The sequence below is a fragment of the Dermacentor silvarum genome, chromosome 5 (assembly GCF_013339745.2).
Source record: "Dermacentor silvarum isolate Dsil-2018 chromosome 5, BIME_Dsil_1.4, whole genome shotgun sequence".
In the NCBI taxonomy this organism is placed as follows: Eukaryota; Metazoa; Arthropoda; class Arachnida; order Ixodida; family Ixodidae; genus Dermacentor; species Dermacentor silvarum.
In genome coordinates, this window is record NC_051158.1 from 3,953,503 (window position 1) to 4,011,491 (window position 57,989).

At 45.8% G+C, this 57,989-nt stretch overlaps 1 protein-coding gene across 2 annotated transcripts; it reads left to right on the forward strand.

Annotated features, from left to right (window-relative positions):
- Positions 1-38,582: 38,582 nt before the first annotated feature.
- LOC125945499 (uncharacterized) lies at positions 38,583-42,630 on the forward strand. 2 transcript variants are annotated; one of them, XM_049667281.1, is made up of 3 exons: positions 38,583-38,739; positions 41,578-42,024; positions 42,154-42,630. In XM_049667281.1, exons 1-3 carry the CDS (start codon positions 38,625-38,627, stop codon positions 42,549-42,551), a joined length of 960 nt encoding a protein of 319 aa, XP_049523238.1. In that variant the 5' UTR covers positions 38,583-38,624; the 3' UTR covers positions 42,552-42,630. The 2 variants fall into 2 exon arrangements, with proteins under 2 accessions (XP_049523238.1, XP_049523237.1); XM_049667280.1 differs by having other exon boundaries at positions 38,586-38,739; positions 41,578-42,630.
- Positions 42,631-57,989: the final 15,359 nt, after the last annotated feature.

The window sequence follows — 57,989 nt, forward strand, 5'->3', positions numbered from 1 at the left end:
TACCAGCAAATCACTGCACTATTTTTCTTGCATGATGTTTTCGGTGCACTATCGTCTTTCATTTTCATCGCATTTAGTTGGACTCATTTGTGGCCGGCGCATAATTTTTCAGCCTCTAGCGGGAAGCTGGAACGTCATCCAGTAGCTTGAGCGCCTCGGGAGCCACCCTGTTGCTAACTAGTATGACCCCGCAAACAGGACCTTTAAAAGAATAACATAAAGTGTCCCTGTATCAGAAATCCCCACGAAAAGAGGAAAAAGCTCACTGCTCCTTCTATTGTTCTCGGTTGTCGATGATGCAAGGATGTCACTGAGTATAAGGTCAAGTCAAGGACACCTTAAGGGGCGGGTGGTCGGGCAAATGATGCGCAGCCAGTGATTCGCCACACAAAATTCTTCAATACCTAAACTGTTGACAATTAGCTACCCACGAGCACCAATCACGCTGAAAGTCTGAAGCCAGTTTAAGTCTCCTCATATACCTGTAATGCTCAGAGCAGGGCAGCGGCTTCAAATGTGTTTTAGGATCTCTCCCATATGCACCTTCCAGAGAGAGCTCACATATGCAGACGTCAGGCTGACACTGAAGTTTCGCAGCCGCACTGGTACAGCAGTGACTTTCGAAGTAAAGCACTGGCACGGGCCAACCTGAAAGCCCGGCCGTCCGAAGCGTTTTTTGGCGCGCTTGGGCCGGGCCAGGGCTTGAAGCCGCGTCCCCGGACCGGACTCGGGCATAATGAACCAGGCCCGGACTGCAGCTTGAAGCCATGGGCCCAGGCTGGACTCTCGCCCGCTCATTAAAGGGCCTAAGTGGGGCATTCGACCACACGCGAACGTTATGCATTGCATGGTTCAAAGCATTTTGTGCCATACTGAAGTGACACGTGCAAAGAGCGGGCTCTTACAATACCTTAGCACAGAAAATAGAAAAACAGATGAAGTTCTGATGTTTTTCTCTTCCACAAAAACGAACATTGTTTCTGCGCAAGGCAAAAAAAATTATAGAAAAACGAAAACGCTCTTCAAACTATTTTCCTGTTACCGATTTTGCGTTTGAAATATTACTACTCTCGACACTATTATATAATTTTGGCGCTAATGCAAGGGGTGTTTCTTTCTACTTGTGCGTTTATTTTATGCTGTGTGCTTGTAAGAATCGCAAGTACAGTTATTTTTGTCATGTTATCAGTATTATTTTGCTTGGATCTGACGAAAGGCATGTAGGAACATTTCTTGCGGCGCGTTTTTGCAGGACAAGCCCTGTAATGCGAAACTTCACGTAGCCAACCAACGATCATTGTAACAGGAAACGCCAGTACTTGAAGTCCTGCCACGTGTCACTTATGTGGAGTTCGCCTGTTTACATACAGTGTGTAACAACTATCATGCACCAAGCTTTAAAAACATGCAACTTCCACGTAGCGGGACGGCACCAAGGTAATCTTGTTTGCCGTCGCTTGGAGATACTTCATAAAGCGGGCCCGGGCCGAGAAATCAGGCCCGTGCAGTACTCTACTCCGAAGCACTGCTGCATATATCTTCAATAAGTAGGACGACGTGGGTAATTTCATGGCCATGGCACTTCCAATCAGGAGTGCAAAAGTTCTTTTGTTCCCATGGACGGCATCACCAGTGATATATCGGGTACTCAGCTGGCCAGCCATGCACAGGGCCATTGTAGACACTGGTACATTGCGTAAAACAAGCTAGAATTCAGGCAAATCGCAAGATCCAAACAGTTCCATTGAATCAGAAGTGGCACCTTTGGTCGAGACAGTTTCGCAGTAGCTCCTGAATTAGAAGCTAACGAAAATTGTATGTGTGCTTATGAAACCCGAAACCAAGTCAGTGCCGTCTCAGTGAAGTACCACAGGTATTCGAAAGAAGCGGCGCACCGGCGTTGAGCGTATCCTTTGTCCAGTAGCTTTCGAAAGTTCTAAAAGGCTCGCGACGGTCGGTAAAATAAATTAGAAGCGCACATGGTATACTTATATTCTTCTTACGATTAACAGGGAGATGCGACATCGTGCAGATGTGTATTGCGTAAAGCATTTAACTAGTGGACAATTACAGTAGCATAATAAGTATCGAAAGAGATGAAACCTCTATAGTGTTTATGTAAGTTTGCACACCTAGTTTATGCATTAGTTTGTAGTTAGTAGTTTATGCATTAGTTAGTACCATAAAGAAGCAGAGCCAGATTTCATCAGAAACTGTAGGAATTTCCACAGTTTCTGTAGTTCCTGGTTGTTGATGTTGATAACAGACCTGCGAACTTCGAGCGCACTAAAAAATTCAAACCTGTCAGGCGAAAGTGTGCCAACAATAGAACGGAAACACAGCCTGCCCTCATAAGCGAAGCACTGCAGATTTCGTGTACACCTAGATGGTATAGCAGGCTGTGAAGAAACAATCGTATGCTTGGGGATATGCCCTTTAAAAGAACAATACTCCTGCGCTAGAAAGACATCCTTGAAACCAAGGACTGCGGGCAACCTCACACTTGTAGGTGCTGTAAACAGAATGAGTCACGAACACTTGTGCGAGTGCCTACATGAGCACAGTACTGATCAAATTTGTGGGGATTATCACAAGCCCAGCAAGTAGCATTTTGAGCATTGCATACCCTGCGACACTACACAGGGCCGCTCAACAACACAGTGTCGAGGGCCTACAATGCGAACAGCCGAAACAGATTTAATTACTTTCTTGAAATTAAACCATTATAAAACACAGCTATTGTACGACAGTCTCTCATTTCTGTAGTTGTCACAACGTTTCATATATCAGCTGGTTTTCCTTTTCATATAATTATATACATGTATTTACAGTCACCGGTGGTGAAGAGCTAGATTGGTCACATCTAGCGTACTGCATGAAGAGACAAACACTACTTCTGAGACCCCATGCCAATTAATAATTTACTATTAACACAGTTCACAATTTACATTTTTAATTTGCGAATTAACATCACATTCGTTTCATCAGTGGATTTGGAGCCGGTAAGTTTTCCAACGTTGTTGTTTTATTATGACTACTTAGACTTAGATAAACGTTTTCACAGATTCACTTAAGACGTGGGACCAACTCCCCTAAAGCTTTCTTTAATTTAGAAGTGTCTTAAGAAAAGTGTTTTTGGAAAAGCCATGCATAAAGCACAGCATGATACATTTTTCTTTTTTCATAGACCACACGAATACACTCTACGTACATGCATTTGAGGTCAAATGACCAAAGCACCTAATTGCATGGGACCGTAAGTGATCATGAGCATGCATTGCGCCTAAAGCAAAAGAGAGTGACGGACGGCTAATTCACTGCGAATCACATGAATATTTGTTCCGTCAACGGGCACAGGTCATCCAACCTGCTGATGAGGTGGCTAATTCGGGGTTCATGATTCTATTGCGCTTACTGTTGCACTGACGAAAAGACTTAAAGAACGGACAAAAAAGAGGGTTCTTCGCCTTTTACTTAAGGTCTTTCACCATTGTAACACTAAGTGCAATACAATCATGAACGTCCATCAACTAGCCCCGTACATTGCTTTACTAATTCGGGGTTATTCAGGCTTCGGCTCAGACATGACTTGAATACCAGCAAGACCAGTTAAGCTCAAATCAGTGCTGTGTAAAATAAACAAGACATGTGGCATGGTTAGCTAGAGCATCGCATGTGAGAACTGGCATAGGATCACGTGCACGGAAAAGATTAAAAAACTGGAGGCCGATTAGGCTTCACCTTTAAGAGTGGAACGCGATAGCATTCAAAGATCACTGACTGCTTGTCACGCTTCCCGACAACTGCAGCTTAAGCAACCGTAATTGTTACCGGGAAACACTGGCGGCGAACGCTATGCACGAAGGCGACCTTTCTGGTAGAAACGCGGCCTCTGGCATGGGGCGATCCCGGAGACATTGCACAGCCGCGCCAAAGAAATTCCATAATTTTCAGGTTTCCGCTTTTGTTCCGTACTTTTGAAATTTCAGCCTGAGAAGATTTAACATAAAAGGCATTCGCTGTGGGTGTTTTGTTTCATGGCACTTTTTGGGGACTGTCATTCTCAAATTTCCGAGGAATAGCTTTGCCAAGAATGCAACACAGAGTATGAGCAACATTAATGATAGAACATATACATGTACCTGAATATATTCGTAGGGCGTCCGTGGTTGCGGATGATTTTTTCCGCCACCTGTCAACATCGCACGCCTGTTGCCCATGCCGGATTTTCTGCGACACGGGGCCCTTAACGCTATCGCATTAAGATCCTACATCTATGCTGCTTAACGCCCCAAACATCACGTGTACCTACTTTGCCGAAGAAATGTTCACTACAAACTTATTGTTCCGCAACTTCACCGACAAAGGTGGTTGTTGTGCAAGACGACAAGTAGAAATCAGATACCTTGCGTCACGCCTGTATCGGAGGTGTTGCGTTTATACCAAACACTTATAAATTCACTACGGCTCGGTCGGCTCTTCAAGGCGGTAAAGAGGAGTCAATACAGACAATCAAGGACAGATGGCGCTGGAGAACTTTGAGTGCACACACGGCATATCACGCTCTCCATGTGAAACACCCGAAGCTCACAAGGCAACGGGCTGCACCATCTAGACACCTCTCTCCGCCTCGGTATCCCAGCTGGTTTCTGCCGACGCGAGGCCACCCTGATTTGTCGAATATGGCTAGGAGTGGCTTTTACGAAGTCTTTTGCTTTCCGAATCCGATGGGCCGACGACGCCCCGTGTGATTACTCTGGTAGCGAGGAGGCTCTTCAACACGTTCTCTCTGACTGTCCTCGCTAGAATTTACACAGACGATCGCTCGCAATCGCGATAGTGCGCCTCGATCAAAGACTAAGCTTTAAGAAATGAAATCATTTTAGCACGCGGTCGCGCGGGTTTTATGTGGAAATCAATCTGCTTTGCGGGCACAGTCTATAGGTGAGCCGATGGCTCGTACCTTCGCGTGGGCCGTGTTCTCGCCGCTCAGTTTGCGCTGAAGCACGAAGGACACTTCGATCGCTGCTGCAGCCGCGATTCCTCGCGTCAGCGTTTTGACAGCGAGTGTCGGATCCGCCGCCGTCGAGTTTGGTGTCTTCATGTTTGGCTTTGCGCGCTGACACCATGCTTGTTAATTTAGTTAGCAAGCGGATGTTTACAAGGGGCGTTCTATTGTGGCGACTGCTGCGTAAGGCGCAGCCGCGCGAGCCCTGTTTTGAATGCGATCTGTGATGCGGACAGTGTAGGCGTCATGCGTACCGAGGGCCGATAGCGTCGTGGGCGCAATATAGCACCCATACTCTTGAGCTTCACCCGTGTTCCCGAAGTGAAACGTCACTGTAACTTTTACGCTGGGAGTATGATGAAGCCGCACGAAAGTATGGCCAATCTTTACAGAGGCGTTATACGTTCCCCACTGCCTTGCATTGAGTAGTATTTGGTTCAGATGTGTCTAGCACGTGTAGTTTGACACGTGTAGTTTGTATATATGTGTTGTTTTGTGTTGTGTTGTGTTTCATGGCGCATAAGCAACTAAGGCTATCATGCGCCAACCACAAGGTAAAATTTCTTTTCGACAGTTGGGTCACCTGATCAACAGTCCTTGTCTGGGCAAGGACCCCCAGGATCCCAACAAATTAAAAAACCTCAGTCTTCTTCTCGGAGAAGAGAAGGTGAATGAGGTGTATCATAATGTGAAATGAAGCGCAGGGTTAGATTCATAGTTTTTTGAGGACACCTGCTTCTCTTAAGAAGCTAAAAACGTATGCTATATTTACTAGTGCGTCTTCGCCTAAAATTAATGATGGATGAAAAGGAATGTGTTCATTGTAAAACAAAGTAAAATATTTTTTCCTCAGTGTTTCGAGTTTCGTGCATGATGTTAATATGTGGCTTACGGTAAGTTCATCTCCGCATTTTTCACAAACAGGCTTGTCTTGTTTTGTCAGTAGGAAATTGTGAGTAAGATGTGTGTGTCCAATGCAGAGGCGACATAATATGACTTCGATGAAGCGTTTTTGGTGTGAAGCATGACTTCCATTCTTCTATGTTAGGTTTTACTAGATGTAGTTTATTGTTTAGTTCTTTTTTCCATGTAGACTGTCATTTATTTCGCAGTTTATGGAACACTAATTTCATGGAATCTTTGTAAGGAATTCTCACATTTATGATTTCTTTATGCCGCGCTTTCGCTGCACATTCTTCTGCTTTCTCATTGCCACTGATTCCGACGTGGCTCGGCACCCAACAAAATTTTATGTTGTGTCCTTGGCTTGTGGCTCTTCTTATGTTATGTAGGATGTTGCCGATTAGTGGTGTAATTGCATTTCTAGGCTGAAGTGCTGTGAGTACACTTAGTGAGTCTGTGTAAATGATGCTGTTCTCAATGCTCTCATTTATTATTTTTTCTACAGCCACAGAGACTGCGTAACACTCGGCAGTGAAAATGGATGCACACTGAGGTAGGCGTACAGTTATTTCCCAATTGCTTTGTTTCACGGCACTTCCAACGTAGCCAGGTGTGTTGGAACCATCGGTATAAAATGCTGAGTGTTCCGCGTATTTTTCGTTTAGTGCTAAATGTTCTTGTAATATATGTTCATGCGGTGTTTGTTTTTTCTGAAGCTGCGTTAATGTGAAGTCGCACACAGATGGCAGGCGATACCAAGGCGGGAGTGGATCGGCATTCTGGGCTATATGAGGCAATGTGTCCATTATATCTAATTCTTGGCATCTCTCTTCAAAGCGGAGAAGGAGTGGTCTTATTGCATGGGGTTTGTTGGTAAACAGTGTTCGCGATGGGCACCTTGTAACTATTTGGTAACAGATATGTTTTGGCAGTGAACGAATTTTTAGAATGTATGAGCATGTGAGCATAGTTCTTCTGTCTGAAAGTGGTGGTTATTTACATACAGATTATTTATGGGCGACGTCTTCTATGCACCAGTTGAAAGACGTAAACCTAAGTTATGTACTGGGTCCAGACGGTTCAAGTATGACTTCCTTGCTGAACCACACACTATGGAACCATAGTCTAAGCAGGAGCGTATAACGGAGCGATAAATTTGTAGAAGGCATAGCCTATCAGAACCCCAGTGTTTGTGGGAAAGGACTTTAAGTATGTTCAGGGATCGAGATGCTTTCTTTTTAAGCGCGTTTATGTGCGGAAGGAAAGTGAGTTTTTTGTCAAAAGTTATACCGAGAATTTTTTCTCATTTTGGACAGGTAATTCAGTTTCGTTCAGGTGTAGGATGGGGTCTGTCTGTAAGCCTCGTTTGAGTGAGAAAAGAATGGCCACTGTTTTCTGTGGAGAAAACCGGAATCCATTTCTGTCTGCCCATGTTGCCAGTTTATTTATTGTTAACTGTACTTGTCTTTCGCATGTTGATATGTTGGGGGACGTGCAGGCTATCTGAAGATCGTCGACGTAGACTGAATACATAATGAATCTTGGGATAATTTTGCTAATAGAATTCATTTTTACAACAGAGTGTTGTGCTTAAGATACATCCCTGGGGTACTCCGTTTTCCTGAATGAAATTCTTTGAAAGGGTTGAGCCTAGGCGTACATGGAACGAGCGGTTAGATAGGAAGTCTTTTAAGCAGTTCAGCATCCTGCCGCGGATGCCAAGCTCAGCCAGGTCTTTGAGAATCCCAAACCTCCAGGTTGTGTCATATGCCTTCTCTAAATCGAAAAAGGCAGCAAGACAGTGTTGTTTGTGTATAAAAGCTTCTCGAACTGTATTTTCAAATCGAACAAGATGGTCAGTTGTGGAGCATGCCTTTTTAAAACCACATTGATGAATGTCGAGAAGTTCGCGAACTTCTAGCACAAAGGTTAGTCTAATATTCAAGACACTTTCAAATGTCTTTGCAAGACAGGTGGTGAGGGCTATGGGCCGGAAAACCACCAACTGGGGGAAGTTGGTGGTTTTCCGGGTTTCAAAAATGGAATGATAATGGCTTTCTTCCAGGCTTCAGGTATATATCCCGCCACCCAAACTTTGTTAAAAAGTCCTAAAAGGGCCTCTACGGCAGGTTCAGAGAGATGAGCTAACATTTGATAATGTATCTCATCCGGACCCAGTGCAGTCTGTTTACCAGCGGACAGTACTCTGTGGATTTCATGAACTGTAATTGAAGTATTGTAGGGCTCATTTGTGCTGCCATTTATCGGCAGTCTTTGTTTCTCAGCGGTATTTCTGAATTTTAAAAATGATTCTGTATAGTGTGATGTACTGGAAACTGCCGAGAAGTATTCCCGTAAAATGTCTGCCTGTTCTTCAATACTTGTCTGTATACCTAGGGCTGTGAGGAGGGGAATTGTGAATGGGGAGTAGCTGCCATTTAGGTTTCGAACCTTCTCCCACATTTGTTTTGATGTAGTTGAGCTGTTTATGGAAGACACGTAGCTTTGACACGAAGATTTTTCGGCATTGCGGCGGATGTATCGGGCTTTTGCTCTTGCTTTTTTAAAACTGATAAAATTTTCCGCCGTTGGGTATCTGCGAAAAGTCCCCCAGGATTTGTTTTGTTTCTTTTTCGCTTCTCTACATTCTTGCGTATACCAAATTTTGTGGTTTTGTTTTGCTACTCCAGAGGATTGAGGGATAGCTAGGCGCGCTGCGGCAATAATACAGTCAGTGAAAGCTTCATTAAGTTCGTCTATGCTCAGATTATTCGAATTTATTTTTTTTAGGCTGGCCTTTTCTCGAAACAGTGCCCAGTCGGCTAAACGGAGCAGCCACCGTCGTGGTTTCGTCGGGATTACTTCCGGTGAAGATGTTAGGCTGATTAGTACAGGTAGGTGATCGCTTCCATATGGGTTGTCTAGGACATCCCACTTAAGATCTGTAAAAATTGAGGTTGAACTGAACTATAAATCAGTACAACTCATTTTTCCTGAACTAGGTGAACAATAGGTTGGTTTTCCCGTGTTTAGTAGACAGAGGTTATTACTCAGTATAAGATCCTCAATAACTTGGCCTCTTGTATCGGTTTTGTCACTGCCCCAAAAGCTGGAGTGTGCGTTAAAATCTCCGGCTATCAAATATGGCTTCGGTAACTGTTCTAAAAGGTCTTCCAATTCATGCATAGTTATTCCAAGATGTGGCTCCAGGTATACACAGCATACTGTAATTGTTTTGAATGTGTGCAGGATAGCTGCCACAGCTTCTAATCTGGTTTTAAGCTAATGTTCTCGAGCTGCGACCCCATTTTTAACTATAATAGCAACGCCACCCGAGAGCCTGCTTGCCTGCTCTCGGTCGCGGCGGAAGACTTTATAGTTTTTAAGTATGTTTTCGTGTTTAGGACCCAAGTTTGTTTCTTGTAGACACAAGGCTACGGGTGAGTGTGGGGCTAGCATGTCTTTTATGTCATTTAGGTTAAGTAAAAGTACCCTGCAATTCCAGTGTATGAAAGCCATCTTGTAATTATATGTGTGGAGTAAAAGAAGACCTAGGTAGTGTTTTTAGGCCCCGTGATTCGGGGCTTCTCTCTTTTGTGGCGTTCTAGGGAGCCCCGCCGTTCATTCGACGTCGACGGCACAGGGCTGCCTTGACTTGTGTCCATTGTATCCTCAGATATGCTGGACGTCCGTGCTGGACGCACGGGTGTGTTCGAGCTGGACCTCGCCGTGTGGAGAGAGGCCTTGAGGCTTGCTGACCTGGGGGTCTGCACAGCCTGCTTTTGATGGGGTGGCGCAGCGCTAGCTGCTTCCACCGAAGGCGCTGGAGGCTCTGCCCCAGCCTCACTGCGTGTGACTTGGGCAGGCCCTGGGGGCCGCTGTGCTAGAGCACTGCACGGGCCGATTTTTGCGGCCCGGGCCCGGCCCGGGCCCGTTTTTACATTGGGCGGCCCGCCCGAGTCCGATCAAAACTTTTATGGCGAGACCCGGGCCCGGCCCGGGCCCGAAAATAATCTACGTTACCCGCCCGGCCCGCCACCCCTTTACCTTAAGCCCGAGCCCGGCCCGAGCCCGGCTCGAAACTGGCCCGAACCCGGCCCGAGACCGAAAAATACATGTTTTTCAGAGTTGAGAAGCCCGAGAATAACTCGCAGAAAGCCCGAGCCCGGCCCGGGCCCGCGTCAAAAAACCCGGGCCCGGGTCAAAAAGCACACGCCGTGCCCGAGCCCGGCCCGAGCCCGTGAAAAAACTGCTTTACCCGGCCCGGCTCAGCCCGCGGGCCGGGCTGGGCCCGGGCTTTCGGGTAAGCCCGAGCCCGTGCAGTGCTCTACGCTGTGCTGCAGCGCCATTTTGCAGCACAACGGAATAACTTTTTTGCTGCACCAACGAAAGTCGCTTCCGCGCTTCTCTGATAGATATATATTCTTTTACTTTGAGTGTGATGATCTCTTTCTTTTGTTTCTATGTTGGACAAGCACGCGAGTAAGTAGGATGACTGCCCTCGCAGCTTACACAGAGCTTATTGTAGAATACCCAAACTGTCATTTCAAGTTTACTGCTCCGTAACCCGGTACCACACACTGCTATTGTGTTTCTGAAAACTGTATTTTGCAATAGAGTCTGAATTAAAACTGTAATGCAAAATTTACAGCTTGCGTAAATTTTCGCATTTTTTACATGAGTTAAAATTCAAGACTAATTTTATTTTTCCAGGAATGCCAACGCATTTCTCCGCAAAGTTCGGGAATTAATATCCCGAAACTGGTGTCATCCCGAAAATTCGTTCCAAGTGGATCCGCCTTGCGAACTCCACGGCTACAATTTGTAGATTACAATATGGGCCATCAGGTAATTAGTTAAAAACTGAATTAGTGAACTTTTATTAATTAGTCGATTATGCATTAACTTTTTTTGCGCAAGTAATGTCCGCCGCTTCGAGTAGACCGGCTCATTAACCAGAATTGGGCTATCTGCCACACGTAAACTTTAAGAATTTTTGAAAGTGTTTGCTGAAACACCCTGTGTATATATATATATATATATATATATTGTTACAGTGCGTCAAAGGTAGTGGAGCGGCAGCATCAGCAGCAACAACATTAGGAGAGCAGCGAGGAAGAGAAGGACGACGTGTAGTATCGGCACCCACTTGCCCTACGGCTTTCTGCAATAAACGCCTTCTACACACCCCGTAACAGAGTGGTGGAAGGTGCTGGGTATCTAAGCATCCAACGACGGAATCGCTACCCCCTGAACCTCGTCGCAGCCGTCGACTGGCGGGACTTCCACCATCCTCAGCAGCAGGCATGTCCCGAGAAACTGAAGCTCCGAGACCGACGGGTTCTTCGCAACCGTACAAGGAGCCACCCAGCTTTGCCGGGACTGGCGGTGAGGATGTGGACGAGTGGTTGAAGCAGTACCGACGGGTGAGCAAACATAACGGCTGGGACTCCACCTCTCAGCTGTCAAATGTTGTGTTCTCGCTCACGCACACTGCTCTCATGTGGTACGACAACCACGAGAACACGCTTACGACCTGGGATACATTTGTCCAAGAACTGAAAAGGTGCTTTGGGGACTCCGCAGCGAAGAAGAAGCGAGCTGAACAGACTCTGTCCCAAAGGGCCCAACTCTCTGGCGAGACATGTACCATGTACATAGAAGAGGTCCTCAAGCTATGTAGACTCGTGGATTCAAGCATGTCTGATGAAGATAAGGTGGGTCATCTTCTCAAGGGCATAGCTGAAGATGTATATCAGTTCTTGATTGCTAAAGAAAACCTGACATCTGTGGCCGACGTCATCCAACATTGTCGCACGTTTGAAGCACTGAAGATGCGTCGCGTGGCACCGAAATTTGGCCGTTTGGCTAATGTGCCGACATTGGCCTGCGTTGACGCGAGCACACCATCCGATCTGTCGTCTACAATACGACAGATAGTTCGGGAAGAGCTCCTCCGGTGCCACGAAATCGGCCGTTATGGTAGCGGCGACGCACGAGGCAACGAACCCGGACTACCAGCTACGTCGTGGCAACCCTCTATTAATGCGGCGAACGTGGACGATTATAGAGCTGTGCTTCCATCTGCACCCACCAACCGGCCACGCTTCAACAACGAGCAGCAGCACCGCACTTCTTATCCGGCGCAGCGGTACCGTACCACTTATTCGGGGTACAGAGAATACGACGATCATGACCGATACCCCATGCTCGGTGGCGGAAATGAAGGCTTTGAGCAGCACCGTGAATTTCGGCCTCCTCGTGTGTGCTATAGTTGCGGGGTCCCTGGCCACATCGCCAGGTTTTGTGACCGCCGCCGACCTTTCCGAGAACCTTCACGAGCGACGTACCAGTCAAATTATCAACCCTTTTCCGCGTCATGGCCTCCACGCCCGCCAACCAATCGTGGAATTCGCCAAGGTAGCTTCCGGAACCCGTCACCAGCCTCCGATCGCAGCTTAACGCCACCGCCTGCTCCACGTACTCGGCGGTCTCCATCGCCGCGGCGTCGCCGGCTATCCCCACCACCGGAAAACTAGGCAGTGCGGCCGATGGGGGTGAGGTCGCTGGATACCGTTCGCTGCCAACCGACATTCCTCCGCCAGTTTTCATGCTGAAAAACAAAGTGCACGTGCTTGTTGACGATATACCTACAATGGCTCTTGTGGATACTGGGGCAACAATTTCCGTGATGAGCTTAAATTTTAAAGCCCTACTGGGACAAAAAGTGATGTTTTCTTGGGACAATATTTCCACGTTTCGTAGTGTTAGTGGTGACACGCTGTGCCCGATTGGTGTTTGTACTGCGGATGTGTGTTTGTGTGGCAAAGTATTTACCACTGAATTCGCCGTTATTCCTCGATCCACGCATGATGTTATTTTAGGCATCGATTTCTTGCAGGAGTGTGGTGCAACCGTTGACTGTCGAAGTGGGGAGCTTTCGGTACAGCGCGAGGTTATAACAGGACTCATGGAGAACTCGCCACGTGAAGAAGGTGCCTTTTGTGTTTCGGAGGACATCGTCATTCCCCCACTATGCGCTGTATGCGTTCCGGTCATTTGCTTTGGTGCCAACCCCGCCACATTTGAAGCCGCGACGGAGCCGCTTCATTCGGCCTGTGTAAAGAAGAACGTTTTGGTTCCGCATTGTTTAGTATCGGTAGTTGAAGGACACTCTGGATTATGGGCAATGAACTATGCGGCCCAGCCCATACTTCTCCCTTCTGGCATGAAGCTCGCTCTCTTCAAAGAAGAGACACCGGCGTTACTGGCTGTACTCGGAGCTGTAGACGAGTCCCTCGATCCCTGCCCATCGGACTCGAAACTACTTCAGATGGTAAGCAAGTCGCTCAGCACGAGTGAGCGCTACACGTTACTGGATGTTCTATCCAAGCACTCGCAAGTGTTTGACTTTTCGCAGACTGACACGACGTCCCAAATTCCGACATCTCGAGTACGCCATCGTATAAATACCGGATCAGCGCACCCTATACGACAGAAGCCGTACAGAGTATCCCCGACTGAGCGCAAGATAATTGGCGAGCAAGTTCAGGAAATGCTGAACAGAGGGATAATTCAGGAGTCCGCGAGTCCCTGGGCTGCACCTGTCATCCTCGTTAAAAAGAAAGATGGCAGTTGGCGATTCTGTGTTGATTATCGGCGGCTAAACAATGTTACCAAGAAAGATGTCTACCCACTTCCGCGTATAGATGATGCCTTAGACTGCCTTCATTCGGCTTCTTACTTTTCTTCTGTAGACTTGAGATCCGGCTACTGGCAAATCCCGATGCATGCCGAGGATAAGGAAAAAACAGCGTTCGTAACACCCGATGGACTTTTTGAATTCAATGTCATGCCGTTCGGCTTGTGCAACGCACCCGCCACCTTCGAACGATTCATGGATACTATTCTGCGAGGTCTAAAGTGGGAAATATGCATGTGCTACCTCGACGATGTTATTATTTTTGGACGCACATTTCACGAGCACAACACGCGTCTTGGTATTGTACTCAGCTGCATACAGAAGGCTTGTCTTGTGCTCAACTCTAAAAAGTGTCATTTTGGTGAGCGCCAAGCCTTGGTGTTGGGACATCTTGTGGACAAAGACGGCGTCAGGCCTGACCCTGCGAAGACAGAGGCTGTTGAAGCATTTGAACCACCTCAGTCCGTCAAACAACTTCGCAGCTTTTTAGGACTCTGCTCCTATTTTCGACGGTTCATTCCTCGATTTGCTGACGTCGCTTATCCCTTGACCAGCCTCCTGCACAAGAACGCCGCTTTCGAGTGGACGCCTGATTGTTCTGCTTCCTTTCGACAGCTGAAGTTTCTGCTGACGTCGCGACCAATCCTCCGACACTTCAATCCTTCCGCGCCAACAGAAGTCCACACAGATGCGAGTGGTGTAGGTCTTGGTGCTGTTCTGATTCAGCGCGTGGATGACAAAGAGCACGTCATCGCCTACGCAAGTCGGTCATTAAGCAAACCCGAGCGTAACTACACGGTGACTGAGCAGGAATGTCTTGCTGTCATTTTTGCGGTGCAGCGATTTCGGTCGTACCTGTATGGGCGTCACTTTACGATCGTTACAGACCATCATTCTTTGTGCTGGCTCGTGAATCTTCGCGATCCATCTGGACGCCTTGCACGATGGGCCCTGCGTCTGCAAGAGTACAGCTTCACTGTATCCTACAAGAGCGGCCGACGACATGCTGATGCCGATTGCCTTTCCCGGATGCCTCTTAGTACAACGGAATGCGACGCCGAAAGTTTCGACCACCTCATCGCATCCGTACACCGTGATTTCCCAGATGCCACAACCTTCGCAAGAGAGCAACGTGATGACCCGAGTTTAGAGCCACTTTTCTCTGCAGCGAAAGAGTCGACATCATGTAGTTTTTGTGTTCGGGATGGACTGTTGTATAAGAAGAATTTTTCCGCGATAGGTGCACAGTTTCTTCTGGTGGTGCCAGAAGCCCTCCGCTCTTCTGTTTTGCGCGTCGTGCACGATGATCCAACTTCAGGTCATTTAGGCTCCACGCGGACACTCCATCGAGCCAAAGAAAGGTTTTACTGGCCTCAAATGCGCAAGACCACGGAGACATACGTAGCCACTTGCGCCGAGTGTCAAAGTCACAAGAGACCTACTGCAGCTCCAGCCGGTTTCTTACAGCCTGTGGTGCCACCCAGTTCCCCCTTTGAGCAAGTCGGCATCGATCTCATAGGACCGTTCCCACGTTCTTCCACAGGCAACCGCTGGATCATAGTATGTGCCGACTACCTGACTCGGTTCTGCGAGACGGCAGCACTACCCTCTGCAACTGCAGGCGAGGTTTCCCAGTTTATGCTACATTGCATTATACTTCGGCATGGTCCCCCTCGAGTGATCATTAGCGACCGTGGCCGTCAGTTCACAGCTGATGTTGTTGAAGAACTTCTACGTTTGTGCGCCTCCAACCTGCGACACTCAACGCCTTACCACCCGCAAACTAATGGGCTGACAGAACGCACGAACAGAACACTTGTGAACATGATTTCCATGTACGTAAGCTCGGACCATAAGAACTGGGACGAAGTATTGCCGTTCGTCACATACGCATACAACACCGCGCAACATGAGACCACTGGATACAGTCCGTTTTTCCTGCTCTACGCGCGTCCGCCGAGGTACACTTTGGACACTATCTTCCCTTTTGGCAGTCACGACGACGCTTGTATCGCGGAAACTCTCTGCCGAGCAGAGGAGGCTCGGCGCATCGCTCGATTACGTACTCTAGCTTCGCAAAAGCAGTACAAATCCCGATACGATAGTCGACATCGGCAAGTCACTTACGAACCGGGTGACCTAGTGTGGCTATGGACTCCCGTGCGTAAACGCGGTCTATGTCAAAAACTGCTCGCTGACTATGGTGGACCGTTTATTGTGCTTGAACGTCTCAGCGAGGTGAATTATAGAATTGCGCGCCTCACTTCCAGTGGGAGACGGTCATCCAGGACCGACATCACGCATGTAGCCCGCCTGAAGCCGTTTATTCAACGAAAGCCCCACTGACTACTCGCCCGGAGGGCTTCGTCTGCGAGAGGAGCCATGTTACAGTGCGTCAAAGGTAGTGGAGCGGCAGCATCAGCAGCAACAACATTAGGAGAGCAGCGAGGAAGAGAAGGACGACGTGTAGTATCGGCACCCACTTGCCCTACGGCTTTCTGCAATAAACGCCTTCTACACACCCCGTAACAATATATATATATATATATATATATATATGGTTCAAAAAATAGAAGTACGTACGTAGGGAAAACATATAACAGGACTTCAGTGACGCATATATATATATATATATATATATATATATATATATATACATAATCACATTCCGTGAAAGCAGCACAACAATTTAACTAAAGCTGCCAAACTGAGCTCCGATCTAGCATGTTCTGCGGACTATGTAGCGGGTTTCATTGGAGCCGCAGTCAACCTTGTAGTGAGCAATGTACCGTAGTATATGCTACCTTAAGTTTCATACCTTGAATCGCTTCATCAGGCACGAGAAACAAAACGCATGGGCTATAGCAAGTTTTCAGTTTAGATAGCTCCCCAAACCAAATACTAAATAAATATTTACTTTTGTGCTTAAAACTTCTCCCGCACGACGTTTGTCTTTTTTGTGTACAGTACGTGTTACTTTTCATGGCCAGTTTTAAAGGCAAGCAAGTTGTTCTAATTATCCTCGATGTTAAATTGTATTTGACCATTAGAGAGTTAAGAATAACCTCCAGTTCTGGTCAACTGCAATATCGCCGTTAAGGCACACATGAATAACCCTGTTTCACCCCTAGGCAGCCGCTGAAAAGATTTTAATGACATCTAAGACATTGAACAACTATTCTCTATGCGATCGAGTGGTGGAAACAAAGTTTCACATAGACTGAAAAACATTGGGAGTGTAGAAAACCCAAACTGGTCATTTCAAGTTTACTGCTCCGTAACTCGGTACCACACACTGCTATTGTGTTTCTGAAAACTGTATTTTGCAATAGAGTCTGAATTAAAACTGTAATGCAAAATTTAGAGCTTGCGTAAATTTTCGCATTTTTACCTGAGTTCAAATTCAAGATTAATTTCATTTTTCCAGGAGCGAAAGGTGGCCGGCAAAATGCACCTTTGAAGCAGATTGGCGGCGCCCGGAACCCACTTGGAAAATTGGTAGTTTTCACGGATGTTACTAATATAGAAACAGCTGCAGACATGCAAGATTTGAATTCATTGCAATCAAACCAAATTGCGAAACAAATGTTCGCACTACAAATCTCTACATTAAAATAAAATGTACAGCACACCGACAAGTGAGAACGATAACAATGCTATATTAGGACTGAAAACAATTTGCATTCAGAAAATATTTCAAGTAAAATGATCGACTAAAACAGAGTTCAAGGAAAGTACATAGCAGAACAAAACATTACAGAGCCAAAAGTTCAACTCGCGTTTGAGCAAACGACATGTTAAGAAAAATAGCTGCAAGGCAGTCTTTTTTATTTAGGCTCCCATTTTCTACGAACCATTTGTTTGGGTTAAGCGTGTTAGCAACCAAGAAGCACAACATCTGGGAGCCATACATTGTACAAAGTGGACGTAGCTTTCATTTATATTTACGGCTGATGTTTGTATGAGGCTGCGTTTCTGTCACCAGTCTGAGATAGGTTGAAGTTAGTCATAGCATGAATTATGGTAAACGCATGTTAGTGATGGATGCGAGATATTTCATGGTTCACTAACAGTGCTCCTGTGTGAGCTAGGTAATCGAAGACAGAATCTATGTGGATAGCTTTTTTTTTTTAGAAGAAACAGTTGGTTTACGTGCGCGCAAGCCGCCGTTAACCACAGGACATGATTTGTGTGGAGAACGGATTTTTTGGATGAAATTGCCCTTCTATGCGTTTTTCATAAATACTACTATAACTCGTGGTCCAGCCGTTTGTCGCTTGAAATTACTTCACGCACATTCGGAAGCGGAGTCGACATCACAGTCATCTCCGCTTCATGCGAATTTTTGGCCCCCCACAGTCGTTCAATGTTGCTGCATTGCCGCGCGCCATCACACTATGGAATAACTTTCCAAATGATATTGTTTCATTAAAATATCCTGCCAAATTTTGTTAACAACTGCAAGTTCATATGTTCCATTTACTTTGCAGTACGATGTGTTTATTGCGATGTTTACCAGTGTTCCGATTTTCCTGCCAATGTACTAATTGATTTGTTTCTCTTGCTATGTAGTTCCTTTTATGCCTTATTTATTGTCATTTTTCTGTAACACCCCCCCCCCCACCCCCCCTCTTCTACTCGATGCTCCTCTGGAGCCTGTAGGGTAATATGAATAAATTAAAAAAGAATGATATATTAATTTCTCAATGTTCGCGGCAAACATATCTCAACATGGGGGAAGAGCTCCTGCAGCTTTTCATAGCTGTCGAGAGAGAAATTCATCAAATGGGCACAGCACGTATCAGACCAGTTCTTTCGTAGTCCTTTTCAGTTTTGTTTTTTATTAGATCTGAACTGTCTTTTGCCTATTGGCAACACAGACGGTAGCAAAGGGAGGAAGTTGAATACTGGGAAAAAGTGGGTAATGATAAGGCTGAGAAAACATACACGGCGGTCTTTTATTATCGATAACGGGTGCCAAGAAAAAGGACGCACAGTCAATGATGCCGCTGAAATAAATGCGGCGGTAATTTGCAGGTACATAACGGGAGTCAGCAGATGCAATCCATGGATAACACGAGATGACAGATGGCAGATCGCCTTTGTGCAGCAGCAACAAACATGCGTCTCTTGACGAGGAGACAAAACTGTAGCCTGATAAATGAGAACGGCAAATTTCATGCCCTCTCCGCTCAATATCAATTGAAAAGACGAGCAACGTAACTCTTCAATCTTTTTACTAATTGCCACGTGAGATGCGGTACCGCATTGCGTGCCGGGAAAGCTCCGCATGCGCATCAACAACTCTTCGTTTACATGCCGATGCGCATCAAGAACTCTTCGTTTACATGCCGATGCGCATCAACAACTCTTCGTTTACATGCCGATGCGCATCAACAACTCTTCGTTTACATGCCGATGGGACCACCAGGCACCGCGTGCCGCACTAGGCTAAAAAATACCGTGTTTACCCTTCTATGCTGCGCTTCTATTACGTGAGCTGGTTATTCTGCAGGCACGATATTATATAGGCTTAGCGTAACGAAGACGAAAACATAAGGACGACGACAACGCTGTGCGCTACTTCACAGAGAAGCTCGCTAGTACACGCAAAATTTCCGCGCGACTGGTCGCTCGAGGCGCATTGCGTGTATTCGCGGGCTTCTTTTATTCTTGGAAAAACACTATTCCGCAGCACGTATCGAGCGATGGAACGCTGTATCGGGAGTTTCTCACGTTGCTCTACAATTTTCTCATTGACACTTTTCGTCTAATTATAATGTTTGAGAATCTGAATAAATAATTTACATTGGCAACAACGTTACATTGATTCTGTACGGCTACGTGGTATTTGCATATTTTTTAAAGTTTGGCTCAAGTTACGTGGGACACCCTATATACTTCAAAGCGTATTGATTTATTTAAAGCGATATATTTTTATTCTGGACCCTTCCGTACTGTATTCTAGGCCTGCATTCTTACTCATTGCAAGCTATATGTATAGACGTCGGGATTCTCAGAAAGAACCTCGGAATAGGAATGCACGGCGGCCTATGAGGGTTCGTAACAGCGAAAGTATGTGGACGCAAACAAGGTCAAAGCGGTGAGTCATTTCACACAAAGATAAAATAGCACAGAAATGGTAATGAAGGCACCGCACGAAGGAGCTATAGCACAAAACAAGGTCATGGACACCAAAATAAAAAGAAAAAAAAAGCAGTATCGTCAGGTCCGAAAATAGAGGCGGTGGCATTGTCGAAATGGCTCCAACGTGTGCGACTGCGTGAAAGGATGGAACAACGGAACAAGGCGATGCTTCCACCTACACGTAATCGCGCATCGAATAATTAGAATGCACTGCTGCGCAAACGGCCGGCTAACAAGGAGAGGCCATATATGCACAGGTGCGTCATACATGGCCCAAGACAGTAGCAGCAGCGCAGCACAACACAAGTTGGGAAACTAAACCTCGAGACAGCATGTCGTGCGTCATTCAAACCGACTTTGCAGCCGGTTTCTCAGGCACACGCGTCTTACGAGGAACGCTCAGTTGACGGTCACCTTCGATTTCACCATTGCACGATATATTCAAAGCAATATTTCTCTCCCTAGGCTACCCCGCAACAGATGTTAGTGAAGTACATTACATTTTTTTTTCTTTTTAGTTGAGCTTTCTCGATTATTGGAAACAAAGTTCTGATATATGAGCTAAGTTGTTCAAAACTGTGCATGTTGTACAAAATTGCATTTTCTGGAGTGTTTGTAAACATGTATGCTGATTATTTTGTATAACAAAAGCAGTTTACTAGTATTTTATGCCCTAGTATTGAAATGTATAGGTTATTCTCTGCACCTTAAGTACGTGTCACTTGATTCCTTATTGTATGCGAAGTACAGCGTGTACCGTTTGCCATGCGTAATGTTTTCGTTAAGTATATATATATTGTGTATTTCTGGCTGTGATCTGTGTTACCACAGCTCTAGGAGCCATGTCGGTCATATTTTCTCGCCTTCAGCTCTAGCGCCATGGCAATCATGAAATATCATGTAATGTCATAATCAAATAAGTATATAAAAAAATTTACTAAAACTGCATTTGCAATAGCCTGTGAAATGGAGAATTAAAATGAACAAGTTTAGAGCTTGCGTAATTTCGTTGCATTGCTGTTCTCTTAAGTCCCGTAAATGTACTTGCAAAGTTGACGCATATTTCGGAGTTTGTTTTCCGCGAGGCCTTAATACCGCTTCTTTTGCCTATCAGAAGTATGGATACGATAGCATGAATTGGGAAACGGGTGTGGCGGATGTTTTAGAAGAACACAGAGAGTTGGGCAGGACATTTACTGCTTACAGCACACGGCAGGTGATCTATTAAATGAAATACTTGGCGCCAAGTGGAAGGCAACCACAGTCCTATGTGGAAGTGTATTTATTTATTTATTTATTTAGTCAGTTAGTTAGTTACTTATTTATTTAAAACATACTGCAGGGCCTTTTCTGGCAAGAATATATTTGCAGGAGTAGGATTATGCAATCTTTCGCGTAGCACAACACTACACCCGCTGTGGTGGCGTAGCGGCTATGGGATTGCTCTGCTAAGCACGAGGTCGCGGGGTCAAATCCTGGCCACGGCGGCCGCATTTCGATGGGGAAGAAATGCAAAAATACGCCCCTGTTTCTTGTATTGGGGGCACGTTAAAGATCCCCAGGTGGTCCAAATTGTTCCGGAGTTTTTCCAATATGACGTGTCTAACAATGAGATCGTGGTTTTGGCACAGACCACCAAGAAATTAGCTTTACTGCGATAGCAATTATATGGACAATCCAGGCGCATTTATGCCGTTGGCATCGCCGTTGCCGTGAGTTTCCGTATGAAGTCCAAGGGCGATAACATTATCGCCGCGCGCCGTATGATGTATGTGCTAGTGTAAGCGTGCGAGGGTGAGCCAGCAACCGCGGCTCAATCTCACACATGCTAGGGAGGGGAGCAGGAAGGAAGCGCGCCGCCTTCCAGTCGCGCCCAACGCTCCGGGGAAAGGGTAGCGATGGGGGGCGCGATCGCGGCTCAATCTCACACACGCAAGGGAGGGGAGCAGGAAGGAAGCGCGCCGCCTTCCAGTCGCGCCCAACGCTCCGGGGAAAGGGTAGCGATGGGGGGCGCGATCGCGGCTCAATCTCACACACGCAAGGGAGGGGAGCAGGAAGGAAGCGCGCCGCCTTCCAGTCGCGCCCAACGCTCCGGGGAAAGGGTAGGGATGGGGGGGCGCGATCGCGGCTCAATCTCACACACGCAAGGGAGGGAAGCAGGAAGGAAGCGCGCCGCCTTCCAGTCGCGCCCAACGCTCCGGGGAAAGGGTAGGGATGGGGGGCGCGTTTACTCCGGGCTGCTGTATCTTGTAAGCAATCAGCGACGTTCTACTCCCGGCGACCCGTGTGGCCGCGCGCGCCCGCTCGCAAGGCTCCTAGAGGAGGGTAGAGAGGGGGTCGCGTTCTACGCCGCGCGCGCCCGCTCGGGCTGGTGTAGCTTGAAATCCATCTGCAGCGAGGACAGAGTCCGGCCTACGCTGTGTTATGCGGCATAGTTTGCGTTGATGCGAGCGGTGGCGCAAAGGTCAATTCGCTAGATGCAGCTGTCGCGCTTACTCACTCCAGTGTTTTTTTTACACCGAGTTTCCGTAGTGATCGAGTGAAATGCGTTCATGTGTGCTTGTGCGCGCGTGCCACCATGCTTATTAATTTAGTTAGTATGCATAGGCATACTTACTACATATACAAGTTTATACGGCCGATAAAAGTACTGTCCTTAATTCGTATAGCTGTCCACTGTTATAGCTGTAATCGCAATCGATGGTTCGCCGTTCGGGCGAAATTGCGACAGTTTTTTTAGTATGGTCGCTTGAGACAAGGTCGCTTCTTGGCTATGAAGAAAATGTAGCCATAGCTTCATGCCTAAATCTTAAAAAAATTACTTTATCAGAGAGTGTCACTTTTACGCCGATAGAAAATGATTCAAAAGCTGCATAGAGATTCAGCACCCTGTCAACTGCTGGGACAACGCCAACTGACTGATCACTTTTGTAGCCCGGCAGTCACTGGTATTTCACTGCAGCAATGTCGCAAACCTCCTTGAACGACTGCATCCTGATTTCGCTCTGAATGGTGTTCTAGACTATAAGCACAGCGCACCTGATTTCGAGGTTTTTACGATCCACAGCACCTTCCTGCCCGGAGAAAACATTTTTTTTTCTTTCCATGCGGCGCGACCAAAGTTGACAATGGTATTGTTGGCGCTGCAAGCAGCCGACTTCGTCATCACGTTGTTGGCTGTGAGTCTTTACTTTGTACAGTCGCCCACCATTGACAATCTGTCTACCCCCAGCAGCTTCGTCACACTCCTGTACACAAGCTCAGTTAGCACACCATGATCGGGAACACTTTCAACATCCTTGCGATTGGATGCATCACAGAAAAGTGAAGTGCCCGTCCTGCACGTGAGCCCTCAGCCCTTCTACCGCAAGAGGAGCAAACACGGTCAAAGCAATCGATTCGGTCTTGGAGCGAGGACAAAATAATTTGCCCTCAAAAGCTTCTGCGCAAGCTTCGAAGTACAGTCCGCTGAAAGGAAACTGGTTGGGTGACACTGTATGAAATCCGAAAACAATCTGAGGCACTAAGTTCCAGCTCGTTCTCACCAGTATGTTGTTACCTGAAGAACATTTTCAGTGGATTAGTAGATGCAGCAGCCGAGACACTTCACTTGATTTTCACAAATCTGATGCGCTTTGTTATGTCCGAGCGTCCACTGTGAGCGTCAGAAACATCTGTTCTGCATTAACCACAGCGCACATCGTGTTCAGACATCTTCTTCTAGACGAACGGCAACTCTTTTTTCGAACTCTTCAGAACATTTGCGCTTGCGTTTTGGCCTTGTTACACTTGCTTTAACGACGACACCGTGACAAGCAAATCCGCATACCTTAGGGTAGCCACGCCCTTTGGCTTAGCGACAGCTCCTTCGCCAACGCATCGAGAAGACTGTTTTAGGTGGGGGTCGTATTCTCAAATTAGTCATTTTGTCAGCTCTAATTGGCTCAGAGGACTTCTACGGCCTCTCTTGTTGGCTGAAAATACCACCGTTACAGAACTCGGCAATATGGCAGAATTAGCTGATGTCTTATGTAGCATCCTGGAAGGAGCAAACACATGACGTATGATCCGCAAGTGGTCGTGCGTTCAGGAGATGAGGTGGCGCTTCATCGCTTGAGCGTGGGATCGGCGGCTGTGCACGGATGAAGACCACTAATCCATTCACTCTTGTCATGCAGGTGTTACAGCGTGCTTTTGTGTGCCTGTTGCTTCCAGCCCTAGTGACGGCTTCCCCGGCAGCCCCTCTGCAATATCATGCTTGGTCAACAAATCATTTGAAGAAAGACCGAAACTTGAGCGTGCATCTCCCATCTGGAACCCACATCAATCTTTTATCACAAGTGCCCTCGAGTCAGTACAAAATCGTGCTGCTACGTTTATTCATTCTTCATATTCGTACGATATCAGCACTTCATCTTTGAAAGTGGAACCTGTTTCTAACATTTATTTTATTAACCACCCCTTATGCAATACCCCTCCAATGAGATTTTTAAGGTAATAAAGTGAAAGTGAAAGAGGCCGTGTTTCGCTTTGGCACCTGCGTCTCGAGTTATTCAGAACGTGCCATCACCACAACTGAGAAACAGGGCAGACATTCCGGCACCGCTCGTGGCCTGGAGAGGCTAAAGCAGAACAAGATGCCGTCGTACACATAAGTCGTGGGACAGCGACAACAATGCGGTAAAAGCGGCACGCGTCCCGCTTAAGTCGGGACGTCAGGTCACCTTAGGACTAACAGCGACATTATGAATTTAGCACGACATTGATAAAAAAGTGAGGGCGTACAACAACACAATGCGCTAATTCAACACCTGTTGCGATATATGGTCTCAATACAAAATTTCTTGGAAGTTGTCATGCGTACAACTTCTAGAAACTTCCAAAGGAGCGTATACCTCTCCTTGTGTAAATGATAGTCCGGTACAGAATGACTTTTCTAACTAATCCGCTTACTTGTTCTAGCTCACTTTGCACAAGAGAGAGAAAAAAAGGTAAAGGAAAGACAGGGAGGTTAACCAGAGATCATCTCCGGTTGGCTACCCTGTACCGGGGGAGGGGTAAAGGAATTCGACAAAGTTTACGTTTTGCTGTACAGATTGCTTAGGGCCATGGTTAATTTCAGCACATTGCTGCTTATAGTGCTACAAGTGCTACTGTGATCTGCGGTGGTAGTATGCGGTGACAGTGACCGATTGTGATAGTGTATTTGTGTTCCCTTTCTTTCTCTCTCCCTACTTTCCTGTCACTTATTTACCTCGCCCTCCTCTCTCTCCCCAGCGTAGGGTAGCAAACCGGATATTTCCCTCTGGTTTACCCCACTGCATTTCCCTTTATTCTGTCTCTCTTTCACTACATTGCAGTCACGTACAGAATAAGCCAGATGTACACGCGGTCCACGGCACACACACACACACACACACACACACACACAATAAATAAATAAGAAGTTTTCATTAAAAATAAATTGGGGTGCCCTCTCTCACTGTTACGGCCAAACACGACGTGTTTCGTCATGAACGCGTCCGATGCCGTCGCCGTTCCTCCGTTGATAAAAACTGATTTATGCTCGTGCATCACTGCAGACAATATCTAGTTTCGATTTTTCCCGTCGAAAAAAATGCTGCACAAGGACATAGTCTTAAATGAAATCTGCCGCGAAAACTCAGCTCTGTTCTAAGATTTCGCACGAACAAAGCAGGGCTCTAGCAGTGCATGAACAAAGCAGTGCACATGACTGTCTAATTTGCGCAACGTATCGTATATTTCAGGAATACATGGACAATTATGTATCGTACTGCGTGCACTATTCTGATTGAGAAAAGTATTCGTTTATGCACTGGAACTGTTCACAGACAGTTGTGTAAAGCCTATTATGGTTTCATGAAATAGTGTTCCCTTACACTCAGGGGTTTGCTGCCGTAGCATGAATTCAGACTCATCTTTGTGTGTTTATTTTGTATTTTGCCTACTCTGTATTTGTATTTTGTATATATGTATATATATATATATATATATATATTAAGAGACGAGAAAGACACAACACCCGTTCCTTGGGCAAGCTCTTCTATTGTCAATTTCTTCGTCCTCCACCTCTGTCTATCCAGCCTCCAAACCATGGCCCCCCTCTTCACTACACTCCGCCACGCTGCGACTGGCTTGCTCCTGTAAGAAAAGCACATGTCACGTTACGTCTGTCGACGAATGCAGGATTTCATGCGTGACACATGCAACAGCAAAATCCGTGGGCTGTACTCGCCAAGTGTTCTCGCCCAGGCGCTCGGTAATAACGAACGGTCCTTCGTACTTAGTGCGCAGTTTGTTTGAAGAGGACGGTGCACCTCGTTGTACCAGCAGCGCGTTCTACCCACACCTCATTGTACACAGCTTGTTGTAGGTAAGTGCAGCGCTCGCGACTGCGTAATGTGGTTGACCGGTCGGAGATAAACGTTTTACAGCGTAAGCTGTTATGGGCTCCTTCCAATAGCCGTTTCGGTTCGCCATGGTTTCCGCCGCCGCCGGTGACCACCGAGCCGGTGACCGTAACCGCTATCGCTGGAAATGCGAAGAACGTACTCTGTTCCCACCCGGATCGAACCCGGGCCCACTGCGCCGCAGTCGGATACGGTACCAGTGAGCCACACAAGCCCTTGTTATCAGGTAGCGGGAAAATGCCCTATAAACGCGCCCTAGGCAGGCGCGCAAGCTGAGACGACGAGATGCGATTCAGACGAGGCGCGCAATCAACGCGATCGCGAGCCTCCGCCAGTATTGTGGCGCCACCTAGTTCAGGAGCCTGCAAACGCAGCGTTCCCGACATGTAAGTTGCATATAGCAGTTGCTTGCTGCATGTGACTGGACCTGGTTAACTCAAGCAAGCTAGGTGACTATTTGTCACCAGCCCGTTTTGAAGATTCTAATAAACAATCATCATCATCGACAACAACAACAACGTACCATGCCACGGATCAAGGGATGCGAGATGTGCGCCACGTATTGTGGATACCTCTTCGGTACACGTTATGTCGTCTCCTCGCAAGGTACAAACCGCTGCTGAAGAAGCCAATCGTAGAGCTACGTGCGTGGCTACAACCCGGCATCATCGGCCTCAGCAGACGGCTGTGCAGAAAGCATTACAAGCCGCAGCTCGCCGTCGACGCCGGGTGGACAGTTCAGATGGTTCTCGTCAAAATGAGGCGAAGATACATTGCCGCGAAGACCCTGTTGTGCGTGGTGCCGAAATTGGAGCTACTCTTGAGCCGCTCCACAAGCTTACGCTGGGACTGTGCTGCGTGTGCCGAGCAGGCCTGTGACTTTTTTTTGGAAGACCGTGTCTCCATTCGAATCGGTCCTGCAGGAATCGTATGACATAGCTGGCGGCAAGTCAAGGCACGGCAGCAAGCTCTACGAACTTGGACAAGTAATCCACAGCGACTATAATATAGCGATTACCCGCTGCCGACATTCGAAGAGGACCTATGTTATCTATGCCCAGCGTATTGAAAACCGTCCCAGGAGGCGTAATGCGCAGAAGAAACCATGTTGGCTTCCGGGACGCCGTTTCTGCTGTTGATACGCCTCACAGCTGGCGACGTACGAACGAACATTCTTTTCCATTCTCGGCCAACAAAATCGTTGTTGTGCCTTGTGTAAGGTTGCTCAATAGCCGACATGGCCCCCTTGGGGGTTGTGGGTGGCACGCAAAATACTTGATCGTAAGGGGCTAGGAATCACCAGAAGATGGCGTTCGTCTTTCTTATTGGCCCAGATGAGACGACACAACGTACAATCACGTAAAACAAACTTGGCATTGCGTCCCGTATCCAGAATAGAGTCCATAAGGGAGAGCAAACCTTTGTAGGGGCGTTTGCCCGTGGTCAGGTCTTGTTGAGAAAACATTATCCAGCTGTCTCCGGTCCGCGGGAGGCATCCTGTGCAATATATACACCTTGAACAGCCAGATATTCAAGCTCTGAGGTTACATTGCGCTCAACGGGACACGGAATACCGAGCGCTGCGCAAATACAAAGATTAGCCAGGACATCTGCTACGAAAGCGATATATATATATATATATATATATATATATATATATATCAGTGAACATGGTTTTCGCAACTTCGCGGTGAGGTCTCCTGTGTTGCCCATTAGTTTAGGTCTGCGAACCGACTTTTGTCGGGGGTGGCAGTTATTTTCTGGCTCGTTAAACAACCCTATAATATATATACTACCCACCCTGGGAAGCCAACACAAACTGAAGCCAAAGAAGGCATAGGAGAACTTATTTATTTTGAAGCAAATGCTGAAATAGCCATAAAACAGGTCACGAAATGGGACGGAAAGACAATGGACCATCAGTGGGAGACGAACTCACATACAGTTTACAGTACGCGTGTGGTACATTACGAATTCAGCTACCGCCACGGCGGCCATCCTACCATCGACTTTCTTTGGACTTAGTGTGTGTGTGTACAAAATTAGCCTTGCAAGTGTTCAGCCAGCGCCACTCACTGGCATGGAGGTGGATGTGTAAAACTCTTTAAACCGGCAGCACGTTACTCACTTACATCAGTGAAAGTGGCCATTAAACCCTCGCATGCTACCTCACGGCGTCACAGCTGCCAATGTCAACTTCCTCGCTATGCTACGAGCGGGAAGAATACGGCAAACCTAGGGGTTTCATTTTTTTGTTAGTGGCAACCACGTGGAGACAAGAGACAATGAAACCATGCAAAACATGGGAGAAATTCATTTCGCTGTGCGTTCGTGCTCACATGGCATACGGTAGCATTTTTTTTATTTCTTGCTCTATTTTAAGCAAAACGTTCAACGTTGCTCAAGTAAATTCTTTTTTTTTAGCAATGATCCTTTTCCGTGGACGTTGCTGCAAGTCGAAAAATTTCTTTGTTCGCGCAAAATTGTTTTCGTATTGCGCATTTACGCACCTGCTCCACAGGCCACCTGTGCTTCTATTCTTCCTGTCCTAACTTCCCACCCGCACTTCATTTCCTCCCTTTCCAGGACCTGACAACTGTATGTCCACGCTTGCTCCTGCGCCCTTGCTACGGTTGCACACTTCCTTGTGCTGCCAGCTATATATTTTTTTTCGTGAGTAAGAGGATTGCTTTAAAAGGTCAGTTGGCGGACTTCGCGGATTTTATTTTCACGCGCTGCTTTACCAATCACCCTCGTTCACCCTCCCACTTTTACCGCACGCGGGGACACGTAACTGGGGAACACTGGCGTGTGTATACCGTATGTACTAAGTGGCATCAAAATATGTATTCCTGTCTGCAAAAAGTATTCCCAGAAGAAACTTGGCTACGTACCGAAGTTTTATTGCAGTGAATCAATTCAATACCCAACTTAACGGCCCACTGCACTTGTCCCATACGACCCCTACTGCGCTCTGCACCCTGGAATGTCAGTCTTAGTAGTGAATCTGCCATTATTTTAAGGTTTGTTTTGCTATTTCTATGCTCAGAAACCCTTGTGCTCTGGTTTTCGCTTAATATTTCTACGGCGCCATAATTAGTCCTGCGACAGCAGAGCCACCTCTTGCATTTCCTTTCTGCAGAAGGCACATTGTGCACCCTCTATTTATTATAGTCATTTCTCGTGCAGCTTACGTGTACTGCTTAAAATTCACCGAACGCTCACGCCTATACTTCGTTGCCAGCATCCAAACAATTGTTCCTCAGCGACAGCTCCGTGGTATCGGTAGGCAGTAGTAGGTTGTCAGAACACATTATTTATATCTTAGGCCTCTAACTTATTCATTATTATTAGACTGCATGGTCTATCAGGTTAAGCATTGGTCTAGGGAACATTGTGAAAGCGAGTGATGAACTTCAAGCATTTCTTACGTCATTTGCGTGATTCAGTGGAGCATCCATTAGAGGGATCACTACTTCTGGTTTTGAACTGTTTTAAAGATGTTTTAAGCCTCCGGTCGTAATACCTTCCACAAGTTTTCTACAATGGAAACAGCTGGATCGTGAAAGCGAACTAAGCTGCACTACATAATTGAGCAGGTTCACACAGCCGCCTATATAGGGCCTACACGACAGTCAAACCGTTTCTAGGCAGAGTGTGTTTAATGTACGCCCCACGCGTCATTAACGTTCAATTACTTCATTTTATTAAGGCGTGACACCGAGTCAACGTATGTTATTGATGCGGTGGCAATTACATGGACACTCCAAGATAATATTCACCATCGTCATTGCCGTAGGCGTCAACGTGAGGTTCCTTATATATTTAGGTATATGATGCTATATGACATGCGGTATATGCGACTTATATTGCCGCACAATTCTGTCACTAATGTCGCTCGCACCAGATCTTACATTCTTGACAAACCTTTTCCTCAGAGTTTTGAGAATGGCGGCCCACAAACAAATGTCATGGCACAAAACACCGACAGCACATGCCTTTTATCGTATATCTTCTCAGACTTAATTATTAGAATTGCGAAACAATAACAGAGCTCGAACGTGAAAAGGGTGTAATTTTATAGGCGTGGCCGTGCACAACCTCCACGATCGGCCCAGGAAAGAGGTTTGAAACATACGCGATACAGAAAAGTGGTGTAAAATCGCCAAGAAATATGTTGGCTTCAATTAATAAACATGAATGAAATTGTCCGATGGCAGGCTTCAAACAGAGGACCCCTATAGAAAAACAGCTAGTTTCTACTTAGTCACCTTACGTTTACTTCAATTCATACTGCCACTACAGCTACGAGTCTTAAACTTTGTGTAATATTCTAACATGTTGCTATAGCATTCATTGCTTCGTCCTTAGGGCGAAACTGCAGTATTGTGTTTTTGAATGACACCTGCACAGGGCGAGCGCTACACCTCGATGAGGACAGGAACGCCACCTACATGACTGAACACTGCACTGCGCACAACATGTTTTCATTGCATTTCCCTACAGGGCGCTGATTCCACACGGCAAAGGCAGTTGAGGGCCTGCTGCAGGCTGCGCGAGGGCGCTGAACAACCATGCAGTTCGCTCACAATAAATTAGATGGCGCCTTCGTCGTGCCTTGACATTTCTTGCCTATAGACCGGCCGCGTTGTCTCCGCGGCAGTTGAATTCCCTCCCGGTCGCGTTGGCCCCGTTCCCGTAGAGCTCGAATCCGAAAACGCTCCGGTACTTAGATTCCCGAGAACGGAAAGAACACCAGATGGTCAAAATGAATGCAGAGCCCCCTCACTACTGCGTCTCATAACCCGCGGTGCACTTTGAGGGTCCTTGAGTATGGCTGCTTCCGAGTTGGTGAATTCACAGCTGTGGCATTCTCACATGAATCTTTGTAATAAAAGCCGATCAGCTGGCAATGTTTTGTGTTGGCAATGAAGACGCATCAACAAAATATGCACCCCTTAGTAATAAATTTTCTTCCCCTTCTTTCTTTGCACCCCAGTCCGGGAATGAAATGACGAACCCTCATGTCGCTCAAACCAAGATTTCGGTGTGGCAAAACAGTGTTGCAATTTTTTAGCATGCATGTAGTTTTAAGGAAACAACTGTGGCTTGATAGCACCGCAAATTTAGTAGACAGTCGCTCGTGCTTGTAATTAATATTTTTCTGGTATCCGCTGACGTCCAGCCCTATTCATTGGAACTTACTGAAATGCAGAGTCGCATAATATAAATGAGCGGTACATCACTAGTGAGTATGCCAACAAAAGAGTGGTTTACATATGTTTCATAATAATTAAGAAACTCATCGTCTCCTCACAAACTACACAAATAAGGAAGGATATTATGTCTTTTCGATAAGTTGCTTCAAGATGTCAAAATCAGTCCGTTTTAAGCTCTCAGCGTAGCATAAACAAATGTAGCGCTATCGACACGTTTACGAGTGATTACGCAGAAAATAAATAACGTAGTAACATCACCTTCAAAAATGTTACTGAATCAAAAACAACATATCTGAAAGCAAAGAAACAGATAAGAGAATGACAGTGAACCTGATTTATTACATCAGCTGTTTGTATGTACCATTGTTTCTAGAAAAACTATTTCAAGCCCTGCCTTCTAGTACGCACCATGTGGCAGTGCTCGTGACAGCTGGATAAGTCGTCAGGAGCTTGGAAGGATGAATATTCGGCACCTACATGTCCTCTGAAGCTTCTCTTAAGTTTCGTTCCCTTCACCCACTCATTGTCGACTACAGCCGCTGAAACTGCTGCTTGCAGAACCGCACCGGCGCCATGAACTGCCCTCATACACACAGGCAGCGGAGGCCGGCGGAGGCAAGCAGTGGACGCGTCACCACGTGATCAAACATGGCGGAAGCCTTGGCCGAGCGGAGGAAACCCTCCAATACCATATTCTAGTTCGCTCTGTTCAATGAGCTCACCGGTGCACACCGGCACGCTCCATTTCTCTCCTACTCGCCTACCACGCCTCGCGCGCCAACATACGTGGATAGGCGTGCGAGCGCAGGCACATTCACAGTGTCCCGAAACCACTCTCTTTTCAGCTGCCCCTCTAGAATCTTGGTGATTTCTACAAAAATCATTAATTAGCGAAAGACTTTCAAATAATAAATACTGGATTCTTACCAGCCAATAAACAACGATCTCTATATTAGGCACGTCACAGTGGGTTAATTTTGACCACCTATTGGTTTTTTGTGTTTTTTTCACTATGAGCAACGATAAGGACAATAAAAAGCCAGCAGATGCCACGCCCTGTGGGAATCGATGTTATGCGAAGCAGTGTGCGGGGAGCCTACCAAGTTAACGAAACGACCATGAGAGCACCAAGACGTCGGCGGCTCTTTCATGACCTACATAACACGCATGTCATGACATTCATGTCATGAGTCCTCAGGAGTCCCTTTAGCTACACCTAAGAGACCTTAGGGTGAAAGCCTTAGTCATACTCGTGACTATGACTTCTACCACCATCCTTTATTGTTTCCTTAACTTAGTACCAACGTCCGAACCCATTTGAGTGTTTTTGATTGTTAATGTTTTTTCGCTGAGCCATTGTCATTTTTGCTCAGTCATGCTCATGAGTATGACTTCTACCACCATCCTTTCGTGTTTCCTTCAATTAGTACTGACGTGCGAACCCATTTCAGTGGTTTTGGAGTGTCAATCTTTTTTCGCTGAGTCATTGTCATTTTTGCTCAGTCACGGTCATGACTATGACTTCGACCAACAACCTTAGCCTTTTTCTGCACCTAGTACCCCATCCGAACCCATTGACGTGGTTTTTGATTGTTAATATTTTTTCGCTGAATCATTGTCATTTTTGCTGAGTCATGCTCATGACTATGAGTTCTACCATCATCATTTAGTGTTTCCTTCACTTAGTACTGAGTACTACTGACGTGCGAACCCATTCCAATTATTTTTGAGTGTTAATATTCTTTCGTTGAGTCATTGTCATTTTTGCTGAATCATGCTCATGACTATGACTTCTACCAGCAGCCTGTAGTGTTTCCTTCACTTTGTACTCACCTCCCAACCCATTTCAGTGGCTTTTCAGTGTTATTCTTTCTCGCTGGGTCATTGTCATGACCTACATGACACGCAAGTCATAACATTTATGTCATGACCTATCACTTATGTTCGTCATACACTCCTCTCATACTATAGCAATTTTCATACCTACCAAGTTAACGAAACGACCATGAGAGCACCAAGACGTAGGCGGCTGTTTCATGACCTACATGACACGCATGTCATGCCATTCATGTCATGAATATCATGTATGTTCGCCATTTACTCTTGTCATAATATGCCAATTTTGGTACATACCAAGTTAACGAAACGTTCATGAGTGTACAACTTCATAGGCGGCTAGATAGATAGATAGATAGATAGATAGATAGATAGATAGATAGATAGATAGATAGATAGATAGATAGATAGATAGATAGATAGATAGATAGATAGATAGATAGATAGATAGATAGATAGATAGATAGATAGATAGATAGATAGATAGATAGATAGATAGATAGATAGATAGATAGATAGATACTGTCAAAGTAGCAAATGTTTGCCAAGAAATGCTTCGCATTTAATATGCTTGTACCTTTGTTCAAAGAGAGAGAGACGTTTTAATGGCAGAAAGGTGGAGAGGTCGGCCTGAGTGAAGTGCCTCTAGCCTGCTACTCCACGCTGGGGAAGGGGGTTGGGGGAATAAGAGAGATAGGATGTGAAGAGGAAGGATGATGCTGGTATGGTGAACACGATGATGAGTTCCCATCGTGGGGAACACGATGACTTCCCAGAACAGCACAGTCACCTTCGCGGGCAGAGGTAGATGCTACTACAGTGTAGCCAGAAGACTGTCTATAGCTTGCATAATTTTTGCAGCTGTTAGCGCCACTGGCGTATTTAAACCAGTCAGTAACAGCTGCAGGGCGTCGATTATTTCACGCAGCATCGCTTTGATGACAGAGTCCAACGGTGATTTTTCAGTGCATTGTCCTTGCTCGCGCTGACTGTCTAAGGCCTGTCTACGCTGCGGCAAGCATGGCCATATATTCGAATCCGGGCTTGTGAGGCTCGCTTGAAGCAATGGCTCGGAGAGATCGATCGAGGCCGATTGAACTACCTTCTGCTGGACCTGTGGAATTGGAGCCAAAGAGCTCTCGTTTGCACCTACAGCTTGCCCACGTCGACGACGTGATCGTCTCCTCCGGTTTTTCACTAACGCTGCTGCGTCTTTGTGGGACATACTTGTCTTGCTCGTTTCATTCAGTATTTTTATCTCCTTTTTCTGTTTTGGGCAATCCTTGGAATTGGCCTCGTGGGGTCCACCACAATTCAAGCACTTCATTTCTTTTACTGTGCATGAAGATATGTCATGACTGCCGCCACAGCGGAGGCATGCCGTCTGGCCTGTGCAGACAGCGCTGACATGGCCTAGCTTTAGGCACTTGTGACACTGCATTGGTCGCGGCACATAAGGACGCACCGGGTGCCTCACATAGCCCACCTTGACATGATCAGGTAGCGTGTGTCCCTCGAAAAGAAGCTTGACGCTCGTCGAGCGACCGAAGCGATGAAAGTCGAGGACCTTCACTGTTGAAGACAGAAGCCTTTGGAACTCTTCGTCGCTGATGTCAATCACGACATTGGAAATAACGCCTGCCCTAGTGTGACCACTGTGCACAATGAACGACCGGACTTCTATGTGTCCTAGTATGCGCACGGTTTTCAATTTTTCTAGGGCGGCTCAATTGCGTCGCTACTTCCACTGTGACTACGTTTTTTCTGGTGTTGAAGCGCACTGCGTAAATTCCTTTCGGAGCCACATTACCAAGGTAGGTGTTGACTACCTGTCTGTGCACGGAATTTAAATTCTTAGACACGTCGAGAGGTACAAAGGCAATCCTGTAAGTCGGTGTAGGCGGTACATTGGGGCGCTGCTCACTCACATCTTTGGTTCTCCTGCGGTATTTCCTCTTCAGTCGCTTGCCCTCCACGACGGTGTAGTCGTCGTCGGAGTGCATAGGGTCTCTGTTGGAGAAACAGGAACCGGACATCTCCATGTCGACGTGGCGAGCCTTACACTATATCACTGGGAGATAGAGTGCGAAGAGGCATGCTCGACGCAAGCGATGACGTGCCGGCTGTCATCGCTTCAGATGTCTTCTCGTCCAAGAAGCACAATTAAGCCTGCACAATGACAAAACTATCGCAGCAAGGCAAGAAGCTCCCTTTGTTCAAAACTCTGTGTCACCTCTGTGTCGTGAGCTAAACAGCTTCGCTGGTCATCGAAGTTCCCAGAGTGGAATAGTTCATGATTTTTTTAATGAACAATATTGTCATCCAGCCGGATTCGAACAGCGTACCTCTAAGCACAGAATCCCGATAGTGTAACCATTACGCCGCGCTTGCTTTTCTCCCCAGATGTCGTGCGTCATTATTTGATCGTAGTTTTGGCGTGTAAAACCCCACAAATAATATAACATTAATCAACACGTCGTCTTGTCTCAAAATGTAGGCTCATCTCGAAATAGCCCACAATAAAATTTAAGCCGATCCAGAAGATAGTGCACTCCAACGCTTTAACTGCTCGCCTCACGTGAGAGATGACACGATAGAATGGTTAGAATGCCGTGTGTTGTAACTCCGGCCCTATCTCAAGCCCGACTCGCTCAGGAAGACTTTGTCTTTCATCAACTTTAACTGGAGGTTGAATCGCTTTCCAGCATTTTTTCCGTTTTCTTTTATTGTTTTGAGGTCGCATTAGGAAACGTATTGTTTTTCTTTATGTACATTCCTTTGCGTAGCAGAAAAAAAATTTGGCCATCCTAGTCAAGGGCGGATGATGATGATGATGATAATGATGATTACGATTGGTTACGATTGAATGACGAATAATTGAGGTCAAGGGTACTATGAAAGCGTACGAGAACGCCAGCATCACGCCAATGGAATGACGTCTTTGGATCCGAAAGATGATCTCATCACGCAAGTGTGACAACGACACCATGGCGACAATGAGATGACGAGGACGACTGTATCATGACAGAAGGGTGATGACTACAGCACGATGAGAGTCAATGACGAAGCTGGAATCACAATGACGGAGCAGTCATGGCCGCATCACGACGGCAAAACGACCATGAGCACATAACTAGTGCTCCAAGATAGCAGGCAACTTGAGTCGCTGGGTGGGCATAAAAGAATAGATAGATAGATAGATAGATAGATAGATAGATAGATAGATAGATAGATAGATAGATAGATAGATAGATAGATAGATAGATAGATAGATAGATAGATAGATAGATAGATAGATAGATAGATAGATAGATAGATAGATAGATAGATAGATAGATAGATAGATAGATAGATTTAGCGTGTCTGAAGTAGGCATACAATGGCAATCACACTACAAACCTCCCCGAAGGTTAAAATGCAGCCGTATGCAAATTCAATTGGATTACAGAGCATTTATGCCGTTCGCGCCTGTGCGAATCTCATTGCCCATTTATGCCGTTCGCGCCTGTGCGAATCTCATTGCCCCATTTGACAACATAGTACCAGAACCGACATCTTGGGCAAAAAGATATTTTACATCAAATCGATCAATCCCACTCATCGTCAGCGCCATTCACCGTCTTTATTAGAGCGATAGCTCTACTACTCCAGCTACAATCTCAGAAAACGCCTAGTTCCGCAAATCAGACCTTCAAGCTCAGCCAAGGTCAAACTGGGACTTTGCCTGCCACTACCAGTGGAACGCCCGCGCAACAATCCTGATGGTACGTGGGTCACCGTCGTCATCGTGTTAATGAAGATAGAGTTAATTCAAAGGCTCGAACCCACGACCTTACATGGGAGTCAAACTCTTGAGCTTATGTTGCAGTCGAACCCACCACCTTTGGCGTTAAGGCAAAGTTAATTAAGACACTATCAATTAATATCAAGTTAATTAAGGTACTAGAACCCACGACCTTTGGTGGAAGTGCGTCGAGTGCTGGTAGCTTCGCAAGCACTGTGCTTTCGACGCTTAACTCACATTGAAGCGAGAGGCAGCATTAAGGTCAATTCGCTCACTGCTGCTGCCGCGCCGAGCTGCTTCTGTGCGTTGTCTTTTGTTGCGGTTGTATACATGCGGTAGTTGCTGACGGCACCAAGCAACGTCTGTGTTCTTTCCCAAAGCAAGCAAAACCGTGCTATTGCTCGACAAACTTGATTTAACCGCGTTCAACTACGGCTAATTTTGCGCTCAACACTGCGCCCAGTCTTGCGATCATCCAACACAACCAGCACTCGATCGGAACCGTTTCGCACTCGTACGCATGGCCGCCAGTAAGACAAGCCCATGCAAGATTCTGAAAGGCTGATGAAATCTCCAGTACCTGGGCACTATTGGACTTGTACAGAAAGCATCTTCCACCTTAACACAACAATAACTCAAGCTTGTAACAGACGAGCTATTATGACGAAGGTAACAAGGCAACAAAGACCTGCGCACCGCTCCACCACATATTCGAAGCTCTGGATTTCATGCTGGTTTTCTGAAGCTGGAATACGCAACAGCTGCATAGGCTCTGTTTAGGCGTACATGCTGTAACATAGTCGTGGGGAAAATGGCCATGTGCGTGATTTTTATGTCCCGATTCCTTTATCTTGGAATTTATTCAGAGCGTGCGGTTGTTGTTAGGACTTGTTCTTTTACATACCAAACTAAGACCTTAGGCTACACGTCTGTTCAACGAAGCATTTCGTCGGAAATAGATTAGGCTGAGTGGCCCTATGACCCAATTCAAATTGAGACTGGCGCCAAAGAGCATATACTCCCGCAAGCTTCTTATGTATGAGAACAATCCACCAGGCCATGATTTAGAGAACATTTCTTACGTTGCGCTATACTTTGCCTAGTCAGTCAAGTAGAAAGGTCATCGCAATAGTTCTCCCTGTGTACAGACAGAAAGAAGAGCTTTTTTTAGCCATGTGCAGATACGCTGGTTGTTGAAAAATGAAGAAAACCCATACAAGCAGCCTTATATATATATTTTTTTTTCTTTTAGACTCGGTCTAACTCAATCATCGAGGACAAGCCATCTCGTAAGCTTCTGTCAGTGCTGTCAGTGAGACAAAAGCAGAGCCACTCGCAATGGCAAGATGTGGACAGATATTTTTGGGCCTCCTGACTTGTTTATAGGCTTGCGTTTTGTAGAACAAGAATATATTACTACATATTTCGTCAACATTTGTGACCACGTGCATATGATCAAGTACCTCCAAGAATTTTCCTTGTCGAGCACTTGAGTCAGCCAGCCTGTCCCATGACAGAACGAATTGTGCCAAGTGTGTTTATATAAGAAGCCCCCGTGTTTTGGTCCAGATTTTCACTGTATAGGAATACAGTCATGGCTCACCTCTTGGCACTTTGTGCGCTTGCTGCTTTATTAGCATGTGCAACATCGAGTCAGCAAAGGCTAGTGACGAGTGGACTGTTTGATGATGATGATAACCTTTCTGGAGGTCAGTACGATTTAAAGGTCTTTTACAGAAACAATGCTCATTCGACGATTGAATCAGTTTCTCAACTGTAATTTTACGCTGAGATCTCTTACGAAATTATGTGTCCCTCTTCATCTCTGTGCATTGAAGCGCAATACATTTTCTTGTTAATATTAAATATGTGCATGATACGTTCGCATCATGAGTTATACAACCTTGCATCTTGGTCAGAGGTTTTGTTCATTTGGTGCAATTCAGCGTTCGTTATTTTCAAAAGCAAACCTTCAGCGATGGTCTAAAATATCTGCTCTGATATAAAGCCAGATGCATGATGCAACAGATGTGAACCTCTTAGCAATTTTATCATCTCTTGTTTTGGTTGAGCGATACTAATGTTAGCGAAACCACTGCATCTTCAGTGAATAGGAAAACCTGTTTATTGTGTACGTGTCAAATGCGAAGAAAGAATGTCGCGATCCAGAATATGGCAATAACATAACTGTCCCATGATGGTGCATTTCATTTCTTCACAGAGTGGAATATAAAAAATTCTTGAAGCCACATACTCATTACGCAACAAAATTTGATAACGCATGGAACTAATTTCAACTTCTCGTAAATGATTTATTGCTTGATGTGTTTCACATGCAGTAATAACAGAACCTAAACTAAAATATTGGTACATCTGTTTACTGAAGTTATCTATACCAAAATACAAGGCCAGCACCGATGGCTGGCACAAAACTGAACAATTTGTTGACGTCCCCGAGTATATCTGAGCATGTCAGAATTATTAACCACTTTACACTTTGCTCTGAGGTTTACTCAAGCATCTAACGAAGCTTAAAGAAACATGTGCTAAAGCAAGTCAAGTGACGTTAACTAATTTTGATGTAAGTATATGTTTGGTGAAAAACAAAAATACTACTTAAGTAATGCGCTAACAACGCTACAGAAGTACTCATTTTTAAACTTCTTCGCGAAGTGCATTCTACTTTTCCCGTAAGTTTTTTTCCTGGTTGATGTAAAATTGACGTTAAAATGTTCTACGCAAAGCGAAAGGCTGATTTTAATGAAGCGATGGATGTTGTTACTTCGCTTACAACCTGGCATGCTTATACAGGTATTGGGGTGAGACATCTAATATGCAAAAGAATGAACATCAGCCTAAACTACACATGCGCCCATCGACGCGCATGTACACATTAAAGCTATCCCCACGCGTACTTCTCACAGCGTCATTCACTGGCTCACGGGACTGCAGTACCTCCGTGAACTAGCATTTTCACGTGTAACTTAGTCTTTTCGCATTCTGTGCGCATGTCATTCATGAGGCGGTGAATCCCGCAGACCGCATGCTCAGCGCAATGTGAACGCCTACGAAACGGGCGTCACAGTGCACAGTGCTCAGCGCCACTTAAACGGGATGATTGGCCCGCCAGGCAGCCGGTGCTTTTTGCGCCCCAAGTGGCGCAAAAAGGCGGCCAAATCACTGGGCGGCCAAATCAGTCACAATGCGTCCCAAAGAATCTCGCTTTCATTGTATACCGCATTGAACCACCTAGTGGTCTCGAGCCACCTTCGATGGCGCAAAAAAAAGCACCGGCCATCATACAGGCCATCATGTGCGCCGATTATCGCGTTTGAATCGAGCACTGTGCATGCACCAGCAGTGAAGGCACAGCGCTCAATGAATACCACTGAGACACACGACGTGACCCCTAAGAAAGACCGTTGTTGCTTGTGAGTGCCCATCTGTCCACTTGCGCAAAGCAGGAGCGGCGTAGTGGTTATTATACCGTGTGCTTCAAGCTGTCAGCATGTTGGTTCGATTTCAATAAACCTGCTCGTATATCTTTGCCTGCGTTCCGTGGTACCCTGGTCAAACAAAAGCTTGACGAATGAGCAAGCCCAATCGGCACCCATATCCTAGGGTATACCTGCTGCTCGCGGTAAGCGTCGCTCCTGGACAGTGCAACCCTTTTTTTTTTTTTTTTGGTGAGAAGCACCTTCTGCGCTCGGGCTGTCGGCGTCTGCTGCCGTCGTCGTCGTTACGGTTAGCAAGCGGCACGCTCTCGGCACAAGCGCGTGCCGAGCGTCCCGCGTGTCGAGCGCTCCCGTGTTCGTCGTCGTCTTCCTCGGCTGTCTGCGTTGCCGCCCATCATGCCTGCGCAGAATTTCCCTTCTCTACTGTCATCGTAGCGGGTAGGCCGCGTTTACGGGGTTATGAGCCATTGCTTAAGGACAGTATGAGCGCATTAGCGGCGCATCACTGCATGCTTCGCACCTCCGCAGGTTTCACGTCAGTGGAGCTGCATTTCGCTCAATGGGTCATTTGACACTTTCGCAGAACGTTTCATTCTCCGCTCAAAACGAGCCTACGGCTTGACTCGTGCTAACTGTAATAACTAATAACAATCCAAAGAGTATGAAAGGCGTCCATAATGGCCAATTTTTTGCAGTGTGTAAGCATTATCTTATTTGCATTGAAATTGAGTCACACAGCTGGTTACGAAAACGTAAAAGAGAGGTCGAAATTCAGAAAAGAAAACACTCTCCTGCGTTTATATTAAACTCTGTATGCAGTGCGCACTGACCTGTACTATGTTCTGCCCCCTAATGGGGAGATCAGTGGCAGTGCATAACATAAAAAACGAAATATCTCGATGACTTTCGTTTATCTATTTCATTATACCTGTACTATTCTTGCGACTAGACTTCTTAATAGATTTCAGTGCTTGATTGCTCGGTATATGTCCATCTCGTACTTTTTTTACTAATGTTACACTCAGTTTAGAATCTACAGTCCCTGTCTGTCAAGCTATACCTTACTCAAGCTTTAACTCATGTATTTAACAGGTGGCGGTGGTGGAAGTGGAGACCGTGGCAGCAGCACATTTGACCGAAGTGGCTTCGCCGGTGGCAACCGTGGCGGTAGCTTCAGCCAACAGGGTGGTCTGGGCAGATATGGTGGAAACTCTGTGCTAAGAAAGATCATTGTGGTCTATAGGTCAAGGGGAAACCGCCTGAGCAGACTCGGAGGCACAGGTGGACTAAGTGGAGGCCGAGGTGGTCTCAGAGGTGGCATGGAAAGCGAAAGTGGTGGTTTTGGCGGTGGCTACGAAGGAAGGAGCGGTGGCTTCAGAGGAAGTAGCGGTGGCATTGGACGAAGCAGTGGCGGTCTCAGTGGCACCTCTGGTGCTGGAAGTGATGGCTTTGCGGGTGTCCTTGAAAGAATCGGAAATAGATTTTCAGGAAGCAGAAGTGGCTTTGGAGGAGGCAGAGGTGGCTTTGGAGGAAGCAGCGGTGGCATTGAACGAAGCAGCGGTGGTCTCAGTGGCACCTCCGGTGGTGGAAGTGATGGTTTCGAGGGTGGCTTTGAAGGAATCAGCAGTAGATTTACAGGAAGCAGAAGTGGCTTTGGCGGAGGCAGAGGTAGCTTTGGAGGAAGCAGCGGTGGCTTCGGAGGAAGCAGTGGTGGTCTCAGTGGTAGCTTCGGGGGCAGAGGTAGCCGTGGAAGATTGGAAGGCTTAAGTGGCCTCAGCGGTGGCATGGAAGGGGAAAGTGGTGGATTTACCAGTGGCTTTGCAGGGAGCCTAGGTGGTCGCAGCGGTAGTTTTGGTGGTAGAAGTACCCGTGGAAGATTGGAAGGCTTAAGCGCCCTCAGCGGTGGCATGGAAGGTGAAAGTGGCGGATTTACAAGTGGCTTTGCAGGGAGCCAAGGTGGTCGCAGTGGTAATTTTGGTGGAGGTGGTGGTCTCGGCTCTGGCACGGGTGGAGCTGATGGTGGCCAGCAGAAATTGGACACACAGCAACGTTTCGTCTCATGGTAGACGCCCTGCCGATCAATAGGAGAGATATTTGCGATAAAGACAACTGTTGTAAAAATAAACACTTTTGCTCACTTGAGAAGTGAAACAGAGCAGTGTGATTTATTTTCGTAGTGCGTATTCCATCGTTGAAGGCAGGCCATCAACGTATACTGTTGGTAATGTTTCAACAACACGTTAGCACTAAGGCACTTGCAATAAAGTACAGTTGGGTCAAGAGTACAGCAACAGCGGCTGTAACTATTTCAGTCACAGTATTCCAACACAAAGACATAGCAGAAAAGGTGACCAGCAGTAGGTACATGCTAGCTGTGATGGTAATCTGTCTCAAAAGAGTAATAGTGTAACAGCGAGACAAGGATAGTCGTGACAGCGACAGAAGATTCATAGACTGCAGACACTATATTCGTCAGCATACCATCTGTACGGTCTCGTCATCTTACGGTTTTTATTTAGATATCGTAAAGCCATTACTTTATGACATGCACGCATTCTGTGAAGTCATTCACATATTTTCGCTGTGCTGTTTACCAATAAACGTTTCTCGGAAGTTAGAGATTGCGCGCATCGCCTTCTGTGTCTTTGTTCTGCTTCAGCCCTGTGTCTTCTTTTTTTCATGCAACAACACCCCAAGTTGCTCTCATAAAGTGTGTCAATACTTTTACCACTGGCAGTTTCAGGGCGCACAAAGAATCGGTTCCAAGAAAATTTTAGCCGTAATTGGAAAACAATTCGAGTGTCCATTCCTAACGACATTGAACATAGTTATCTGTAGCATAATCGTATAGCAGTTGTGGTATCTCTAAGGCTTATTTCGATTTTTATGTTGAACTGCTAAAGGGGTACATAGCGCAAGTTATTTACCACTACTTGCTGACCAAAGCGGAGGTTGCGTCCACCAAAGGCAGTGAACGAAGTAACGGCAGAAATAAGTACCGCTCCTTGCGAGCGTTCTGCTCACACCATCGTAAGATATGGGGAGTTCGTAGACGTCTATGCGACTTTACAAGGACGCTTCTTAATCAAACAAAAAAGTGCCCCGTGACATCGCACCGTCATTAAATAAAACTGCCGCTTCCATATATATTGTCTCCAATTTGTATTTTTCGTGAGTGCACATTCAGAAGTGGAGGATAAAGAAATCAGGACAATAAAGTGATTATTCCAGCACGGAACTCATTCATAATGGTATCAGTAGGCTGCACAGCGAGAACTGTTGTGGTTGTTGCAGTCGTTGTTCCAAATCGCGGTCCATATGCCAACTGGAGGACACACTGCAGGTAATAAACATTACAATAAAAATTGATAAAAACAGTAATACAAACGGAACATTGCGAAACTTAAATACAACCGATTTTCTTTATAACATACCAATTTAATTATGCTAGAGTTGGGTCACCTAACAGATTAAGCCTTCCGGCGGTCGCATTCACGGAAGTTATGGAGAGCTGCTACCAGAAAACTGAGGATGCCGCCTTCTCAAGAACAAATTCTTTTCAATACGCTCAACCTCGCTTTTATCCGCTAGTTTCGTCTGCTGTGTACCACAGAAGTACACGCACATGTGCCTGTGTTGAACCCGATAGATGGAAACCGAGGAGCATGATTATTTTAGTCAGAAATATATGAATCGAACAGCTGATGAAGCCAAGGAAAGCATCGAGGAATTTTTAATGAAGAGTAGAAATGTTAGTACCGGTAGTATACAATCATTGATATCTACCAGTGCTACAATATAGGGCACAAACTTGGAGGATAACAAAGAAGCTCCAGAACAAGTTTGGGACCGCGCACTGAGCGATGGAACGAACAATTATAGGCGTAAGGTAAAGGGACAGGAAGAGGGCAGCGTGGATCTGGGAGCAAACAAGGATAACCTGATATTCTAGTTGATATTAACAGAAAAAAAATGAAGCTGGGCAGGTCATGTAATCCGTAAGGCTGATAACCGGTGGACCATTAAGTTTCAAAATGGTTGTCAAGGGAAGTAAATGGCTGTCAAGCCGACAGGAAATTTGGAGGAGTGACAAAATTAGGAAATTTGCCTATTTACATAATTAGTCCTAATTATTTATGAGCTTCTGAAACATTATAATTAGATGAAAAGTCTCAATGAGGAAATTGTAGAGCAACATGAAAAACTCCCGCTACAGTTTTCTGTTGCTCAATAGGGCGCAACACGGCAGTGGATCGACATAAATATAACCTGCTGTTGCTGCTGCTCCTGCTGCTGCTGCGGATGACGAAGAAGATGATGATGATGATCAGAAATTATAAGGTAAAGGGAAATTAAAGTTGACAAAAAAAGTTACAGTGACGTTTTACTTCGTGAACGCGGGTGACGCGCAAGCGTACACGTGCTATTGGCCCTATACGTGCTACACGAACCTATTGGCCATCGGTGCGCGTAGACGCCGGCACTGTCCGCATCGCAGATCGTATTCTAGACAGGGCTCGCGCGGCCGCGTCATACGCAGCAGCCCGAGGACGGCGTGCTTCCCCCCCCCCCCCCTTTCATCCCTACCGCACGCGAGATTGCGCCGCCATCGTCGGCTCATCGTCGCACGCTTTCACTCGCACACACAGCGTACGGTGCGCGAGGACGATGTTATCACGAGACGAACTCGGTACGTCCGTATCACAAACAATACCTGTAGCAACTCCTCCTCCTCCGCTATCGCGGCTTCGAGCATACACTCGCCGATTGTACTAGCTGGCCAGTTACGCTTGCGCGTAAAAAAAGAAACTGCAGCCTCTGGGCGCCGAACCCTCAACCTCCGCATTACCCGTGCGTTGCTGTGTGAATAGAGCTGCAGCGGCTGCTGTTCGCACATCCACAACCTTGGATATTTATATGCTGTGTCTGCGTGGCACCAAAATAACGGGCAAAATACATAACGCCGATGTCGCGTGGTTGCTTGGAAGTTTGCGCATTCTGTTCCTAACTTCATAGGGAGAGGAGATCAAATCGAAGTGTAGTGTGCGGAAAGTTTTTTTTTTATTATTATTTAAGTCACCACATGGTGGTGACATGGTTGTGAAGCGTGAGGTTAGGATGTTACGTGGTGACGACGGTGCATTAGAAAGGACGGACCCACGGACCCCGCAAACAGTGTTTCGAGCGTCTAAATGCTGTCGGTATAAATAGCTATAAATCAGCCTGAAGCTAATTGTAATTGTAATCTAATTTTCGAATATCGCTTACATTCGTCTTGTTTATCAGCTTTTTTGAGTTCAGCTAATTCTATCTGACCTCTTGAGTTAGACGCTTTCATGCTTTATCGTTTCTTTGTTAGGTCCTTTGTTACTTGGGAGAGCTTACCTACAGCATGGTTGCGTTGCTGCCTCAACTCCCACTTCAATTACTGCTTTTCTAATGAGCCTAGTTACGTTTTCATTCATTGCCTCTAAGTTATCTTAATTTGCCTGTTCTAAGGTTGTCTATATTTTTTTTAGAGCACCAGCCTGAATTCGTCTGCTTTTACCCTTACTGCGTTTAGGTTGGCCTGTTTCTTCTTCACTAATTTTGCTCTGTCTCTCTTCAAATTGATATTTCTACCCACAATTTCCTACGGCATTTTGTTTCGGTATTTGGCTGAAACAGAGGTTGCCGCTTTCTCCATCCTGTTGCGTGGGGGTTAAAACGCGGTTTAAGCCTCTGTCGAGTCTTCTGTGACTTTTCGCCTACGCACCTCATCCTCTATACACTTTTGTGCTAGATGCTGGAATAAAACTGACTTCTAGTCTAACTTGGCGGCTTATGGCGATAAAAAAATAATCACTTCTTCTCTACAACTCATGATACGAGGTAGCCGGATATACTATATACAAGCTGTCCCAACTTCCATGCACAAAGATTGAAAAATATGCAAATGCCACGTCGCTGGATGTAACCAAGGTAATGTTGTTTGCCGTCGCTTAGAGATACTAATATTTTTTGCATTCTGCCTATTTACATAATTAGTCCTAATTATTTATAAGCTTCTGAAACATTATAATTAGACGAAAAGTCACAATGAGGAAATTGTAGAGCAACGTGAAAAACTCCCGCTACAGCTTTCTGTTGCTCAGTACGTGCTACAAAAGTGTTCTTCTGAGCGTGAAAAAAGCCCGCGAATACACGCAGTCAGTTGCGCAGCAATTAGGCGGAATGCTAAAAATAATCTCATTATCTCCAAGCGACGACAAACAACATCATCTTGGTTCTGTGCAGCTACGTAGCATTTCCAGATTTGCAAATCTTGGTGCATGATTGTTGGGACACCCTGAATATAGCCATTCAAGTTGGATTACTGTTGTTTTGCTAATAAAAGAACACGTACAATCTCCGTTCGTCATTGCGATATTTGGCACTGGAAGCTATAGATATTTTACGCGTGTTATAAAATAGCACTCTCATTAGCATGCCACATTTCTGTCGCCGTTTCCAGCTTACCAAATATCCCACTCAAAAAGTGACCCGTTGGATCTGAACAAGATAAATTTTCATTTCGACCTACCTCAATTATTTTTTCATAATTTCATCTTATCATGTCGAGCAGTACGTTCACATCGCAAAGCACTGCATTAACACAATATATATTATCAGCCCGAGAAATAGTAGAGACTACGGAGCGCCAACTATCAATCACTAATTTAGGGGTGTTTGCATAGCGAAATTTTCCAGTAAAATAGAATAATGGGGCAAAACGACATCTGAATATCGAATCGATTTTAGAATACTTACACAATTTTAAGCCAAGTTAAGTATAATGTTAATGTAAAGCCCGTCCAATAAAGAAATGCTTATATAAAATATATAAAGATCCATGTGATGCAATTTCTAACTAGCGATCCGGTCAGCTGATAACCGTAAATGATGAGAAAAATATTTCTGTTACCGGGTGCTCCATGAAACTGTAATGAAGACAGTAACGACACAAGTAACAACTTGTTGTGTGTTGCACGTTACAAAACTCCACATTATTTTCGAGTGATGTAAACTTTGCGAGTGCGCGCAAGTAAATATATTATTTTACATAAGTTGGAACAATAATTTTGGGCGTATAGGCTTGCCTGAAAGCTATGCATTCCAATTGTTTGACGTTAAACTATGGACATAAAGTTATCCGACCAACACGTTCGCTTACAAAGTGGTGCTCCGCGCGAAAACCGAAGATTTCCTGCAGTACTGTAGGTAGGTAGGTAAAAACGTTAGTTTTGTCCGGCAAGTTGATAGGGTTCGCTTCACCCTGCCTAGGCGTCTGCCACGAGCCCTTGGTCTCTGGCGTAATGCGGATGACCTTCCGCAAGCACTGATGTCTCCCTGTCGACACTGTTTCCATTGGTGTAGTTATCCCTTACATTCGAAAAGAAACGAATGCTTGAAAACTTCGAATAGCCCATTCTTGAATCGAATGAGGATCAAATAGGCATTAACTATTCGATTCATATTCGAAGTTTTCCTGTATCCTTTTATTAAAAACAATTTTTAATGTTTTAATACAACGGTTAGATGACAGAAACTGCGCCTCCATGTACGTGAACATCTCCACCATCTCCTTATGTTTGCTACGGTAAAAACTGCATCTCATTGCTTAAACGCAGAGATGAAGATTAAACTACGTGTAGTAAATTGCCATACTGCTGGCGAGTACGGCATTTTAACGCACTCTCAGTGACTTAGAAACACACCTCAAGGTTTCTCGCGGCTGTCTGGGACGACACAGAGGTATAGATCGATTTAGTGTTAAATTCCTCGAAAGCGGAAGACAAGAATATGCGCTAAACCACTTCTTTACAGTTACACATGCACGGTACTTTATATCCAGAATGAATATTTTCTGCAATCACTTCCGACTGAATTTATAAGAAATGTAGAAGGGCATGGTGCATTGTATTGTGCAAGGGGTCTCAGGAGGACATACGCACACGCCTGCTTATAGCTACGGTGTTGCTGGGCGGACTGAAAACAAGACGGCCAGAGGAACAAAGGCTGCCCGGTGTCCTCAAAAGCCATTCCTCGTTCTCCCCCCCAAAAAAATACACTCACTTTCCTAAAATATCTACTGCTACCTTTCTGAACACAATGAGAGTGCTGACACACTCATGTTTTCTGGTAAAGACAATGATAAAGGCCTTCAGTGTACCTCGGGCGTTCTATCTTTGGGTTGTTTTTCAAGCAGCGGTTTTCTCGATACTGGGTATAAGTACACGTGTATTCCTTGCAACGAGGCACTAGGTCTTAGGCGGCCTGTGTCTCTTCGCATGCCTATGTGTACGCATCCTATGCCTTCCGAAAGGGTTGAGATGAAAATCTTAGTTTTGGAATTTTAAGGGATCTATTAGGCGGTTTAGGCTTTTCTGAGGACTTTTCTCATCACGCTGCTGTATAACGAATATGTTATCATAAGTTTGTCGGGTCATGGCTCCTCACGCAATATTTAGTATTCATAGTGGACGTCTCGAGGAATTCGGGGTGTTGTTCTTTCGGGGTGTCGCGATTTGTGCAATCGGCAATCACTATATATGAAAAAGTCAGCAGGTCTGCGCGGCACACGCAACAGAGTCACAGCGTAAGCTGGAGGAGCATCTCCATAGGACCTCCGATTTTCTGCAGCACGCACTAGAAGGTCTTCACGGTGCAATCTCTTAGCGTCGTTTTCACGAGAACGATCTGAACTGTCCGCACGGCGTCGACGGCGAGCTACGGCTTGTGCTGCTCTCTTCACAGCGGACTGCTGAGCTCGACGTAGTCTGGTTGCAGCTGCGCGCGTAGCTCTACGATTCGCGTATTCAGCAGGAGTGCGTAGCTTGTGAGGAGGCACTATAACATGTCCCGAAGAGTAAACATAGGTACCGATACTACGCACCGCACATGTCACATACGATGCTGCTGCTGTTGCTCAGGATGATGATGATAATTATATATTGGCAGCCCCCTTGAAACAAGGAGGTGACGAATAGTCACCTAGCCTGCCTGATTTAATCAGGTATGCTATGCATGTTAACTTTTTTCTTCCTCGAAACTTCTTTATAAACCTTGTACCGCTACCTATGCAACTGCTACATCGCGTGCCACCTCGTACCATGACATGCAACTGCAATGCAAAGTGTGCCCGTGTCGACGCTACGCGGCGCGCATCTCACATCGCGTGAATCCTTGCGCTCTAGGACGCGTGTATAGGGCATGTTTCCGCAGCAGCTCGCAAGCGCTGCTGTTGCTGCTGCTGATGATGATGATGCTATTGTTGGTAATAATTATGATAATAATGCTGATGATGATGATTTACTGGCATCCCCCTTCGAAAAGGGGCGGTGACAAATAGTGCCCTAGCCTGGATTTATTGAGGTATTCAATACGTGTTTGTCATTCTAGCATTTAACTGCGATAGCAATTATATTGACAGGTATACATGTTTATCTTTCCCCGGTGGCCGCTTTCCACCGGCTAACAAATGTTAAACGTTATCGCTCGGCGCAGGACGCGCCTGTATATATATCGGAAGTTTCTAGAACGTTATCGATGATTCTTTCCGTTGCCGGTTTTCACTGACGCTTATGTTATCTGATTGTATGACCGACACGAATTGTCTAGAACTTTCTGGGAGACCCGCGGGCATCAGGGATTAATCTGGAACCTTCGATGACTCAGGTATAAAAGCCGACGCGTTTCGCCGCTGATCAGATTTTCGACGACCGCCGACTGTGTTCGCCGCTTTCGTTGTGCTTTGAGTGTAGCTTGCTTTTGTGGGCACAGGTTCGCCCAATAAAGAATCAGTTTCGTCATACACAGTTTTACGACTGTTTACTTCAGCATCACTACTATGTATACGTGACAATATGGACACTCCAAGCGCATTTCTGCCATCGCCGTGATCGTGGTCGTGGACGTCACTGTGAGGTTCCGAATAAAGTCCAAACACGGTCGCCTTGGCTGCAAGTGCTAGTGAACGCTTGCGAGTGTCAGCCGATTATCGCGGCTCTCTCGCGCGCGCGAGGAAGAAAGACGCGGCGGAGGCGCTCTTCGCCTATCGCGCGCGAGGCAAGGGGGAGGCGAGAACGGGGGAGGGGAGGGTGCAGGGGGGGGGGGGGGGGGAGCTCTACTCCTATAGCGGCTGCTTGCCGCACGGGCGCCGTATGTTGAAAGCGACCTGCGACGTGGAAAAAGTGTGCATCCGCGTGGGTCTCATCTTCAAAGCTATCTGCGATATGAACGAAGTGCAACTAGGGCCGCCAGCTTCATATATGCTGAGCTTTCGACGTTTAGTTCGCGTTGAGGAGAGGCGACGCGAAGGTCGATTCGCTCGCTGCTGCCGCCGCGCCTCCTCACTCCAGCGTTTTGACAGCGAGTATCCGCGGTCGTCGAGCAAGATGTGTTCATGTTTGCCTGTGCGCGCGTGACACCATGCTTGCTAATTTAGTTAATAAGAGAATGTTTGCAAGCTTATACGGCCGATAAAGCTAATATCCTTCCGTCGTATAGCCGTCCAATTGCAAGTTTATACGGCCGATAAAACTAATATCCTTCCGTCGTATAGCTGTCCAATAATTGGCTATCGCAATCTATGCTTCGCTTTTCGGGCGAAACTGCGACTTTTTTTATCATTCCTGGCGAGAGCTGTAGTGGACACCATCTCCAACCGAAACGTCTATTGGAATGAGCCCATAGGAGCTTACGCTGTGAAATGCTAATATAGCTCACATTCATCAGTCCATATATATATATATATGTGTATATATATACATATATATATATATAATCCTGCTTAAGAAAATGGTATGTTTGATATAAACCAATCGGGTTATTGTTATTTCTACCTTTGAACGTTCTAAACGTCCCTCAATAAACGTTTTTAAAGAAATAAAGTCCTTCTGGTCGGTATTTACTGTGAAAGGGCCCATTGGGAACACTGGCTTTGAAGACTAAAAAGGAATTTAACGGCTCAATGTTTTATGCATCGGCATCCCGGGATACATTGGGCGCGATGCTGAAAAAAAGTAAATATATACACAGTGCCCTGCACGTGCGCAAGCACATGCAGCAAGAGAAAAATACCTGACGATCTAACAAACTGTGGGGGAATAGATATTATGTGATGCATTCTGCAGTTAGATATCCAGCATCGCTTGGGGTACTGCTGAATGTTACCAGATCAACTTTCATGATTGTGTAAGGCGAACAATTTTTGTGCGCGCCGTGAGCGTGTATCTACCTGAATCTAATAACTACAAGCTACGCACACAAACCAGAACTAAAACAAATGTGTTTTTTGTTCTTTGTTCCTGCCCTCTTCAAAAAGGAAAATCCCTGATTAGAAGCTTTCTCGCGCGGAAAATCTACGTCAGTCAATTCGCTCCATGTGCAGACGAATCACAACATTCAATTCAGTGTTGAAACAATACAGCTATACAGAATACAGTGCCGTTTTCCTAGGCATCAAGTCGAAGAACGTTTGACAATACACGTGTGCTAACACTGAAATAAATACTGAGGTACAACGTTGCCGGCAAAGCACGCCACTTTCATGCCGCCGGTTGCAACACCACCACTTCTACCCCTATCGTAATGTCATTGCCACTTTTTTTATCGCTCTCTTATACTCGTCTCCGCCATCTTGGGAAGGACCAGGACTAGGCACGACGCCGTCCTGTGACAAAAACCACAACGAATGCTATTGTGCTGCAAGTCCCCGGGTACTGAAAGACATTACATTTTTAGTGACCATATTTGCCCCTTTTTGTCGGAATATAATGACTCCAAGTGGTGTGAAGCCGATTTTGTTTGCGTTGTCTACCACGACTGGCCAACTTCACGAATATATTCGAACGCCATGCTGTTCATGCTTTTGTGGGGACGTTGAACTGTGCTGCTCCATTTAGCAGAGCAGTTTTGTGGAGACGCGCACTTGCAGAATTTACCATGAGGTCCATGTTTGCCATTCGCCCATTACACGAATCTAACGTTTTACTCTTTGCATGCCTTCCAATAGAGATCAGTGAGTCATCAATTACTTTACTTCTTCAATTAGATGATGGCGTTTCATCGAATTTTCTTCAGTAATTTGGGTAATTGGTTAAACATAGTTTTCACACATAAAAAGCCCTGCGCAGCTGTACTTGAGAAGTTGCTATCTTCAAACAACGCACATGATTGCCGTGTTTAAAGTCAAGTAGGATCAACTTTATTTGTTCGGCAGAAGCACTAGCACGTGTTTCGAGAAAACAGCTGTTCTGGACTGTATTTTCTATAATCTCTCCTAGAAAATGTGAAAAAAAATCCAGAAGTTTATTTTACTTCCCCACGTTTCGCATGCAGCATTCTCGTTAAAAAAGTATTAAATGCAGGCTCTAAGAATAGAATTTATTACAAACGTTGAATAGCAATACCTGTGGTCGTGTGGTGGTAGCCTAGGGTCCATGATATACTGCTGCTGGGAACGAAGTCGCGGGTCTGGCTCCCGGCAAGGGGTACAGCACTTCTTTGAGGACGAAATGCAAAAATGTTCGTGTACTTCTATTTAGAACTCCGTTAAAGATCCCCTGGTGATCAAAATTATTCGGGAACCCTCAACAACTCGTCTATCGTTGAACCAAATTCGCTTTGGGACGTTAAATCCATGAATCAATCAATCTGTCAGCAAACGAACCTTGTTTTCTGAAACAAAGTTTGTCTGGAAAATACTTGAAAGCCTTTACTAGTATTCGATCAACGCATGACTGCAAAACAAATGTAAACAGCAAGATGTTGTGCATTGCAGCCTAGATTGACAACAACTATAGCAATGATAACTGCGGCTTGGACGAGTGCGACTCATCCTTGGCGATATTGGTAAAATTGGTAGGAAGAGCACAGCTTTTGCTTGGGGAATAAAGGTCTATGCAGTTTGACCTTTGCCTCATGTTTTCGCTTATTCATTCTGAATGAGGTATATGATGATTTCCGCTTGAATTGAAAGGTAACAGCTCTTTGTTCGTTCTGGTGTCCCCACATTTGATATTCCTGATTCTACCTCAGTCACGCAGTCCAAGAATTTACGAATCCTAAACTGGTTGGTGGTTTCGTGGCTACCGAGCGTCTGTTCGACGTATGCAGTTTACTATGTCACCATTCTAGATTCACTAGCCTGTGACCTCCATATATTATTTGGAAGCGCCACCAGTGCTAGTGTCTTTTTTTTTCCTCCCAGTTCCTTTGTTCCTGTGTACGACCACATAGGGGCAAGTGCATCCTGCAGCAAGTACCAAGAACGCCAACATGTTTTTTACCATGGCTAGTGAAAGACGCAAGAGTCCAGATGCAAGGTTAAAAACTTGGAAAGATTGAGAACAATAGGCAGTGGAGAGTAGACTACGTAATATATTCGTTCCCCAACAAAATTTTAGAATCTGTGTGCGCAAAATTCGCTTACATTGCAGAATGTGTGAATATATTACGCGGAGTGGAAAGTACGTCGCTAGGGCATTGTTTCGCAAGTTATTCGAGGAACATTGTTTTTTACTTTTATTTTTGGATCACTTTTAGCGAAATTTTACCTGCATTCGCGGCGCCGACGTACGTCCTAGGGACTGCCGGTATCATTCCGGTAACTATCACTATCAATGTCGCCTTAATCATAAAATGAGACATAAATAACATGCACATTAGGATATATTTTGACTCCTTAGACTATTTACAGCGCAAACCACTTAAATCGGTACATGTATAATTGTTACATATATTTCGTCCAAACGCAAGCGAAGCAACAGATAATATCCCACTGGTGTTCGCGACACACCGAAATAAAAGCATACCAATGACAACGATGACAGCTGAGCTAGGACGATTACGGCGGCGTAACGACAAAAACGACAGGTTTATTCCTGTGGTACAACATTGAGAAAGAAGACAAAAGAGCACAAAAAAGCAATGAACTCTGGCATTCGGCTATCTCTATAACCCTGTGTCATCGCGCAACAGCAAGCCAGAGTGCTTTGGCTGAATATATAAAGCACGAATTCTCACTATCATGTGCAGAGGAACCAAGAACTAGATGAATACTAAATGGGCATCCTATACCCCTTCTTCACAATCGTATCACAGTGCAAAAAAAAAGAAAAAAAAAGTTACCGTAATGTCTTGTTCTCCCGGTTCTATGCTCCATAATGGGGACGTGCCATAAATGCGGAGAAAAATAATAATTCTAAAGATTATTCACAAAATAAAAGTAAACAATTATGTTCAAGGCATCATCGAGAAGTATGCCATTCCTATCTTCGCATGCTGAAACTAAACTTGAAAAGTACCGTTAATGAAGACAGCGTAACACACTTGCCCTTTGCGAAAAAAAGACAATGTGCGACATTTGGGATTTGAGAGCACCACCAATCACAGCTGTTCAAAGAGTATTACTGCATCCCATAGGCTTTGAGAGCACCACCAGTCACAGCTGTGCAAATAGTAATACTCAGTCCCATAGCCTTCAAGCTTTACGACGCTGGGCTGAATTAGAGAACCCCAACCTTCCATATACCTGGGCTAGTGTTCACAAAATGCTAATGTGATGAAAATGCCCGTAATAACGATTTCCAGCCTATCCTTATGCTGGACATTTTATTCGCGAATGCCACCTGCCAATAGCAATAAGCAATTAGGAACGTCAAGCTTTGTGAATGCGGGCCATCAAGGGTAGACACAGAATACGCATCCGTTAAAGCTGTAGACCCCCAGTCAAGGAGCCGGGGCCATCGCGGTTCCTGCCGAGGTCCTCGTATTTGATGGAGTGATCCTGTCTCGTCCATCTTACGTGTACGTGAAGTTCAAATTTCACCATTTCCCTTAACCCAGGGCCAGATTCACAAAATTTCACTTTCATAAGTGCACTTTGTCATTGTCCGGCCCCATTCGCCAATAATATGTCCAACAGCAAATTTTTACTGAAACGTTCTCTTACACAAAACTTCAGTGTCAAAGTTTCTTTGGGAATACAAGTCCTGGGCCCAAATTCACAAACTGCCTCAAGCTCTAATTGTACGTAAGGAAAAAATTTCAGCAAATCATGATGCTTGACATATCGTTGGCGAAGCCAGTAAGTGAATGGTGAACAGCGCTTACGACAAAAAGAGAGAGAGAGAGTAAACTTTATTGGGAAAAGGCAAAAAAAGAAGGAAATGTGGGTGGAGCCCCTTGTCCAGGGTCGCACTGGCTTGAGCGGCTCGTTGGGCTTGGTCCAGGAGAGCCAGCTGACTGTCCTGTTCGAGGAACAGTAGTGGGAGGCATGGCATGCCTCCCACTGCCTTAAAAAGTGTTGTTTTGTAAATTTGTGTTTGTTCGCAGAGAAGTTTTCTTAATCAGAGCTCCGCCCCTCAACTTGGTCAATGAATCAGCCTCCTTACAGATGCACAAAATCAGAACAGTGACTGATATTTGCTCAGCAGCATTCAGGCCAAGTTAACTCATGACCATTGATTCTGTAAACATTCAGTCTATCGTATGACTGCCCTTAGTGGGCGGTGCTAATACGATCCGATGTAGCTATCGGAAGAGGAACACCACAGTGACTCGTTTTGGCTGGAGGCTCGTTTGAAAAACATTTTCACTGTGTTGGGATCAGCTTTGCATGCACGTTTCGACTCGCAGACGGTTTTCGGTCGGGCCCAAGTTGTTCTGACGCTTTGCTCTTAAACACTGCTTCTTGTCGTTCACTTTTGCTTGATAATTTTCCGTCGTATTGAGGCACTGGAATATTGAGGCACTGGAATCAATCCAACGGAAAGCCGTACGCTTCATTTTTTTTTTCCAAATACCGTACTACCGACTCTCCCTCCGCTTTGATGAAAGAACATGCCATTCCACCTCTTCAGGCACGAAGGAAAATCCAAAGACTAAAATTTCTATTTTTACTAAAGAACAATAAACTTTCTATGAGTTCTCATCCGTATATTATGCCCCTTACAACCCGTCATACAAGGTATCATCATGATCAGTCCCTAACACCATACCACGCCAAAATAAACGCCTTTAAGTATTCTTTATATCCACGCACAATTGAAGAATGGAACAGGCTGCCTTCTGATGCGATTATGTCCATAGACTCTATTGACAAATTGATTGTTTCTTATCCACAGTCATGTTTTGCATTTGTATAAGTGTTCTCCTGTTACTGCTCTAACATGCCCACTGTAAATAAGTGCTCATGTTTTTTTGCTGTCATTGCGATGAAATTCACATTGCGCAGTATTGTATTGTTATGCCCCTCCTGCTTGGGCCCGCTAAAGAGCAAGCAGTATTTGGTAAATAAAATAAAATAAATATAACAGGGAAGGTGCATGTGACCAAAATGTTTCTTCAGAATAATAAAACATAAGCTCAATCTGGGGATTATGTCACATCTGAACTTATTTCGAGCAACATCACCATGGTCTTACAGCTTACACTGTAATTGTTCTTGTTATGGACGTGATGGTGACACGTGTACTAGTTTATCTTTCTTCGGTGACCGCTTTCACCACCTAGCAAACGTTAAACGTTATCGCGCAGCGCAAGACACGAGTACCTGATTTATAACTTACGAGGATGTTATCGTTGATTCTATGAGTTGTGCATGTCCTCGCCGAACCTTGTACAATCAGACTGCATACACGACACGAATTGTGTAGTAGTTTCAGGAAACCACGCGGGCACCAGCGAGGACATTGAAACCTTCGACGAGTGATCTATAAAAGCCGGTGCGCTTGTCCCGCTGATCATTTTTCGACGATAACCGACTGTCTTCGCCGCTATCGTTGTGCTTTGTGTTTGAGCGTCACTTGCTTTTGTGGGCACAAGTTCGCCCAATGCTTCCTCCCGGTGTATAAGTCCGGGAGGAAGCATTCTGACGCCGACTGCCTGTCGCGCGCCCCTATTGACCCACCACCGCAAGGCGAACTGGATGACGACGCCTTCCTAGAAACAATAACTGCAGATAATTTCGCGGAGCAGCAACGAACAGACGCGGAATTGCGAAGACTTGTGGAGTACTTAGAAAGCAATAACGACATTGTCGCTAGGGTATGTCGATGTGTACTCTCTTCGTTTTGCTTGCGCAACGACGTCCTCGTAAAAAAAGAACTTCCCATCCACGCAAACTACATTCTCGTTGTGCCAGCCCTGCACGAGGAGGTCCTGGACACCCTGCAGGACGATCAGACAGTCGGGCACCTTGGGCTTTCCCATACGCTCGCAAGAATACGAGAGAAGTGCTATTGGCCGCGACTGAGCGCCGACATCGCCCGCTGCGTGAAGACATGCCGTGACTGCCAGCCACACAAGACACCGCCGAAAAGGCCAGCGGGTTTACTACAACCGATCGAGCCTTTTTTCCGACCCTTTCAGCAGATCGGGATGGATTTGCTGGGATCCTTTCCGACGTCAACATCTGGAAACGAGTGAATCGTCGTGGCAACCGACTACCTTCCCGCTACGCCAAAACAAAAGCCCTGCCC

Excerpts from the sequence above, each read along its gene's own strand:
- LOC125945499 (XM_049667280.1), top strand. The coding sequence starts at position 38,625 with ATGGCTCACCTCTTGGCACTTTGTGCGCTTGCTGCTTTATTAGCATGT. Across the intron at positions 38,740-41,577 it reads TGATGATAACCTTTCTGGAG|GTGGCGGTGGTGGAAGTGGA; the intron begins GTCAGTACGATT and ends TGTATTTAACAG.